General features: G+C 36.8%; 4 protein-coding genes across 5 annotated transcripts in view; 2 read left to right on the top strand and 2 right to left on the bottom strand.

Moving 5' to 3' along the window:
• Positions 1–2,908: 2,908 nt before the first annotated feature.
• On the bottom strand, positions 2,909–27,459 carry fam189a2 (family with sequence similarity 189 member A2). The gene is made up of 11 exons (XM_056237444.1): positions 26,956–27,459; positions 25,529–25,585; positions 22,512–22,622; positions 19,191–19,310; positions 15,038–15,145; positions 14,746–14,879; positions 13,405–13,531; positions 13,083–13,161; positions 7,249–7,401; positions 4,770–5,065; positions 2,909–3,552 (listed from the first exon to the last, which is right to left on the bottom strand). The coding sequence occupies exons 1-11, from the start codon at positions 27,253–27,255 to the stop codon at positions 3,298–3,300; spliced, it is 1,740 nt and encodes a 579-aa protein (XP_056093419.1). The 5' UTR covers positions 27,256–27,459; the 3' UTR covers positions 2,909–3,297.
• A 5,687-nt stretch (positions 27,460–33,146) lies between these two features.
• LOC130072920 (coiled-coil domain-containing protein 158-like) lies at positions 33,147–46,668 on the top strand. Its single transcript, XM_056238247.1, has 14 exons — positions 33,147–33,177; positions 33,666–34,006; positions 34,209–34,377; positions 35,615–35,767; positions 36,740–36,852; positions 41,571–41,729; positions 41,846–41,938; positions 42,050–42,148; positions 42,238–42,371; positions 42,510–42,572; positions 42,788–42,846; positions 42,953–43,099; positions 43,280–43,371; positions 46,529–46,668. Exons 1-13 carry the CDS (start codon positions 33,147–33,149, stop codon positions 43,330–43,332), a joined length of 1,614 nt encoding a protein of 537 aa, XP_056094222.1. The 3' UTR covers positions 43,333–43,371; positions 46,529–46,668.
• On the bottom strand, positions 45,249–48,698 carry zgc:158260 (uncharacterized protein LOC571389 homolog). The gene is made up of 8 exons (XM_056237486.1): positions 48,509–48,698; positions 47,109–47,484; positions 46,461–46,618; positions 46,091–46,268; positions 45,832–46,011; positions 45,658–45,753; positions 45,460–45,537; positions 45,249–45,350 (listed from the first exon to the last, which is right to left on the bottom strand). Exons 1-8 carry the CDS (start codon positions 48,550–48,552, stop codon positions 45,264–45,266), a joined length of 1,197 nt encoding a protein of 398 aa, XP_056093461.1. The 5' UTR covers positions 48,553–48,698; the 3' UTR covers positions 45,249–45,263.
• Positions 48,699–61,231: 12,533 nt separating this feature from the next.
• scarb2a (scavenger receptor class B, member 2a) overlaps positions 61,232–63,506 on the top strand; it is an 11,378-nt gene continuing 9,103 nt past the window's right edge. The window contains exon 1 of one of the 2 annotated variants that reach the window (XM_056237463.1): positions 61,232–61,650. In XM_056237463.1, the coding sequence (XP_056093438.1) occupies positions 61,528–61,650 (123 nt within the window). In that variant the 5' untranslated portion in view covers positions 61,232–61,527. The remainder of the gene's footprint in view (positions 61,651–63,506) is intronic. The other variant, XM_056237455.1, reaches the window with a different exon arrangement.

Genomic DNA, 63,506 nt, shown 5'->3' with positions numbered 1-63,506 from the left:
TTTTACCAGTAAGAGTACTTGCGTGTTGCCTGGAACTCTTTTGAGAACACACTCACACATTTGTATCTTTTACCATCAAATGATTGTTACAGCAATGTATATTATATCACAATCTGATGACATTTCTGCAGTTGAATCTGTATTGATACTAGAAATATTGCGAGGAATCTTATTTCTCTGCGACGACTGTATTTGATGGTATTCTGGCTCTTTCAGATGTTACCAAGCTCCCTGTAATTGTGGCGCTGATAAGAAATTATACTTCTTGTTGCTTAAAATGTGAATTTCACCCCACAATATGACCTCATTAGCACTGTATTATTTTACTAATTGAATCAAAAGTCATTAACACAGAGGAAGGGCCTCATGTTTTATTGTTTTTTTGTGTGTGTGTGTGTGTGTGTGAAGCATGATCTTTTTGTATGCATTGCTATTTATTCTTGTAGTGAGTGTGATGTGTGATTACAAATGACTTCGTCATCATCAAATAAAGCCAGCTAGACACTTTCATATATATATATAATATTATATTTATTTACATAATATATACAGTATATCCAATGAATATATACCATGTGTACAATAATGAAAGTAAACTGCAAAAGTCTTTGACACCAGTGTTCTACTATTTAATATGTTATTTTTAAGGGGCATCATCGCGTCATGATTGAAATCCGCAGGCTGAATAACACTAACTTTTGCCATAATAATGTAATTGGTCTGCTACCACCATAGCATCTTCCCATATTTATTGTATGAGATGTTGTCCAGTTTTACACCGAAATGAAACAGTGACAGTTTAGACGGTTACGTTTTTTGAGCTGTAATATTAACGCATCAACCTAGTGTCCCAGACTTCTGCACTATACAGTATTCTGTGTCCACCTCAGAATAATGTACACGCTTTAATGAGGGATGGATTTAATTATTTAATAATGGAGAAGCAAAACAAGTGGCTTAATGTGTTATTAATGACACCAGGTATGAAATATCAGTGTACATAATATGTAACCCTGGATTTGCAGAGTATTGGACGGATTCCCACCTCAAGACTGTAGAATGCAAGGCCTCAGCAGAGTGTGTGGTTCGTACTGAAGTAGAAAAGAAACTGTGGGTTTGATTAGTATTTATAATGCACTTGCTCTGAATGTAATTACAATTATATGTTTGTCACTGTCTAAAAGTAAAAACACACTTTCTGTAAAGCGATAGCAAAGTTTATTTATTTGCTAGCTTCTCTGTGATTGAACTATTTAGACACATTCCTTTACCATAGCAGGAATGTTTGTAACAGTATTTACACTATTAAACCAACTACTGAGAGTGTATATTACTAGAATGTCTCTTTCGTCTCACACACGGTCAGCATGATTTTCAGTTACTGGTCCTGGTCATCATCCAAAACGGTAGCTGTTGTGTATTTACCCCAAGTGTGCTGTGTAATGTGCTCAAATACACACTACTGTTCAAAAGTTTGGGGTCGGTAAGTTTTTTTCCCTGTTTCCTGTTCTTATGCTCACCAAGGCTGCATTTATTTGATAAAAAAAACACAGTAATACTGTGAAATATTATTACAATTTAACAGAACTGTTTTCTCTTTTAATATATTTGAAAATGTAATTTATTCCTGTGAAGGCAAAGCTGAATTTTCAGCATCGTTACTCCAGTCTTCAGCGTCACAAAATTCGTCAGAAATCATTATAATATGCTGATTTGATGCTCAAGAAACATTTCTTATTATTATCAATGTTGATAACATTTGTGCTGCTTAACATTTTTGTGAAAGTTTTTAGGATTCTTTGATGAATAGTACGTCATTTATTTGAAATATAAAACTTTTATAACATTATACATTTCTTTTCTTTCACTTTTGATCGATTTAATGCATCCTTACTGAGTAAAACTATTAATTTCTTTTCTTTTTTTTATCTGGTAACACTTTATTTTAGTGTCATTGTTACACGTTACATGTAGTTACTGTAGTAATAAATAAATTATGCATAATTACATGCAACTAACCCGAAACCAAACCCTCATCCTAACCTTATAGTCAGTACATGTAGTAAATTATTATTACTCAGTACTTAAATGTATAATTACACTGTAATACTGACACAGCGTAACCAAAAATCTTACTGACCCGAAACTTATAAACGGCAGCGTATAATTAGAGAAGTTTAGGTAACACTTTATTTTAAGGTGACGTAGTTACACGTTACTACATATTCTATAAAAATAACAGTAAATGATGCATAATTACAAGTAACTAACCCTAAACCAAATCCTAACCGTAACTCTATGGGAAGTACATGTAGTTAATTAATACTCAGTACTTATTTGAGCAATGATGTAACTGTCACCTTAAAATAAAGTGTAACTAAAGTTTATTCTACACTCTCGTAATGTCAATTGAATAAAAAACCCAGACAAAAGGCAGATGATTTTAAAACCATGTTTAATTCAGGAGGAATTTGGATAGCATGTTTCACCCATATTCAGATGAGCCTCCTCATTTTCAGTAATAATGCACAATCCATCTCTGAGAACATCTCATTACATTTTAGTTTATGGTCCAATTCTCACTATTAACTATAGTTGCTTATTAGCATGCATGTTACTAGGATATTGGCTGTTTATTGGTACTTATAAAGCACATTTTAAATGCCTTATCCCCTTAATCCTACCCAATACCTAAACTTAACAACTACCTTACTATTAATAAGCAGTAATTAGGAGTTTACTGAGGCAAAAGTCATAGTTAATAGTGAGAACTGAACCCTAAACTAAAGTATGACCGAAATAATAATATTGTTCAGAATGGTCAAATAAAATAAAATAAAAAGTTTCAAATTCATTCTCTCTATCTCACAATATGCTGATTTAATTAGCATTGAGTAATTCTCCACATCACATTAAGCTAAATATAGCCATACTATTTTAATGTTTCTCTTAATATAATGATTATTGTATTTTTCACATAGTCTATTTTTAAATCATTTTTAAATAAGGAACATGGACATTTGGTAAATAAACATTTTTTTTTTTTTCCCCCAGTGTTTTATTATAATCATGTGAAAAAATAAAAACAAGCAACAGCTGGAATTCCAACTAAAATTAAAAATGAATAATATTCAGTATACACACTGACAAACAAAAACAGAAAATGAAGTGAAATCATCTGTACTCTATACAAAGCTTAGCTTCCGTCACGTTGTGGTGTTCACCATACCTTCACCCGACTGGGACAGAGTCTGTTTCCTCGCTTTCCGCGCATATCCAGTCTGTTTGAGACGTCGCTCAGAGGACAGTTTCTCGGAAGACTCCTATAAGGCTGTGTGGGCGTTCCTGTTCCAGGCGGCGGGATCCTGCCCGAGAACTCATCCTGGAATTAGTCCGAGAACGGGTGCCTGTGAGCTGTGCGCAGGTGAAGGAGCTGAGATCGCCACAGCTGCGCAGGTGAAGGACGCCCGGACGTTTGCGCAGCGGCAGCGTGTTGGATGGGAGCTCCGTCTGCGCCGATTGAGCTGGTGCAACCTCTGAAACTGTGATGGCCTGGAAACATTAATGAACATGATCTCTTAGAGGACAGGAAATTATAGGAACAAAAATGGCTGAATGGGATATTCATCTTATAAAACCTACTGTATTATATAAGATATGCTAATTTCAAATGATCAAAACATTGCTAATAAAACATGTTGTACAAAATCTACTTCATGCCTTCTGTCGTCAGATTGATAGTTTGTACTTTTTAGCAAGTAAAAGGCCTTTTAATATAACTGTAAAAACATCCCCCGTCAGATTGTGCCGCTTTGCCGTGAAATCTTTACTGTTTTTTATAAATTAAATGTAAATACTTTTATATTGTTAGCAATATTTCAAGATAAACACTTACTGGACTGAAGCAACTAGATTATCCACACATAATTATTTAGAAAAATCAATGTGAGTATCAAATATGATACATTGAGGAATGTTTATTTGAACATTTCTCAATCGTTGTTGTATGAATTATATGTTTTGCCCCCATAGTTAAAACTAAAGAGCTTAAAACTAAATCAGTTAAATATCATCTTACAAGACATATTATTGGGAGATATAGAGTACAAATTGTATTTATATGCATTATGTAGGTAGTCTGCTAATGCTGTACTGTTATAAAGATCTCATTGATTTACATTATAAGCAATCAGAATTTCATCTTACTTTTTGGCTATAGAAATATCAGCAACTGCACCAAATTGCATATTTTTGCTCAGTTTGGGACTCATAGAGGTGTTTTCCCTTACTCAAGTATGAGCTCCATATTCACCTGTATTATATGAGCCTAATAGCCTGATGTATCAAATATGATACTTTTTTGATTTTGTCTAAAGGTCAAATAAACTGTTCCAACTATTTCATATGTCAGGCTTTACAGGGTTAAAGAGATAGTTCACCCAAAAATGAAAATTCTGTCATCATTTACTCAACATTTTGATGGGCCCCATTGACTTCCATAGTATTTTTTTTCCTACTATGGAAGTCAGTGGGGCTCATCAACTATTTGGTTACCCATATTCTTCAAAACATCTTCTTTTGTGTTCAGCAGAAGAAAGAAACTTATACAGGTTTGGAAAAACTGAGTATGAGTAAAAAGAGTAAATGATGACAATCTATGAAACTATCCCTGTTAAAATGTCACGAGCTGGATCGCCCACTTGAGCACCAAAGCTAAATGTGTCAGAGCACGTGCTCTAAGCAATACTATGCGTTTTTTTGTGTCTTGCCTGGTCGATGAAGCTGGCACAGCGAACGGCCTCCTCCATGTGTTCCTCATCAGAGCGCAGCACGGTTTTGATGCTGTTGACCAGCTCCTGTACCTCAGGGGTCAAGCTGCATGACGACTGCTCCAGAAAACGTGCCACCAGCAGTTTTGTGTCTCTATAGTTCTGGTAGTCCACCATGGAGTTGGGACGAGGCTTCCGTTTGCCACGGCCCCGTCGTAGCGTAACCGTCCCATGCTCCGTTCCTGTCGCTGACGCCAGGCCTAATTCTGTCTGTGTAGCGGCTTCACAACTCATTACTATGAGAGAGAGAGATATACCAATATCACAATGACATATTTACCCCTCCATGTTTTTGACAAATATGTGTACAACTATGTACACTCATTGGAGATAAACTCATTTCACTTTTTTAAAGCACACAATGCTTTCAAGCAGAGCCACACAATTAGAGGGTGGAAATCTAATTGCAATTTTTTACACAAAAATGCTATACTTGTTTGTTGTGCGGCCAACATTTTTTATTTTATATTAATAAGACATATTATATATTAATAATATATTATTATTATTATCATCAATATATTATTATTATTATTATGTATGTTACTATTAGATTCCTATTTACATTCATGTAACTAATTATTTAATATTGTTAAGTATTATTATTCAATAAAAATATTATTTAAGGCACCCCCAGGTGAATAGGGTAAAAAAAATAACTAATAGATACCACCATACTTCACGAGTTGATTGATTACATTAATAATTGCAAAACAAATTGTATTACAAGTTTTCTGAAATGTTATGTTTAAATATGCAAATGAGGCATTACTTATTTAATATGCACTAATTTGCATAAATGTCTATAACAAAAATCTGAACATTGGATGAAGTCAGGTTCAAAATACTTGTTTATTTTTTTATATATATTATTAGAGTCAAAGGTTTTTACAGAGGGGATTTTGGATATCTCTATTTATCACTATTACTGTCAACAGCCAAAAATAAATACATTTTCACAATTTTTTTAGGAATACATTTTTTTTTATAAAATCAGGAAACCTATATATGAACAAACCCCTCTGTAAAAACCTTCAGAATAAAGATAAGAATAAAACTGTAAAGTTTGGTGTATATAAGTGCTACTGAAGTAGAGATTTCAGGCAGTGTAGGAGGAATAAATCATTTTGAGAAAACGGCCTTTAAAGATATATACTGTAATTGAAATTACACACAAATAGATAAAGTGATCTAAAAGATACTGGTAAAAGTGTATTTTTGGACGTTTTCTTTCCACTAGTCTGAAAAAAACACTTTATGAAAAGCCAAAAAGCCCAAAATCTCAAAATTGACAGATGCATGAAAAAAACACACATCGTTAAAATACGAATATTTATCGTAATTTTCGAACATTAAACCATCAAGCTTTTATTTTGCCTGAAAGCGCAGGGAATCCTGAATATTCACATTTAAGCTGAGAATGTGTGTAATTTCAGTAGTAGGACAAAGCATCAAAGTCTCTTCGAGTAATTTTAACTAGCCACAGGCTATTCTGTACTCATAAATTAAAAACTGTTATTTCAAAAACACATTCAAAATCACTGAGGAAGCCCATGGCTCAAACATCATAATTCTCTTATAGCGTTTAGGACAAGAAACTGAACCGCTCTATTTGACCAAGTTAAACAGAAATGTATCCACCTAAGCCAGTTGGTGTTGGTATAACGGCCAAGACCAGTTTCAGTTTTCAGTTGTACAGGACTTGGAAAAGCATAAACACTACATAAACCGTTAATCCTACATCAGATAGACATAAGAGAAGGTTTCACTAGTGTGTGTGAGAGAGATTTCTTGAAGAAAAAACTTGAAGAAATGGAGTCAATTTATGGCCGTGTATTTAATCGCCCTCTGCTCCCCCTCATCAGTAACACTGAGAGTCCTATATTTAAAAAAGGGCTTAAAGTAACCACTGACAGGTATAGTTCCTCTAGATTTACTATCAGACCAGTTCTCTGCTTTGGATACACACACCAAGTAAAAAGAAACCTCCATCTGTAATTGGAGAGAAGCCAGTGTTCATAAACTAATTATAAAGAATTGTGTCAGTGTCTGCTCTTCGACCTTTTATGGAAAAATTATTTTATGTAGATTTAGGCTTAAAACAAGACAACTCTGCTTGTACGCTACAAGAACATATCAGCACCCTGACAAGAACATATCTCCTAAAATAAAGTTTTAATATCTTGTTTTTAATATCTAATTTTGCTTAGGTAAAATATATATTACGTAGTCAACATTTGAAGTGGATCAAAAAAGTTAATCAAAGTTGTCCAAAGACAAGAACGGGTATTGGTTCAAAATTCATGTATAACTTTGATGAAAGGGTTTTGATCCACTTCAAATGTTGACTACTGCATTTATATCAGACTAGACTGTCGCAATTGACCAACCAGACCATTTTGAGGATTCCTTCCCTTACCTTTGGCGGTCAGGTCTAGCAGGACGGGGTCGCTGTTGGACCTGCGGAGGCGAGGTCTGTGGGGTTTTCGGCTGTTGGAGACTGTGCTGTGAGGGTGTGGTGAGGACTGTCTCGGCGGGGTGGGGCTCAATATGGCCGTCTGACAGCTCTGGTCTGAATAAAACATGCAAACAAACTACATAAAGAAACATAATTTGTTCTGAAGTCTTTCTTGTTTTTCTTTATGTTTGTCCTGTGTCAGCAACTGCTTGGTCAAATCCATCAAAAGAGGAATCTGGCCAAAACAAACCTAGTCTATAAAGTCTACCAGAGACCATTTTAAGAGTTGTGCTGTCGAAATCAAGAGATGTAACATCATGTTACTTCATAACAAATAACAATATCTAAAATCTACCAATCTATCTTAATATTTTTTGAAAGAAGTCTCTTATGCTTACCAAGGCTGCATTTATTTGATAAAAAAAAACAGTAAAAAAAAACCCAGTAATATTGTGAAAAAAATATTACAATTAACATTTATTTTTTATTTTTTTAAATGTATTATAAAATGTAATTTATTCCTGTGATGCAAAGCTGAATTTTCAGCAGCCATTACTCCAGTCTTAAGTCGCATGATGAATCAGAATTGATGAATTGAAAGTACAAAAGAACAGCATTTATTTGATATAAAAATCACTTTTGGTCAATTGAATGCATCCTTGCTGAATAAAAAAATATTATTATTTTTTTAATTCCCTTTTAAATCTGGAAATGACAAACATGTGAAGATCATGCAGTTCAGGTTCTGCTGTCATTAAACCAAATTCATCTTCATTTTTCAATTCAATTACGTTTCAAATTGTTATGCTGATAATATAATTGGTGATAAAAAATTCTGTGTGAAATTAGAACATTTTGAAAAGTGGCCCCCATCTGAATAGTAACCTGTGGAGGATCATTAAAAACATGTCGTGCTATCTTTGAATGTGTTGAAGGATACAGACAGCTATAAAAAGAAAAATAGATCCCTCACCGAGGAACACTGGACATACAACTGACGCCACTAAAATACATTTCCTTTAATACACAGATGACATAATTATGGACTGGTACTGTGATACGCTGTGAGCATCTTGATTAAATATAGAGTACCAGAGGCACTGGATTCATAGAAGCGGTATCAATAACACCTTCACGTAGCAGCTCCAGATTTTTAAAAGGGAATTTTCTATTTGTTGATTATAACACCATTACACCTAACTTGCAATGTTTTAAAAGGTGAACTGTCTTTTGTTCTATGTTAAAATGCTTTCACATGCCATGGTTTAATGTTCAGAGACAACTGTGAAGGCCCGTTCACACCATGAACGACAACTATAATTATAACTATAAGATAACTATAACTATATTAGTTCCTCAGTTTTGTTGTCTGTCGCTTTAAATGGTCAGGATGGATTCTAAAAGGCTGTCAATGTTTTTATCATTTATCAGCTGGAAAAAATAATTCTGAAAGTGCTTTCAATTATATTGTTTCTCTGTCCCATTATCGTTATAGTTGTGGTGTGGACTCTGCTATTCTTTTACATTTAGAACGATTTTTAGAACTATATCTTTAACATTATTGTTATAGTCATCGTCCTTGGTGTGGTCCTTAAAGGGATAGTTCACCCAAAAATGAAAATTAGCCCATGATTTACTCACCCTCAAGTCATCCTAGGTGTGTATGAAATTTTTCTTTCAGACGAATACAACCGGAGATATAAATTAAAAAATAAAATGTCCTGGCTCTTCCAGGCTTTATAATGGCAGTGAATGGCTGTTTCTGTTTTGATGCCCATAAAAGTGCATCTATCCATCATAAAAGTGCTCCACACGGCCTTAATAAAGGCCTTCTGAAGTGAAGCGATGCGTTTGTGCAGGGGCGTAGAATTTAGTAGGGACACTAGGGACGTGTCCCTACCAATATCCAGTGACACTGATATATCCCTAGCAATAATTTCGATCAAAACTTAAAATATATTTATATTGATGTCCCCGTCCCCACCAATTTCAAAATCAAACCTACGCCACTGCGTTTGTGTATATATATTATACTGTATATATATATATATATATATATATATATATATACATACACTCACCTAAAGGATTATTAGGAACACCATACTAATACTATGTTTGACCCCCTTTCGCCTTCAGAACTGCCTGAAAGGGTTAGTTCACCCAAAAATGAAAATTCTGTCAGTAATTACTCACCCTCATGTTGTTCCAACCCCGTAAGACCTTCGTTCATCTTCGGAACACGAATTAAGATATTTTTGATGAAATCTGAGAGCTGGATCACTCCTCCATACTAGTCCATAGGCTTCTTCAGGGATTGAACTTGCCGGCCTCGAAAAGTTATTAAAGACATCGTTAAAATAGTCCAAGTGACTACAGTGGCTCAATCTTAAGTTTATCAAGCGACGAGAATACTTTTTGTACGCAAAAAAAAAACAAAAATAACGACTTTATTTCAACTATTAATTTCCTTCTCTGTGGGCCTCGAGTCAGTTCACTAGTGTAATAGCGTAAGCTTCTGTTGTTGTACGTCACATGCATCACGCACATGACCAGCATTGGCCAATAGTGAGCCTACGTGTGACGTAGCTCTACGGAATCACACTACGTTAACTGACTAGAGGCCCAAAGAGAAGGAAATGAATAGTTGAAATAAAGTCGTTATTTTTGTTTGTTTTTGCGCACAAAAAGTATTCTCGTCGCTTGATAAACTTAAGATTGAGCCACTGTAGTCACTTGGACTATTTTAACGATGTCTTTAATAACTTTTCGAGGCCGGCAAGTTCAATCTCTAAAGAAGCCTATGGACTAGTATGGAGGAGTGATCCAGCTCTCAGATTTCATCAAAAATATCTTAATTCGTGTTCCGAAGATGAACGAAGGTCTTACGGGGTTGGAACAACATGAGGGTGAGTAAATACTGACAGAATTTTCATTTTTGGGTGAACTAACCCTTTAATTCTACGTGGCATTGATTCAACAAGGTGCTGAAAGCATTCTTTAGAAATGTTGGCCCATATTGATAGGATAGCATCTTGCAGTTGATGGAGATTTGTGGGATGCACATCCAGGGCACGAAGCTCCCGTTCCACCACATCCCAAAGATGCTCTATTGGGTTGAGATCTGGTGACTGTGGGGCCATTTTAGTACAGTGAACTCATTGTCATGTTCAAGAAACCAATTTGAAATGATTCGAGCTTTGTGACATGGTGCATTATCCTGCTGGAAGTAGCCATCAGAGGATGGGTACATGGTGGCCATAAAGGAATGGACATGGTCAGAAACAATGCTCAGGTAGGCCGTGGCATTTAAACGATGCCCAATTGGCACTAAGGGGCCTAAAGTGTGCCAAGAAAACATCCCCCACACCATTACACCACCACCACCAGCCTGCACAGTGGTAACAAGTAGGGATGCACCGAACTGAAAATTCTTGGCCGAAACTGAAAACCGAAAAAGAGGAAACCAAGGCCGAAAACCGAAAACCGAAACACCGAAAGAAATTATGCCAATTATTAGTACCATTGCATTTATGGCTATGACTGTGTACAAACTTTACTAAAATCAAGGCATTGCAATTGCATAAATTAATATAACATTTTCAAAGAATAAATCAATTACAAATTATGCAAATATTTATTTAGCACATTGCAACAATGCACAGTATAAAATAAAATTCTAACTAAAATGTTTAACTTGACCCCACTCATGTGTACATTAAATAATAATCTACTGGCCTGCAGAAAGGTTTTAAAATTAAATGTTCTTCTCTCATAAAAACAAAGCCGAGCACGAACTTCTCATCACACCAGCACCCAGTTTGCACGTCTAAATTAGTTGCTTACATTTTAAAAAATGAGCATACAATAGCATAAAAAGCCTTTTTTAATGAACAAAGGTCCAGGTTTAATACAAATGTACACGAAACTTAATGAAATATGTTTAGTGAAATTAGAAAATATTTAAGAGAGCGTTAATTTAGTTGTATACATACATGTTCCCATATACATATTTTTTTGTAATGTCACAAGTAGCCTAATAATCTCAGGGTTTACTGGGTTTTACATAATTATTTTTGTATTGGTGGTGGTATACTAAAAAATAAACATTGTCACGTGTTTATCTTTCTTCTCACCGATTCGTGATGGTTAGAGGACAGTTACTTGAGTCGTCTCCTGTCGTTTCAAAGAATAGTGCAACGGCGAGCGCGTCAAGTATAAACGCCTCGACCGTTTGGAGAGGTGCGCGCGCTGTCTGTGGAGACTCGCTCTGCGGAGCCAGGCGAAAGTATAAACAAGGCTTCCGTCTCCTCGCGATATACTGAAATACGTCCACACCGCAGACATGTTGCTTCAGACAAGCACGTGCAGGTCGCGGTTTCTGTTTGCGTCATCACAACATTTCGGCCGTATTGTTTCGGTGATAAAAGTCTTTCGGCCGAAAACCGAAAATGCACTTTTGGGCCATTTTCGGCCGAAAATTTTCGGTGGCCGAATATTCGGTGCATCCCTAGTAACAAGGCATGATGGATCCATGTTCTCATTCTGTTTACGCCAAATTCTGACTCTACCATCTGAATGTCTCAACAGAAATCGAGACTCATCAGACCAGGCAACATTTTTCCAGTCTTCAACTGTCCAATTTTGGTGTGCTCTTGCAAATTGTAGCCTCTTTTTCCTATTTGTATTGGAGATGAGTGGTACCCGGTGGGGTCTTCTGCTGTTGTAGCCCATCCGCCTCAAGGTTGTGCGTGTTGTGGCTTCACAAATGCTTTGCTGCATACCTCGGTTGTAACGAGTGGTTATTTCAGTCAAAGTTGCTCTTCTATCAGCTTGAATCAGTCGGCCCATTCTCCTCTGACCTCTAGCATCAACAAGGCATTTTCGCCCACAGGACTGCCGCATACTGGATGTTTTTCCCTTTTCACACCATTCTTTGTAAACCCTAGAAATGGTTGTGCGTGAAAATCCCAGTAACTGAGCAGATTGTAAAATACTCAGACCGGCCCGTCTGGCACCAACAACCATGCCACGCTCAAATCACCTTTCTTTCCCATTCTGACATTCAGTTTGGAGTTCAGGACATTGTCTTGACCAGGACCACACCCCTAAATGCATTGAAGCAACTGCCATGTGATTGGTTGATTAGATAATTGCATTAATGAGAAATTGAACAGGTGTTCCTAATAATCCTTTAGGTGAGTGTATATATATAGAAAAATATTCATGTTTAAAACTTTATAAAGTAAAATAACTAGCTTCCGGCCAAACGAACAAACGGATTCGACTTTTTGTCTAAGCGCATGTAATGCGACGTACTGCTGATATTTACGCTACGCCATAACGCACTACGTTACTTCCAACGTCACAAGTTGCGCTTTAGGTGTAAGTAGACTACATATGTTCGTTTGGCCGGAAGCTAGAATTTTACTTTGTAACATGTTAAATATGAATATTTTTCTGCATCGCTTCACTTCAGAAGGCCTTTATTAACCCCCCGGAGCCGTATGGAGCACTTTTATGATGGATAGATGCACTTTTATGGACTACAAAACAGAAACAGCCATTCACTCCCACTATAAAGCTGGGAAGAGCCAGGACAGTTTTTAATATAACTCCGTATTGTATTCGTCTGAAAGAAGAATGTCATATGGACCTAGGATGACTTGAGGGTGAGTAAATCATGGGTTAATTTTCATTTTTGGGTGAACTAACCCTTTAAGTCTGTAATGTCAATGTTTATCTATACTGCTCCTCTCAACAAGTCTATATGCAAAAATACAACTAGTTCATACCATCACTGGGCGTCTCCGTCTCTGCACTCTCTGTGAGGACCTCGGTCAGATCGGTCATTTGCACCTCAGTATTCTGGGCCTGATATAAATACAGAAGGTCAGTGAGCGGACAAGGACTGTATTTGATTGAGCTGTTGCCAATGTAAGCCTGCAGGACCAGGACATGGTGCCATGTTTGCTGAAATGAGGTCAGTAAGGTCTACTTCACAGAGTTGAAATGCTATCATGAATAAATGCTGTAAATGCTAACTGCCCTTTGACTTTCATCACAGAGATGATTATGCGATAGCAGATGGCATATGATCACTATATGAATCAGTACCTGAGCTGCTGGCTGCGGTGCAACAGCTTCATAAGGTGGAGGAGGGTCTAGAGGACAGAACACCTCCACTCCTTTAATTCTGGCACCGTATATATGAGGAAGAGGAATCATACCGTCACCAAACATCCTGTCAAAACACACACATTTACACTGTAAACAAGCCATGAGAAAATATAACGACAGTATAATATATAACATTGAAGATATACACCCATTAGTCTTTGATCAGGACATCCAATGAAACAGGAGTATATCATGCTTTCCCACACACAAACTTTAATCCTGTTTTAGGTTGCCAAAATATTTTGGTTGCCTGCCAAACACTGAGCCACCCACTAACAAATCTGATAAATCCTGCTGTATTTTTGGTTAAGAATTCAAGATCAAAGTGCATGTCTGTGCGACTGTGTGTGTGTGTGTGTGACACTAATACTTCAGCAGGATCAAGGAATGCTTGAAAGATTTTATCATACTGTTACTGTATACTGTAAAAAGTGAAATTATGCAGATGTTACCTTAATAGATATTTCACCTGATTAGTTTACATATACAAACATTACCGTTTAAAAGTTTATTAAATGGAATTAATATTCAGCAAGGACACGTTAAATTGATCAAAAGAGACACTAAAAATATTTATAATAATGTTACAAAACTCTATTTGAAATAAATGCTGTTCTTTTGAACATTCTATTCATCAAAGAATCCTGAAAAAGGGCTTTCCACAAAATATTATAAGCAGCACAACTGTTTTCAACATTGATAATAATAAAAATGTTTCTTGAGCATATTAGAATGATTTCTGATGGATCATGTGACACTGAAGACTGGAGTAATGGTGCTGAAAATTCAGCTTTGACCACAGGAATAAATTACTTTTTAAAATGTAATATATTAAAACAAAAAACAGCTATTTGAAATTGTAATAATATTTAAGAAAATTACAGTTTTTACTGTATTTTTGATCAAAATGCAGAACGTAAAAAACTTTATTCAAACATTTTTTGAATAACTAACTTTTGAATAGTAGTGTATTTGTCACCTAAGATTGATTTTTTGAGGATAAGAGACTTCTTTCAAGGACATTATAAATCTTACCAAACTTTTGAACGATAGTGTATGTTGTACATTATTCATATTACTTATGCAAATTATATATTATGTGTTTTATATTTAATTATGATTAATCCAAACGTTTACTTTTTTTTTCTTTTAAAAAAAAAATAAAAGTAGTATAATTCATCAAATAAAAAGTATAGATTAATTTATGTGTCATTAAAAAATAAACCCAACACAGTCAAGTTGATTCAGTAATAATAATTCAATTAAATCATATTTTACCTCCGAGCCAGACGAGGGGTGTAAGAGTAGAAGGTGGAGAAGTATGAAGGAGGAGGTGCAGGGGCTACAAATTCGTCTGGGTCAGGAAGATGAGTCTGCTCATCCACTTCCTCTGGGACAGGCCTGGCCTCTTCCTGCCAAAGACCATCATAATCACATGACCAGGCCTTAGAAATATCTGACACAACATGTCTAAACAGTCTAAATAATCTATGCCAGACACTGACCAAGAATTATATTATATTATAGATTTTTTTCTTCTTCATATTTTCTGTAATATGATTTATCTCACCATGCAGGGCCGTCTGGTTGAGAAGATCTGGAGATATCTGAGCGCAGCAGCAACCAGACACACAGCTGTGGCCAGAGCATTCAGCGCACACAATGCAAAGAGCACTTTCTGGAAGAGAGAAAACTTTATGGTCTGTCATGGCATTCTGCAGTCAAATATTTTCCTAACCTGGCCTAATTATACCAAACTGCATATTTCCCATTTCCCAAATTAATGATTTCCTATATGCCTGTTTGACGTCTCTTATATATTATATCTGTCTTCTATATACACACACCAGACACTTTTTAGGTACACCTGTTCAACTTCTTGTTAACACATATCTAATCAGCAAATCACATGGCAGAAACTCAATGCATTTAGGCATGTAGGCATGGTCAAGACGATCTGCTGAAGTTCAAACTGAGCATCAGAATGGGGAAGAAAGGTAATTTAAGAGACTTTGAACGTGCCATGGTTGTTGGTGCCAGACGGGCTGGTCTGAGTACTTCACAAACTGCTGATCTACTGGGGTTTTCATCTTCTGATGGCTACTTCCAGCAGGATAACACACCATGTCACAAAGCTCAAATCATCTCCACTGGGTTTCTTGAACATGACAATGAGCTCACTATACTGGAACTGACTCCTCAGTCACCAGATCTCAATCCAATAGAGCAACTTTAGGATGTGGTGGAATGGGAGATTCGCATCATGGATGTGCACCCGACAAATCTGCAGCAATGGTGTGAGGCTATCAGGTCAATATGGACCAAAATCTCTGAGGAATGTTTCCAGGACCTTGTTAAATGTATGCCACGCATACATTTAGAATAGAATATTAGAATATTTATTTGTCATTGTAACGAGTACAACAAAATTAAGTACAGTCCTTGTCAGGTACCAACCATCTAAAACAACTAAAATACTGCTACTACATACAAATTAATACTAAAAACACATAGGAGACACACCCAAGCAGACATTCACATTTAAAAAAAATAAATAAATAAATAAATAAATAAATAAATAAAAATTGCACATGACCCTTTTGACACCAATCAGTGGTGGGGACTATCATTTAGCAGCATTATTTAATGCACTTATGGCTGTTGGATAAAAGCTGTTTTGTAGTCTATTTGTTCTTGTTTTCATGGACCTATATCTCCTGCCTGACGGCAGTAGTCTGAACAGTGTATGACCAGGGTGTGATGAGTCCTGTATGATGGTTTTGGCCTTTTTGATGCAGCGAGAGCTGTGAAGTTCTTCCAGAGTGGGGAGGGGGGAACCAGTGATTTTCTGTGCAGGGCTCTAGAGTGCGACCATTTTGGTCGCACATGCGACCAAAATTTGTAAGGGTGCGACAAGAAATTTTCCTAGGTCGCACCAGTGCACCTAACGTTCTCGCATGATCGCATCCGTTGCCTCTCCACAAACGAGTATTTTGTTCTCCTTGCACGCATGGTTGGATCATATCGTGGTCTAAACCAATCAGAGATAGAGATTGGGCGGGTCTTTGCCTCTGATTGGTTGTGGTTCAGATGTTCCTGTAGGACTAAAATGCTCCGTGCTGTGTGATTGAAATAAATTGCGACCTGTCACCTGAGCACCAGAGAATCAGTTACGGCAATCAGCAGCATCAGCTAAATAAACGCAGGAAAACAGACGAAACTTTTAAAAATGTAGGCTACTTGAACTAGGTAAATTTCTCGATTTTAATCGATTCTCGTTGATTTTTACGAAACGTTGGGCTATGCTGTTTTCAGTTGATGAATGAATGGAACATTGTAGCGAGCATCCCATCCAATAAATCGCAATAATCTTTGTGCTTTGTTACTATTGATATGAAACAAAGTCTCAGATTTCAAATTAGGTCCATTTTTTTACGAAATTCAAAAACATAAATATAATAGTGTATTGACGCTGTGGCGTGAGATCGCTCTGGTTCTGCTCAAGAGAAGCATGATTTTCTCTTCCGCCTTAATAATACCAGTTACAGCGCGAAATAAACATGAACGAGCATCTGAAAGTGTGTTAAAAGATAGAGTACAACTTATCGAAATCCGTATCTTTCACATGGAATCGCTCAATCAGTGTTTCAACCGTGGAAAGACGTCAGTAAAACGCTTGTAAACAATGTCATGTAACGTCACATTTACCTCAGAAAAAACATATCCAGTGCCCATAAACTCGTTAGCTAGCTAGAAAAATTAACTCTAGAGGAGCATTGTGCCTAATATATGGACCATATTACATATTCATTATAATTTTTTATGTTTTTCAATATTTACTGCATGTTGTTTGAAAAAAATCTGGCAAGTTTTTATGCAGCCACCATTTAAATGTTTATATTTCATATAACTTTATTATTATTAAAAAAATAATAATAGTGTAATTTAGGTGTTTGTGTACAAATCAGGTAATTTTTACCTTCAATATTATAGTAGGCTAATGAAGCATAGTAGGCTACAACTGACTCCCAGTTTACAGCATTAGTTGAGATTTGTTTTTCTTGAGAAAATTTGCCATGTATTGTACCTGATATCCAAAATAATCAATATTGAATCGAATTGTGAAATTTGTGTCAATACCCTGCCCTAACTTGAACAATGTAAAAACAGCACTTTAATTTTTTTTTAAAGATTTATATTTTTATGTACAGTATAATTGTGCTTCAAAAAAAAAAAAAAAAACTACACCTTATTCTTGTTTAAAAGCATTTACATAATATATATGAATATATGGAGTGTGATAAAAAGGTGACCTTGAAATTGTGGCGTTAAAGGCGACGCGAGACGAGGAAAAATTTGAGTGCACCTAAATTTTGTGCTGGTGCACCTAAATAAAAAAGTTAGGCGCACCAGTGCAACCAAGGCAAAAAGTTAGTCTGGAGCCCTGCTGTGCTGCCTTTATGACACCCTGGCGCTTTTTCCTCTGTGCCACAGTGCAGCATGGAAACCACACACAGAGACAGTATGACAGGATGCTCTCAATTGAGCAGCGATAGAAGGACACCAGTAGTTTTTTGGGGATGTTGTTCCTCCTGAGAACTCTTAGGAAGTAGAGTCTCTGCTGTGCCTTCTTCACTACCTCAGTGGTGTGGACAGTGCAGGTCAGGTCCTCCATGATGTTGACTCCCAGGAAACGTAAGTCAGAGACCCTCTCTACACAGGCTCCGCCTATGAACAGCGGCTGGATAACCGTTTTCTTCCTCCTGAAGTCCACAATGAGCTCCTTGGTCTTTGATGTGTTGAGGAGCAAGTTGTTAACTCTGCACCACCCCACCAATTTCTCCACCTCGTCTCTGTAATTGGACTCATCCCCCCTACCGTGATATCATCAGCAAATTTGACAAAGGTGTTGCTGTGATGAGCTGGGGTGCAGTCATGGGTGTAGAGGGTATAGAGCAGGGGACTCAGCACACAGCCCTGCGGGGAGCCAGTGCTGAGCCTGAGGGCTGTGGATGTATGAGGACCAAGTCTTACCCTCTGAGTGCGATGTGACAGAAAGTCCTTAATCCAGAGGCAGGTGGAGTGTGGTATTCCAATGTTGGACAGTTTGGACACCAGTCTGTGGGGGAGGATGGTGTTAAAAGCAGAGCTGAAGTCTATGAAGAGTAACCGGGCATAGCTCCCCTGCTGCTCCAGATGAGACAGTGCAGCATGGAGGGCTGTAGCCACAGCATCCTCAGTCGATCTGTTCGCCCTGTAAGCAAACTGGTGTGTGTCGAAGGTGGGAGGATAAAATGACATGATGTGACTACGGACCAGTTTCTCAAAGCACTTCATCACCACAGGAGTGAGTGCTACTGGCCGGTAGTCGTTGAGGGTAGTGAAGTTTGTTTTTTTAGGCAGGGGAACAATGATGGAGGACTTCAGGCAGGATGGGACAGTTTGCTAGGATAGTGACTGGTTGAAGATCTTAGTAAAGACCCCCACCAGCTGGTCCGCACAGTCCCTTAGTACGCGTCCGCAGACGCCATCAGGGCCGGCCGCCTTCCGCGGGTTGGCAAGGTGTACCTAATAAAGTGGCTAATCAGTGTATATCTATCTATCTATCTATCTATCTATCTATCTATCTATCTATCTATCTATCTGTCTGTCTGTCTGTCTACCAAGTAGTAGTGTAATAATATTTGAATACTTAAAAATAATTTACAAAGATGAACACACACCTTGAGCAGGATTCTCATTGTGCCACATGCATGACCTGCGTAGATCTTAATCAACTTGTCCTCTTTGCACTGTGCGCTTGGTGTTTCTGCACAACAGTAACAGAGATCGCCCTGCTCACTCTGAAACACAGAAACAAATTTATTATGTTCGTTTCTCATTGATGTCTGATGACATAATATAGTAATACTTAAAGAACTGCTTGGATTCAATGTAGGAGACTTAGGATGAAGTTTCCAGGCACTTGTCTACATTTGACAGTCTTTTGATCTGCATGCGATAACAGCTCAAAGATATGAGCTCACTAATATGGCAGGGACATTTTCATGACAAGTGGAAATGATAAAAGAACAGCCTTCCTATCCTGGATATGACAGCAGCCCCAAACCTAATTCAAATTCAAGGAAAGCTGCTTTGACACTCAATTTCAGGGCTCTCTTTGACTTGGACAAACTTCAGTCCTATACGCATAGTACAGATGACAGATGTATGGTCTGAATCAGGTCTGTACAGATGTGCGGTGTTTGCAATGAGGTTGCCAGGGTGTTCTAGGTGGTTGCTATGTAGTTGTTTACAAATATGTAATTGGTCTAAGTAAAAAAAAAAAGCCTAGCCACAAGTCTCTCTGATATTCTAGTCAGAATACTAATTTTCTGCACAATTTGAGTTATCTTTCATGTCTGTAACACAAATGTTGCAGGCTTAGTACACTAATTCCTCTTTGCTGTAACACTACAACAAATGTTATTTATGAATTTATGTAGTATAGTTTGTGTAGCTCTGTGTTGCCCTAATAAATGTATCTTAAAGACAGGGTAGGTAAGTTTGAGAAACTAGCAGAAAACTGTTGGATTTTGAAAGTATCCAACAGAGATACTCCCACCCCCTCCCTTCTGGGCTCCTTCCAAAGCCACGCCCCCAAAACACATGAACATGTGATGCCGACCGCTCAGCTGGAGGACGCGTTTACCAGCGGCGAGCGGAGAGGAGCGCAGTGCATGGAGTGACATCACCTTTTTTTGCCTTGTTTGCCTGCGCTGACTGTATATGCAGGTACAGGTGGTACTGGGAATTTTGACTGCTCTTTCTCTGCCATAATTGTGAGACTTCCTAGCTTCCGGCCGGTACGTGCCTCTCCTCTTTCGAAATGAGCGAGTCAACCGGGTGCGCGCATGTGGGCAGCTCCTGTAGCAGCAGGGGTGGTAGCCATGGTAGCGAGGGAGAGTGACAGTCGCCCAGCCAATCATTGCATTCGTTCCGAATGGAAAGAGTAGCTGTGTTTATTGCAGCCCTGAGAGGACTACAGACACTCGATTTTTATACTCTGCTTTTCAGAGTACTTACATTTTAGATATGTATTGGTATATAAAGACAGTTTAAACAAATTTGGGAAAAAGTGTTTTAGAAACAAACTGCCTACCCTGCCTTTAAAGGAATAGTTCACTTTGAAATTAATTTTTGATATGTTTTAGCTTACCTCAAGGGCATCCAAGATGTAGGTGTCTTTGTTTCCGCAGTAGTTTCAATTTTGATATTTTTAGGTCAAACCGTTCTTGTCTGTCAGTCATATAATGCAGGTCTATGGTCACCACCTCAAAGAGCATGCACAGAGAAGTCCAAATTAAACATGATTTAATGACTCGTAAATGTAAGTACACATTGATGGCCTAAGACACGAAACGAGCGGTTTGTGTGAGAAACCGAACAGTATTTATATCGTTTTTACCTTCCTTTTTACCTACCTTTCGTGTCTTAGGCCATCAATGTGTACTTACATTTACGAGTCATTAAATCATATTTAATTTGGACTTCTCTGTGCATGCTCTTTGAGGTGGTGACCATAGACCTGCATTATATGACTGACAGACAAGAACGGTTTGACCTAAAAATATCAAAATTGAAACTACTGCGGAAACAAAGACACCTACATCTTGGATGCCCTTAAGGCAGGGTTCCAGACTGCGACCAAATTGGTCGCATATGCGACCATTTTTTGAGAATGTGCGAGATGAAATGTTATGTGGTCGCATTTGTGCGAGTGGACGCTTGAGCAACAGAACGCCGTTGTATCAGCTGCTGCAGTCCGTAACTTATGTTCAGAATGAACGAGTAGGCTACATCATGAATCCATTTTCCAAACCGTGTTTTTGACTTATTCTGAATCACTACGGTACGCCTATAATAAGTGTTTATATTCGGACTATTTTATCCCGGGGTCGTCTCGGCTGCGGAGTAGCCCAGTGCCTGCGTGACTCGCCATAGACATTAACGGAGAGAAGTTCCGTCTACAATGTTCTTCCGCAAGACACGTGCAGTTTATTTATTGACGAACGTAGACGTCACGCGCATTGCACACTGATGGTGAAACGCGCCAATTACGAATTCACGAATTAAGGCATATAAAAATGATAAAAATGGTCTCACGAAACACAGAGCCCCTTCCTCCTACGTCTTTTCAGCGGTTATATTTTCCTCTGTCGAGCGATTACTCTCATGATCGCTCGACAGAGGAAAAGGAAATTATTATAAAATGCAGAAGGTAAGGAGTGTGAGATTTCTGCTTTTTGTTACAACTATAAACTTTGATAACGAAAAATCTGTATCAGTTTATTATAATACTCTAATCTTTTAAAATGTAATGCATAGCCTACATTTGAATGTTTAATGATTTTTAAAAGATAGAAAGATGATAATAGATAGATAGATAGATAGATAGATAGATAGATAGATAGATAGATAGATAGATAGATAGATAGATAGATAGATAGATAGATAGATAGATAGATAGATAGATAGATAGAATATGATTCAAATGTAAATAGATAGATTGTATATAATTCAAATGTAAAATGCTTAAAATTACAGATTAAAATTACTGTCCAAAATCCATGAAAATCCTGAAATTTGGCAATGATAATTAATATATTACAGGTATTTCTGCTGCAACCCAGAAAGCCTTTGCTAGCCTTGGTCCATTAAAACCACTATTCATCAGCATGCATTGATTAATCCCATGGCATGTAGCCAAAAAAAAAAAAAGGTGCGACCAAATCATATGCTGGTGCGACTAACTGAGAAAGTTGGTAGCACCAGTGCAACCAGTGGAAAAGTTAGTCTGGAGCCCTGCCTTAAGGTAAGCTAAAACATATCAAAAATTAATTTCAAAGTGAACTATCCCTTTAAGTGTTACCCCACCTTAATTTGTGATTCTATTTATATTTTGCATCTAGGTTCTTGAATACAATCATCAATACATGAGTCATTTGACATTGTAATGTTATTATCTCAAGCACAGCACATTTCCAAGTGCACAGATTCCTCACCAGCTGGCAGTTAATGGTACTGGAGATCAGCTGAGCCCCCTGACAGCAGAGGATGAACCCAGCCAGGTTTAGCAGGATACAGACCACTGACAGCAATACAAATAGATTTACCTGTGTGGGAGACAGAAAAAGATTAAAACCAATCAGTCATTTTATTTGATAAATCTGGATTTAGCAAATGATACTTGCATTAGCGTTCACAAGTTTGGGGTCAGTGAGATTTTATTTTATGTTTTTGAAAGAAGTCTCATGCTGACCATGGCTGCATTTAATTGATCGAAAAATACAATAAAACAATTTGTGAAATATTATTATAATTTAAAATAACTGTTTACTATTTTAATATATTGTATTTTAAAATATAATTTATTCCTGTGATGGCAAAGATGCTTTTTTCACCATCATTTCTCCAGTCTTTAGTGTCACATGATCCTTCAGAAATCATTCTAATATGCTGATTTGCTGCACCACAAAACATTTTTTATTATATGAATAGAATGTTCAAAAGAACAGCATTTAATGCATCGAAAAAATCTTACAGACCCTAAACTTTTTAACAGTAGTGTGTATGAATGGCAACAGGAAGAAGCTGATGGTCGGCTTGAGACTTAACTGAATGTCTGGAGTGCACAGATCCTCTTTAAAGGTATAGTTCACCCCAAAAAGAAAATTCTGTCAGTAATTACTCACCCTGATGTTGTTCCAACCCCGTAAGACTTTCGTTCATCTTCGGAACACAAATTAAGATATTTTTGATTAAATCTGAGAGCTGGATCACTCCTCCATAGGCTTCTTAAGGGATCGAAACTGGCCGGCCCAAAAAAGTTAAAGACATTGTTAAAATAGTCCAAGTGACTACAGTGGCTCAATCTTAAGTTTATCAAGCGACGAGAATACTTTTTGTGCGCAAAAAACAAACAAAAATAACGACTTTATTCAACTATTAATTTCCTTCTCTGTGGGCCTCGAGATAGTTCGCGTAGTGTAACTGCGCAACGCTTCTGTGTTGTACGTCACACGCATCACACACATGACCAGCATCGGCCAATAGTGAGCCTACGTGTGACGTACAACACAGAAGCGTTGCGCAGTTACACTACGCGATAGGGATGCAACGATACCGCTTTTTCAAAACCGATCCGATCCGATCCCAAAATTCTGAGTATCGGCCGATACCGATACCAATCCGATACCAGTGCAGTTTTTTTTTTAAATCAAGTAGAATTTCTATAACTCTGTGTGTTGAACTGATAATCACTCTTTTGTGTGTTAAACACAATCTACTTAACACAGACAACTTAATTTTAAAGAAAAACAACAAATCCAAAAAATATATTATCATAATCTGTGACAAAAATGCTATAATAAACTAGATTAGTGGATAATTCAGCAGTGCAATTTAGTCTAGAAAAATCATGAGTGCACAATAATTGTATAAAATCTGAACATTTAGTGAAGAAAATTTAGGGGAACAAATAAGAGACAATAAGTGTAACACTAAATCTGGTCAAACATTACACATTGCTCTTTGTATTGTTGTAAAATACATTCATGAAAAACAAGATAACAAAAATCAAAAAGATAAATTATTATATATAGGGCCTAGCCTATGGCTAGGCTACTATAAAATTGAGACATGTTTTAAATGTATAGCACAGCTGTTTAATGAGGCAGCAACATATGATAGATAGGACAGAACAAGAAAGGCTATTAATAATCTTTCATTGCGCAAAAGTAGTATTATATGATTATGAAAGGATCCAATACAGTGCGGCACACAGCGCTTATGCGCATCCCGAGCGCAGAATGATGCGCTTGAAGCAACACGGAGTCACAGCGCGCAGCGCGTCGAATCCGCATTGAACAGTTCAAAGCACAAAGGAAAGACATATCGATGCGTAGTGTATTATACACAGTATCTATGCAATCGTTTATTGAGCCTTTTCTTTTAACAGTTTTAAATTTCAGTTACTGTGCGCGTGAAGAACAATTATAATGCTCTCTGACTCTAGGCTACTCTGTTGCGATCTAACAGACGCCCGGTAGAAAGTAACATGATTTAGTTACAGCAATAAAGTCCAGCAATATAAAGTTGTTTTATGCTAAACCATAGACCTTTATCTACAGATCAAGAATAATAATAGTAACATTGAATCATCTTGATCTTGGAGAGTTTCATCGTGTTGCCTGTCGTAACAGAACGCCATGCGCTGTTAAATGCTGAATGGAGAATGACTGACAGCCGCAGCGGAGGGAAAAAGTTTACGAGGTCTTGAATTTAATGACTTAAATATTAATTTTTATCTCACATTATACTATATAATGGCTTCAGAACACTCATAATATAGTGCACGAAAACTTTATGGTACTTGATAATGTTTTTGTGCCTTTTGTGGGGCTTAACAATAACACAGAATAATACGCACAATATCGGATTTGGATCGGCCTCCTCTGACCGATACCCGATCCGGCAAAAATGGCAGTATCGGAGCCGATACCGATACGGAGTATCGGATCGATGCATCCCTACTACGCGAACTATCTCGAGGCCCACAGAGAAGGAAATTAATAGTTGAATAAAGTCGTTATTTTTGTTTGTTTTTTGCACACAAAAATTATTCTCATCACTTGATAAACTTAAGATTGAGCCACTGTAGTCACTTGGACTATTTTAACGATGTCTTTAACTTTTCTGGGCCGCCAAGTTTCGATCCCTTAGAAGCCTATGGAGGAGTGATCCAGCTCTCAGATTTAATCAAAAATATCTTTATTTGTGTTCCGAAGATGAACGAAAGTCTTACGGGGTTGGAACAGTATTACTGACAGAATTTTCATTTTGGGGTGAACTATCCCTTTAAGGAGTCATTTAAGGGCCTATGTTCAGCTGTTCAGATCAATACAGGATTCATTCTGTGTAGTAAACATCATATAACCACTTTCAAGTTGCTTATTCAAAAGGGAACACAAAAACTGTCGCCTTAAATACCATCAGTCTTAGATTGGCAAAACACACATACCAATAATAGCATTGGCCGTTTCCATGTGGTTAGTCCTATAATCCCAGAGAGGATGACCTGCAGAAAACAAACAGTACTTTCAGTGAACAGGAAAACACTCACAGACAGGTTAACTGATAATGAACCCATTACCACATGCTGTACACTCTCAAAAGGGCCTTCAGCACTTTTAAAACCTGTTTCAATGACTCATCTCACTCAGTGTGGTGTTAGCCGGCAGCCTCACTCAAATACTATTGTCCATACTCGGCTCCCTTGTGTTTCCTCTAACCCTGCCACTTCCTGTCGATTACACTGAATGATGTGGGACTGCCATTTCAGCTGAGCGGTTCCTGTGTTTAGCTCATTTCTTTTCATACATAATCAAAAAGTATGTTGCTCCATTGTTAAGTGTAAAATGTTTTGTCGTCAGGTAACTTATAAAAAATGTATTTAATAATTAATTAATTGATTAATATTAATAAATATATTATTTAATAAGACAATCAACTTGACAGTGATTTCAGCATTGTTATAATATCTTTATTTCCATCGTTGGTAAATTACACAATTATTTCAGATTTTTTTACTTGAGTTTTTAGAGTTACAATTTCTTGATTTTCTTCATCACTAATTAATTTCAAACTCAAATATATAAATAAGCAAACATTAGATCTTGTTATTTAACTGTTGTTTACATGCCAAAATAAGTTTTTTTTTTTAAGTGTGTGGTATGCATAATATGGCAGCATTACTTAAAAACAGTATCTCACTATAGAGTGTTAAGCAGTAAAAGAGATTCACACTCAACCATGACTTCACTGACGAGTTCACTCAGCTCCTGCCAATGACCACAAATGTAAACCATACTTAAATATAGGAAATGATATTGTAAATTGCACTTTTGAGGGACAAACTTGGCACTAGTTTCTAAAGATCTGAAAACTTAAGAAATTACAGTTAAATTATTATTTAATATAAAATATTACAAATTTATTTAACTGAATCAGCCTACATAAGGTTACACCAATAAAAGTATACTGGACAGATCAGGTAGAAATATTTCCTTGAGGCAACAACTGCACATTAGTGGCCAACTCGTTAAGTCTAACTAATAACTCATTTACAACATTAACAGATCGGATCTTTCATCATAGTGAATTATTGGTAAACTACAGTGTCTGATGTGGTCTGGTCATAGCAAATAGGCTGAACTAAAAGTGTAGCACCACGTTTCTGTATCAGACTAACGTTACATTGGAAACACATTAGACCGCAATAAAACTTCCTTATACCTGTTCGTTTGTAATGAATCAATTAAAAGCTGTAGACATCAGTGACATATTATCAGGTAAATATTTTAATATCTGTAGCCTACTGTAGCATGCTTATGTGGTGTAAAATAAAAACATAGCACCTCTGATTATGGCCAGTAATCTAATACTCACAGAAGAGCCGGCCCAAAACGGACAGGAGTTTCTAATAGGGGGCGAGTTGCTAAGGGACAGAGCCCCGAAAGAGAGCGCCACCATGGAGCAGCCGAGAACCAGCTGCAGCAAGCCGAGGGAGAGCAGAGGGCGAGCGGGCAGCAGCGCCGGGATCATCCGCGTCTGCGATCCAGACATACGGGCCGGGAGAGCGGACACACAGCGGCTGCGACTTCTGTAAGAGGCGTTAGCGAACTGATGGGCCAGAGCAGCCCCTGATAAACGACAACAAGATCCAGGCAGAACTACGGGCAGAGACATTGGAGACGCACGAGCAGCCAAACAACAATACACATTAAACCAGCGTAGTGGCGCTCCCTCATTTTACTCTGTATCTCTCAAGGCGACGATTGTTTCTTTAAACTGCCCGTTCCGCGTTACTTCCATGGTCCTGTCGATGTAGCTGAGTATTGGTTTTAAAATAACTAGGCGCTGTGACCTGCTGCTCGGATTTGGTTTCACATTTTTTTTGGGCAGAGCGAGCGGAGAGGCGGGGGAGGGTGCGTGGGAAGAGACGACACACACACAGAGAGAGAGACACACATGTCTGGTTCACTATCTTTGTGGGGACTCTCAATAGACGTAATGGTTTTTATACTGTACAAACTGTATATTCTATCCAATTACACTAAACATACCCATCACAGAAAACTTTCTGCATTTTTACATTTAAAAAAAAAAAAAAAAAACTCCAGTATCATTTATAAACTTGTTTCCTCATGGAGACCTTAATTTAGGTCCCCACAGTGACACGAGTCCCCATGATTCTGTGTGCATTCAGTCCCCACCACCAGGATAGACAAACATGTACACTCACACACACACACACACACACTCACACACTGTTCGGCGAGTGAGAAGAAAGACCATATCAAGAGGGTGAAATTATAATGTCATCTTTTGTGGTGAACATGAAGCATTATATTGTCTGTAATGGGAAACGTACCACATGTAGCCTACTTGCTCTCTATAATTTATTGAGAGTGAAATACATATCTTTATTACGAAATAAACAATTGAACACCAAAACACTGACATATTTTTATTTAAAAAACGACATAATTATCAATGCAAATACAATACATAACCTATAAAACAAACTGGAAAATTAGAAATCTTTGGTTATAGATAACAATTGTGTGAAACACATATTCATGGGAAAATAAAGAAATTACAGAGAAATACAAATAATTTATTTCTATCATTATCCATACACAAGTCAAATCACATTTCTATTGCACATTTAAAATAAACTATTAAAACTAATCCATTTGAGATATTAAAACTTATGTAATATTTGTTAGCCTATATTTTTAACATAGGCCTATACATTATACACATTGCCTTAAATATAATAGGCTATTTTCATCGTAAATTATACCTAAGGAGATTACTTTTTTTATTTAAAATTTACAACATTTGCTTTTTTTTTATGTGATGTTTATTAGGCTATTCTACTACTTTTTATACCGTCCATGGCAAGGCAGCTTAACCAATTAACAGGTTTCTTTCTGACATTTTTACATCGTGTTGATTATTGTGAAATGCATGAAGTTTTCTGATGCACATGGTAAAGGCACACTGAGTATGGCAAGCCGTTTTAACATTTAATCATTTTAACCTACTAGTCTCTATTTTCATGCTACTAGTACTTATTTTTTAGATACTAGTATCTATTTCATTAGTACTAGTACTTATTCATTAGATACTAGTGCTTATTCTTTAGGTACTAGTGCCTATTCTTTAGATATTAGTACTTATTCATTAGATACTAGTCCTTATTCAATATACTAGTACTTATTCATTAGATACTAGTCCTTATTTATTAGATACTAGTACTTATTCATTAGCTACTAGTGCTTATTATTTAGGTACTAGTGCCTATTCTTTAGATACTAGTACTTATTCATTAGATACTAGTCTTTATTTATTAGATACTAGTACTTATTCATTAGATACTAGTCCTTATTTATTAGATAGTACTTATTCATTAGATACTAGTCCTTATTTATTAGATATCAGTGCTTATTTATTAGTTACTAGTACTTATTCATTAGATACTACTTATTCTAGTGTTTATTAAATAGATACTAGTACTTATTCATTAGATACTAGTAATTATTTCAATAGTGACTAGTAACTATTCTTTTGTTACTAGTAACAATTTTTTTTTTTTGCCATTGACTTCTATGGGGATCTGTCATTCAGATATCAACTACTCAGTTCTGACTAGTATGTATTCCAATTGTGACTAGTAAATATATATTAGATACTAGTAGTTATTCATTAGGTACTAGTGCCTATTAAATACTAACTTAATCATTAGATACTAGTACTTATTCATTAGATACTAGTACTTATTCATTAGATACTAGTACTTATTCAATAGATACTAGTACTTATTCAATAGATACTAGTACTTATTCAATATATACTAGTGCTTATTCATTAGATACTAGTACTTATTCAATAGGTACTAGTATCTAATGAATAAGCACTAGTATCTATTGAATAAGTACTAGTATCTAATGAATAAGTACTAGTATCTATTGAATAAGTACTAGTAGCTATTGAATAAGTACTAGTATCTAATGAATAAGTACTAGTATCTAATGATTAAGTACTAGTATCTATTTAATAGGTACTAGTACCTACTGAATAACTACTAGTATCTAATATATATTTACTAGTCACAATTAGAATACATACTGAACTGAATAGTTGATATCTCAATGACAGATCCCCATAGAAGTCAATGGCAAAAAAATAAATTTGTTACTAGTAACAAAAGAATAGTTACTAGTCACTATTGAAATAAGTAATAGTATCTAATGAATAAGTAGTATCTAATGAATAAGTACTAGTATCTAATGAATAAGTACTAGTATCTAATGAATAAGTAGTAATTAGTACTGGTATCTAATAAATAAGGACTAGTATGTAATGAATAAGTACTAGTATCTAATGAATAAGTACTAGTATCTAATAAATAAATACTAGTATCTAAAGAATAGGCACTAGTACCTATAATAAGCACTAGTATCTAATGAATAAGTACTAGTAGGCCTATCTAATGAATAAGTACTAGTAACTAATACATAAGCACTGGTATCTAATGAATAAGTAAAGAATAGGCACTAGTACCTATAATAAGCACTAGTATCTAATGAATAAGTACTAGTACTTAATTAAATAGATCTAAAAAATAAGTACTAGTAGCATGAAAATAGAGACTAGTAGGTTAAAATGATTAAATGTTAAAACGGCTTGCCACACTGGGGTGTTTCTTGTGTTGTGTGATCAGCGACATGTTGCGTGACGTTTTACGAGCTAATTGGTTAACTTGTTACGAGCTCTGTGGTTGCTATGGCGATGATGATGGCTTCATTGCGCCTGTTTGAAAACTAGCTAGCACGTTAGGTAGCTTTCGTTAAATCTCGTTGCACGTGCAAACAAAGTAAGAAGAAAATAAATGTACCTTAAATTTGAATATTTTTTACTCCCAATTTATTTGTAGAGAAAGAGAATATCGCAGGATGTTTTCTAGCCATCAAAAATAAAGCTGATAAACATGACTAAAGCACCTGTCCACCACCGGAAGCGTTTCGTTTCGAAAACTTCTTCCATACTGAGTAAGTTTGCTAGGTTAATATGGTCGTACAACGTTATGTGAGTAGTATGTAACGTTACTGCTTTCTTTTTATGTAACGTTAAATGACTGACTGACTGACGGTCAGCTAAAATAATAGCGCAGAGAATAAACAACGCAACGTTTTTTTTATATATATTTAGCTAACAGGCGTTGATTCTACTTTATAACAAACATGTGGTCAAAAACTTATTATAACATGGTTGTGATAAAACACAACAAAACTATAGAAATTGTTATACAGTACCCTGTTATACTGCAGACTTAGGCGGGATGGACATATTGAAATGCTTAAAAAAAAGTGCTGCAGACAGTGAATGATGATAGTCATTATGTCGATATTACGTTAGATGGATTGCACACTTATGCCGCTTTCACGTGCTATCGGAAATGTCTTACTTCCCAGTTCCCACTTCTGAAGTCCGTGTGATCCATCAGTAGCCTATGTTATTCTGTTACAGACAAGAGCAACGCATTACCAGTCCTGACCAGAGGGTGGCGATATTGACTGAGAAACTTTGGTGCTGACAGAGTGCAGCTTCTGGTGGAGTTATTCAGCAAGTTCTCAATCTCATCATACACGTATCCTTCCAGCTGCTATTCCTTCTGTCAGTTTTTGATTAAAATGGTTTTGTTCTGTGCTAGAAACGTTGGAATAAGCTGCAAGTCAAGCCTGTTTACACCAGATCAAGAAAAGTGAGCTGGAGTCAGAGAAACAACGGATGTATGAAACTAAGGTAATGAGACGGGTGTTCCAAGCCCTTTTTGTGTTTACACCAAAGCTGCAGAACACTGGAATGTGGGATGTTTTCACATTAGCACTGTCTGACTGATGCATCTGGTATGCTTGATAGCCTTCATATGCTGGATTTGGCTGTAGTCTACAATGAGAGAAGGGTTTGTTGGAACGTAATTGAGTTGGCTACTGGTCAGTTCAGTGGAGGAGCAGTTGGCTCAATTCCAGTCCCAGGCCGGGAAGGCCGTGAGAGGAAGAGACCTCTCAGCCCAATTACATACACAACTTGGCCAACTTTTAGTAATAAACAGTAGTGTAGGCAGCTCAAGATGTTTGTTTTTAGTTTGCAGTTTTTTAAAAACAACTGTCAGATACATACTGACCTGAAGTTTGTAAATGCTGTGTATTTGTGGCACTATCAAATCATTGACCTGTTTGTTTGTGCATCCAGACTAGCCCAAATGCCACAGCATTGGTTTAACCAATGGCGTAAGATTTGGGCGGGGCTATCTGTTTTCCTGACCAATAGCAGCTGGGGAGTGTTTAGGAAACTTGTTTGGAAACAGTAGCTGCTTCTGAAATCGCATACTCTCTTAAATAGGTACTTATTTTGAATAAGTAATTACTTCCGACAGCTAAAAATCTATGTTCTATATAGTATGAATGTGTGTAGTATTAATATAATCTGGATGTACTACATTCCCTATGTTGCCCTTATCACGTGACCTACCAGTTGTGTCATGTCACTGCCGTTAACAAATCCTCTCCCGTGGCCTCATGGGATAGTAAAGTGTCCATCGTAAGCACACTTTAGAATCTAGCCAGAAGAAGTAGGTCATCCAAGTACTTTTTGCCTAATCTCTGAGTACTGTGATTTCGGACATGCTACTTTTATCACATACTTTTATCACAAACACAGGCAATGTTTATTTTTGCAACACTATAAGGCCAAAAATGACACACTTTCAGCTTTAAGAAATGTCTCATCAACAGCTAAAGGTGCAATTCAGTGGTCTTGATCAGAGGTATTTAGTCACACCAAAGCAAAAGTTTTCATTGAAAAATGCCTTTGTAGAAATCGCCTGTTGAAAAGTGTACATTACTGTGTAAATATTTGGGGTAAGTAAGGATTTAAAAAAAAAAAAATAATAATTAAACTATCAGCAAGTATGCATTTAATTGATCAAAAGTGACAGTAAAGACCATTATAATATTACAAAAGGTTTCAATTTCAAATAAATTCTGTTCTTTGAACTTTCTATTCATGAAAAAAAAATCCTGAAAAAAAGTACCATGCGGTTTCCACAAAATTTTTTACTGTTTACAACATTGGTAATAATAAGAAATGTTCTTGAGCAGCAAATCAGCATATTAGAACGATTTCTGAAGGATCATGTGACACTGAAGACTGGAGTAATGATGCTGAAAATTCAGCTTTGCCATCACAGGAATGAATGACAATTTTAAATATTAAAATAAAGATCCAAATCAGTTGTTATAAATTTCTGAATATTACTGTAGTTATGATAAAATAAATGCAGCCTTAGGGAGCATGAGACCTCTTTCAAAAACATTCAAAAAATCATATTTTAGAATACAATAGCATTTCTCTCTCTCTCTCTCTCTCTCTCTCTCTCTCTCTCTCTCTCTCTTTCAACAGAAAAGTACCTGCTGGACATTTAAGATCATTTTAACTAACTCATTTTTAAAAATTGCATTTTCAAACTGTTTATGACACTTCTGAGCTGTTGGCAGAGACAGAACAGCATGAGTCTGGTCGAGCTGCCAAGTCTGCACAGTGAGACCGAATTGATTAGAAAGTAGCTCTAGCAAGCCAAGAGAGAGGCAGATCGACTGCAGGTCGGCACAGCCTGTACCAGCCTCAGACTCCAACAGGAATAACTGCAATTGCATCTTATATTACAGGATGTACCACATGCATTGAGTTCAAAATCATGCAAAGAGGACTCACAGTTCCGTTTACTCTACATCTTCTTTGTCTATATTTTTAAGCAACAACCTTGACAAAAGACTGCTGACACAAGGCGACATCATCTATACTCATACTGTTTACAGCACTGTGCCAACCAAACACAGTACCAAAGTTGACAAAAAGCTCCTTAAAATAAAACAAATTTGTTAATTATACCGCGAAATTAACATAAACATGAATTTGCACAGAAATACCATAGAGTCTGATAGGACACACAGCCTTTGACAAAAGATGTGGGAAGTGTTTCTCCTCCCTTTTAAAACTTAAATAGTCTTTTTCCTGATGTCTGAAAGCCTTTCAAAACAGGCCTGCTGCGACCCACCGGTTGAGAACCATATGTTCTTCAGAGAATGCAGGCAGTTTTGAGGCTTATGTGTTGTTATATGTGATTCAGTTGGAGAGAAGGCATCTGCCCGTGTTGTTGAAGCAGTGGTATCCGCAGCAGGTCCATGTCCCGCTGGAAGAGGTTCAGGGTCTGCTGAAGGTCATGAGGACAGAGGCAGATGACCGGATGATGAGTGCAGAACTGGACAATGCCATGCAGTTTATCTCAGAGCACAGCTGCACTGTGGACATGCAACAATATTTAACTAACCAGATCGAGCAGCTCAGAGGAGAGAACCAACAACTGAAGGTGGGGAAATTTGGAGAATCTTTTTAGTAGTTGAATTCAACTAATACACAATTTAGGATGCCTTCGCTATTAGGTTTTTTTTGTTCAGAGAATAAACCGGTTATAGATTAAATTACCCCATTCATGGGCATTATTGATCATGAATGGCTAGAACAGGAAGATATGTTTGACAAATTATTTAATTAGCCCTTGGTTTTAACAGGCCGCATTGAGACAGGCAGAGCTCAGACTCAGCACAATGGCCGGAGAGAAGGCCTGTCAGCAGGCTGCGCTCTCAGAAAAGACCTGCAGTGTTGATCAGCTTACTTTCGAGAAACAGCAGATGACCGCTGAGCTGGAAGTGCGGCGTATGCAGCTTACCCAGCTGAAAGGTACAGACACGGATTCATCTGAATGCTATCACAAACTGCAGACTGATGATAAACACTGTTCAACGTACATTGTCCCTTGCTTTTATTGTATTGTATTTTTTATTGCATGTTTTGGCAGAAGCAAAAATTCAAACCAAGTGACATCTGGGTCAATGACATATAGTAGGATTCATATTATTCACGAAAAAGAAAAGTCTAAATTTAATAACTCTATAATTGTCATGTGTAACAATCAAATCTAAATTATGAACATAATTACACCTTGAATACATGAGTGTACATGCATCTCAATTATTATTTCCAAGTTTTTAAATATATTTTCAGAGGTAAAGCATTTTGTTTACAAGTAGCATAAAATATTTTTAAATATTCATAAATGTTTTTGGGAAGTACATTTTAAAACCTGAACATTGCCTTATTAAAAAAGCTCAAATTATCTGGTATTTTAAGAGATATTGACCTCTGTATGATGTAATTTCTTGGTTTATGTTTCTGTCTGTTTGGAATACATAATTTGCCAGTCAACAGGTTTTCAGATATTATTGTTCAGTAAAACAGTTTTTTTTTTTATATACTACTGTTTAAAAGTTTGGGTAGGTATGATTTAAAAATAATAATGATAATACTTTTATTCAGCAAGGATAATGCTGTTCTTTGGAACTTTCTTTTCATCAAAAAAAAAATATAACTCTTTTTCCACAAAATATTAGGCAACAGAACTGTTTTCAACATTTATAATAACAATAAGAAATCTTTCTTAAGCATCAAATCAGCATATTATAATGATTTCTGTAGCACTGAAGACTGGAGTAAAGATGCTGAAAATTCAGCTTTGGCATCAAAGGGATAAATTATATTTAAAAAAAATATTAAATTAGAAAATATTCATTTAAAATTGTAATAATATTTCACAGAATTACTGTTTTATTGTATTTAATAGTGAAATAAATGTAGCCAGGTGATCTTAAGAAACTTTTCAAAACATTAAGGATGTTCTCTGTTGATGGATAATCTTTTAAATTTGTTTTTTTACAGACCGACAGATTAGTCTAAGAAAAAAGAAAGAAACTTATGAATGATAGTGAATATTTTCTTAGAAATATGAATAAAAGATTATGGCCATGTCCTTTAACATTTCATTTGAAGCATTTCTTTCTTTTAATGAGATTTTTGTCTTCATTCTGATATCACAGTTGTATCACCTTGACATTTTTGACTTTTATTCCCTATTAATCAGAGGGGCAGGAAGCTTTTAAAGAGCTATTTAGCAATAAGACCTGTGAGCTGGAACAACAGAGCCTTAACCTCAGGACTCAGCTGAAGACCGTGCGGGCAGAACTGACTCAGGCAAACAGTTGGTTGAGAACCCTGGAGGGAGTTGATGGTCATGGTACATACACACACAAAAATTTTTTTTTTTTTTTTTTTTTTATAAATAATTTGTACAGCTACAGGTAGGAAGGCATTTAAAAAGAACAATGATCCACAATTCGCCCTCAGTAACCTCACAGGACTGGCCCCTGAGTTATTCAGAGATCAAAGCTTTGAGAAAAAAATCCTAATACACTCAAATACAAATATAAGCATCCGTACCAATTCATAGCACTGCTGATATTTAAAGTGAGGATGTTTTCACAGTGTTACCTCAGGAAAAACCAGACCAAGGTCAAGTGTATATAAAATAAAAGGCGGAAGACCACACCCTGCATTACTGGATTCATTTACATTCTTTACAGAGAGCCAGTGTGTGGCCATGGTTTTGTTGTTTTGCATTTTGGATAATGGCAGGAAGACGGCATACTGAGATTATAGATCTGCTCCATGCACTCCTGCTGTTATTCCACTATGTACTTTTCCATCACTTAATCCGCACAAAGTATGCATTTTAACATTTATACAATGTTTTCAGCTGTTTGACGTCCGTGTATTGAGACATTGTTAAAGAACATTTTTGTTCTCGCTGTGTGCAGTGGTTGTGGGGGCTGTTACATAATGTAGCTATGATTTCTTAGGTCTGACCTCTGTAACCCTCCATTGTTTCATTTTGTCCCATTCAATTGTGAGAGAGACAGAATGGTAAAATGGTCTCATATGACGTAAGTTTCTGTTCATTGGTTCACTGGACAAAGCGTCTTTTGAAATGCAGACAATACATTAACAATATAGTCCAAGTTATTCTCTTGTGAACGTGATGCAGCTGACATAACAACCTGAGAAACAATCCACAAATAGGGCGATACCTCAATAATGCATTGTACATAATATTCCTCTTTCAGACAGGACAGTGAATTATTTTTCAGAGTTGTATTCTTGGTATTTACTGTGGTTGAACTGATTGGAATGTGTTTTATATGTATTTCAGGTCTCAGGGTTGCTCTTGGGATGCAGAAACAGATCACTACTAAAAGAGAGCAGATTGATTTTCTGCAAAGCCGAATTCAGCTGCTGGAAGAGACCATTGAGAAGCTCAAGATGGTGAAATGCATCACTAACGAGAACTTTCGGTTTCTCACAGCAACTACCTGTTACTAATTAGTGTGTATATGTAAAAATAGAAGGTGTCCAGGCCCAAACTGTTGGTAACTAAGTACAGTGCTGTGAGAAATTGTTTGCCCCCTTCCTGATTTTTTCTCTCTTTTTTGCATATTATTCACACTTAAATAATTCAGATCATCAAACATATTTTAATATTACACAAAGATAACCCAAGTAAATATAAAATGGAGTTTTGAAATGATGATTTCATTTATTAAGGGAAAAAAGCTGTCCAAACCTGCCTGGCCCTATGTGAAAAAGTAATTATTCTTACACTAATATTCTGTGGACTGATGAGACAAAAGTTGAACTTTTTGGAAGGTGTGTGTCCCGTTACATCTGGCATAAAACTAACACAGCATTTCATAAAAAGAACATCATACCAACAGTCAAACATGGTGGTGGTAGTGTGATGGTATGGGGCTGCTTTGCTGCTTCAGGACCTGGGCGACTTGCCATTATTGATGGAACCATGAATTTTTCACTGTACCAGAAAATCCTGAAGGAGAATGTCTGGCCATCAGTTCGTGACCTCAAGCGCACTTGGGTTATGCAGCAGGACAATGATCCGAAACACACAAGCAAAGTCCACCTCTGAATGGCTACAAAATTAAGGTTTTGGGTGGCCTAGTCAAAGTCCGGACTTAATTCCAATTGAGATGCTGTGGCATGACCTTAAACAGGCCGTTCATACTCGAAAACCCTCCAATGTGGCTGAATTAAAACAATTTTGCAAAGAATAGTGGGCCAAAATTCCTCCACAGCGATGTGAAAGACTCATTGCCAGTTATCGCAAACGCTTGATTGCAGTTGTTGCCGCCGCCAAGGGTGGCACAACCAGTTGTTAGGTTTAGGGGGGAATTACTTTTTCACATAGGGCCAGGCAGGTTTGGCAAGCTTTTTTCCTTTAATAAATGAAATCATCACTTAGAAACTGCATTTTGTATTCACTTGGGTTATCTTTGTGTAATATTAAAATTTATTTGATGATCTGAATCATTTAAGTGTGATTAAATATGCAAAAAAAAAATAATCCGGAAGGGGGCAAAACATTTTTCACAGCACTGTATATCTAAGTGAGAGGTTTTCAGCCCTGCTCCTGAAGTCCCACTTCCCTGCAAAGTTTATAACCAACCTGCTTCAGCTTGTGATTTTCAAGCGATCCTGAAGAGCTTTATCTGATTCAGGTGTGTTTTATTAGGGTTGGTGAGAAACGTTGCGGGACAGTGGGCCTCCAGGAGCAGGGTTTAAGACCTATGATCTAAGTAAGTACACTCACCTAAAGGATTATTAGGAATTTATCTAATCAACCAATCACATGGCAGTTGCTTCAATGCATTTAGGGGTGTGGTCCTGGTCAAGACAATCTCCTGAACTCCAAACTGAATGTCAGAATGGGAAAGAAAGGTGATTTAAGCAATTTTGAGCGTGGCATGGTTGTTGGTGCCAGACGGGCCGGTCTGAGTATTTCACAATCTGCTCAGTTACTGGGATTTTCACGCACAACCATTTCTAGGGTTTACAAAGAATGGTGTGAAAAGGGAAAAACATCCAGTATGCGGCAGTCCTGTGGGTGAAAAATGCCTTGTTTATGCTAGAGGTCAGAGGAGAATGGGCCGACTGATTCAAGCTGATAGAAGAGCAACTTTGACTGAAATAACCACTCGTTACAACCGAGGTATGCAGCAAAGCATTTGTGAAGCCACAACACGCACAAGCTTGAGGCGGATGGGCTACAACAGCAGAAGACCCCACCGGGTACCACTCATCTCCAATACAAATAGGAAAAAGAGACTACAATTTGCAAGAGCTCACCAAAATTGGACAGTTGAAGACTGAATGTTGCCTGGTCTGATGAGTCTCGATTTCTGTTGAGACATTCAGATGTTAGAGTCAGAATTTGGCGTAAACAGAATGAGAACATGGATCCATCATGCCTTGTTACCACTGTGCAGGCTGGTGGTGGTGGTGTAATGGTGTGGGGGATGTTTTCTTGGCACACTTTAGGCTCCTTAGTGCCAATTGGGCATCGTTTAAATGCCACGGCCTACCTGAGCATTGTTTCTGACCATGTCCTTCCCTTTATGGCCCCCATGTACCCATCCTCTGATGGCTACTTCCAGCAGGATAATGCACCATGTCACAAAGCTCGAATCATTTCAAATTGGTTTCTTGAACATGACAATAAGTTCACTGTACTAAAATGGCCCCCACAGTCACCAGATCTCAACCCAATAGAGCATCTTTGGGATGTGGTGGAACGGGAGCTTCGTGCCCTGGATGTGCATCCCACAAATCTCCATCAACTGCAAGATGCTATCCTATCAATATGGGCCAACATTTCTAAAGAATGCTTTCAGCACCTTGTTGAATCAATGCCACGTAGAGTTAAGGCAGTTCTGAAAGGGGGTCAAACACAGTATTAGTATGGTGTTCCTAATAATCCTTTAGGTGAGTGTATATAGGTAATACTGTTATCATAATTCTTGATGTGAAATTTTTTTCAGACCAAAAAAAAAAGTGTATATTTATGTATTTTCCAAATAATTAACAACAATTGGAGGGAAGGTATGGCCTCAGATTTGTCGCAAACACAGTAAATTAAGTGGGGCTTTCAACCTCATGGTGTCTGAATTCTAAAAATGGTACTTTATTATTTATCTTGTTTCAAAAGTATCTCCTTTAGTTTGAGACCAGGGGAAATCATTTTTATTGACTGTTGAGCACTTTTCTGTTTTCACAAAGCACTGTCAGGGATACCCCTTTCCCACCACTAAAATGCATGAAATATTTATAGGAGAGGATTATCAGAAAGACAGTGTGAAACATGGCCTGAATGTAGGTCTAACTTACTCTGCTTGATTGAAATGAAATGGAATTTTGTATTTTTTGTATTTGTTCTACAGGTGTAGTCATAAGCTTACATACACTTTGCAGAATCAGCACAAATGTTAATAATTTGTAAAAAATAATAATAAGAGGGATTATACAATTTATTTTAATTTTTGTATGTAGTGCTGCTGACCTAAGCTGTATCACATAACAGATGTTTACAAATAGTCCCTAAGACACTGAATTGACACAAATAAACCAGTTCATAAGTTTAATTCTTAATACCTGGATGATTCAAGACTGTTTTTATGTCTTGTGATAGTTGTTCATGAGTTCCTTAATTATCCTGAGTTTAACTGTAAACTGTTTTTAAACAAAACAAATCCTCAAGGTCTTGCACATTCTTTGGTTTTCCAACATCTTCTGCATCTTTGAACCATTTTTCAGCTGTGACTATGATTTTGAAATCCATCTTTTCACACTGAGGATAACTGAGGAACTCGTACACAAATATTGCAAAAGCTGCAAACATTCAATGGTGTTCAAGAAGGAAACATGATACATTAAGAGCTGGGGATATAAGCTTTTTGAATGGGATGTAACTTGTTTTTATTCCCTCTTTTTTACTATTAACTCTTGCAGATTCTCCAAGGTGTTTGTAAAACTTCAATTTGTTGAATTGCATGATTATATGGCTGAAACTAAGTTGGAAATATTAGAATGTTCTTTGTTGCATTTAGGAAATTGTTTCACTCCTCATTGGGAGTTAGCTACTACTAGTTACGCTACTTAGAATCGCAGATTGCACAGTATTGTGAAATAAGTTAAAATTGTGTAACTACAGTGTAAGACTGATGTTTTCCAGCCATAAACCTTGCAAAAAACCTGTTATAGATTTTTTCCTCAAACCTAACTATTTTAGATTTGTTTCCCTAAAACTAACTATACTAGTATAACGTATACGTTAGCGCGTGTCTCCAGACGATAATTCTAACTTACTTGTTTTCTTGCTGTGCAGCTTAAATGACAGACAGACTTGAGTAATTGTCCTTTAAATGCTCTTTATTACGGCCAGGAGTTCTCGAGCAGTTCTCAGAGAATCTCAACCAAAAGAGGAATACAACAAGCTTTATAGGAGAAAGCCAGACACATCAAAATAGAATCATCATGACTAACATGTCACGCTATATCAATATGATTGGTTACATTTTTTAAAGCAAGCCACCCCCAACCCCCTTTCATTACCCTTTATTAGTGACATCAGCAAAAATATCATGTGACATCAGCAAAAATATCATGTGACATCAGCAAAAATATCATGTATCATCAAAAAAACATTGTAAGGGGTTAATATTTCAATCAATCATTTCACAATACAGTTAAAGAACAGAACGTTTAGTCCATTTTCAAAGTTCCACTGACCAAGGTTACATTGAGTCAAAAGTTTGTTTAGAAAGTCAGATCATATTGAAAGTTTGTCTGATGGCTACATCCTAAATAAAAGGAAGTAAGATTAATTTGGGTTTATTGTTAGATCTAGAATGGAAAGTTAGTCACCATCAGACATAAAAACGAGAAGTGTGATACATTTTTAATCTAAAATCTTGATTTGTTTATGGTAGTAACATTATTAATCTTATCTATTAAAATCCACCACAAACCCTTATGGGCTTTAGTAGATGACTATTGCAGCACTTTTCTTGAATGCAAGAACAAATATTAAATATTAAAGTATTGTTGCATCGTCCAAAGAGCAACTTTTTTCTGTTTATGTGTGTTTTCCTTTTGTGCACATGTACATATAAATGTGTGTTTGTGTGTCATAGGAGAAGCATCGTCAGGCATTGCTGGTTAAGAGACAGACACAAGAGCTAGTGTCAGAGAGGGAGAGCAGGAGAAGACTGGAGTCAGAAGTGGAGACGCTGTGCTCACAAGAGCGAGAACTCAAAGGCAAAGCAGAGAGACAGGAAGCAGCTTTATTCAAGGTGTCTTGACAGTCTTCTTGTTAAACAGGCTTATTCCAAATACAACAGTATTCTGTCAGATAATAGAGCAGATGACTGACATTGTAAACAATTGAAACATAATGTATATTCTACAGATGTCTGACAGTTTGGCTGAATGTCAAGACTTTATTCAGAAGCAGGAACAGGAGCTTATGAGGCTGAAACTGCATCATGCTTTAGATTTAAAGGTAAAACATAGACAAATTTACTGTAGTAGTAATTATTTGATTTCATCTTCTGGTCAAACGTTACTATTCTTTTGCTGTTATGCTAATTTCCATGCTTATGTTTTTGGTCAGGAATTGCAAAGCCAGAACTGGCGTAACGTTCCCAGATCTCCAGTCAGCAGTCGTACCCATCTTCCCCTCGCTCAGCAGAACGTTAATGGCCTAATGGAGGTATGAAAAAGCCTTGCTAACTACACACACACTCAAATATCTGAACTGACAGATGTGCTGGAACGGATTTCCATTTGGAATCTTTCCAGGTGAGAGTGTGTGACCCCATTGTGGAGCTGAAGAGAGCTGTAAGAGAGCTGCGTGGCGGGATTGTTGAAGAGCAAGGACCACACACTAGTACGAGCTTCAGGAGGATACCCGAAGAAGACCACACATCTAGACAGTGAGTCTCATTCATAAAAGGCCATTATAGAGGAAAACACCTAAGGGAAGACCACATCATCAGGGAATGGAGGAGTTGAGTAGAGTACAAGTAGAGTTTTGTGAATCACTCAAATCTTATTGATCATTTTCATTGCAGACCAACAGAAACTAAAGATGCTGGATGTACCACAGGGCCATTTGGGAGAATAACGAGTTACAGGTATGAGGAAAGTACACACACATGTTAACTACAAGTAGTTTCATGCCTTCTAACCACACATGCACAGATGCTTGATGCCCAATAAAGTGCTTTTTCCTCAGTTAAGATGTTTCGTAACATTTAAGTGCTTCTCTGCAGTGGTTTATACTTGTTCTCCCCTCTCTCTGAGACACATTTAATGCATGTGCTGCTTGTGTTGCATGTGTGCTTTGCAGTGAGCTCAGAACTGCTAAACCTTATAAGCAGGAGTGCAACAGCCCTTTATCATCTGACAGTGAGTCTTTGTGCCACTACTTTAATCAATGATGGAAAAACTGATTAATGATCTTTGCTAATTTGGAAAAATACATAAATATAATCAAATGTCTCTTGTTTGACAGACAATGCAGTACGCTCTAGAGCGGGCCAGATGTGCTATTCCCGCTCTACTCGTGCGGCAGGATGCAGGTCTCCTGTGCACCTTCTCCTCACTTCTGATCTTCCCGCTGACAGAAACTATTGGCCCCCTTCCAGCGCTAATCAGATATGTAAGCTACACATCAAACACAATTAGAGCCGGTTTATGAAAGTTAAACAGATAAGTGTTACCCGATGCAGGATTTATTTAACAATACCAATGATTTAATTATTTTACTGTATGTTGTAAATCACAGTGAGTGATTATTTGGTTATAAAGCTTAAACCAAAGTTTATTGGTCTTTTATCAGCTGCCAACAATCAAGATGAGCTCAAAGGACAGGGATCGCGGAAAAAGATCTGAACAGACCGTAGACCTTACTGAAGGATCTTCAACTGAAGTGTGATGGTCAGAATGACACTATTTTTGTTTTATAATCTCAAGAGGTGTGCTTGACTTTGACTGTGGCTGGCCTTACTGATCAGTGAGATTTGCTGCTTAAAGTTGGGAGAGAAGTTGAAAACTCAACTAGTCAGATACTTTCAGCTTCCCAAAGTGATGCTTACACTGTGTTTGCTTTATCACAAATAAAGTGGATTAGATGTAATATTTGTCAGATAAACAGATGTTTGACTTTTAAATGTAGCAAACGGAAACACTTTTCATTTGGTAGGTTATGTGCTGCTTAAAGGGATAGTTCTCCCAAAAATGAAAATTCTGTCATTAATTACTCGCCCTAATGTCATTTCATTCATCTTTGGAACACAAATGAAGATATTTTTGATGAAATCTGAGAGCTTTCTGTCCCTCCATTGACAACAACGTAATTGACACTTTGACGCTTCAAAAACTTAATAAAGTGATCGTAAAACTAATCCATATGAATTGAGAGGTTTAGTCCAAGTTTTCTGAAGAGACTCGGTCGCTTTATATGATGAACAGATTGAATTTAGGCTTTTATTCACATATAAACATTGATTAGCGAACATAAACCTGCTTGACCGCGAGTATGAACATGATTGGTTCTTGCAGAAGTTCAAACTTGCTGCGAAACACGAGAATGAACATCATTGGTTCTTGCACGTCAAGCGAACATGCTTTAGCTTCCGTTTACCACATCTGATGTGAGTTGATGAATGTTTATATGTGAATAAAAGCCTAAATTAAATCTGTTCATCATATTAGTCTCTTCAGAAAACTTGGACTAAACCGCTCAATCGATTAGTTTTACGATCACTTTATGAACTTTTTGAAGCGTCAAAGTGTCAGTTGCGCAGCTGTCAATGTAGGGTCAGAAAGCTCTCAGATTTCATCAAAAAGACCTTCATTTGTGTTCGAAGATGAACGAAAGTCTTATCGTTTGGAACGACACGAGGGTGAGTAATTAATGACAGAATTTACATTTTTGGGTGAACTAACCCTTTAATACAGCACCTGTATAAAAAAAAAAAAAAAAAAGTTCAAGATAAGCCTATATTATTAAAATACCAATAAAGTGAGGTCTGTATTATTTAAATCACTTTCATTTTTAATTAACATGACACAAAATAACTTTAAGATTACATTTTTACTGTTATAAAAACAAGATTTGTTAGCATTAGTGGAACTGAAGGTGTCAGAATAAACACGAAGCGCACGTCATTGTTGTTATCAGTGAATCTAGCCTATTGTGAAATAGCTGTGTTGTCATCAGAGCTCATACAGCCACTCTTGAGAAACTAAGCCGACTGAGCCAGATGACTGCTCTCTCGGTCTTAGACGTTTCTAACCGCCATGCACTGCTTTGGTCTGTGCAGCGCCGCATGAGGTCGAACACACCTAATAACAATCGACCCTTTGCTAGACCAGCCTTCAAAATATTACTTACCAATTCTACCTTAGCAACTGTTTAGCATGGCAGAATGCATAAGAGCAGACTTATGGATGTGATGTTTACCCAAAAATTTCTTAGAAAGCCCTTGTTCGTCCCACCGGGAAGCTGAGAACACAGTATTTGTTTTTCAGTGGAAGTTTTATGAATGAATAAAGAAAACTAGAGGAAGAGAGAGCCATGCCAAATACGCCCCAGTTTAATTTGTTTTATCATGAATTTACTGTATACAGAAATCTGGCTTGGGGGTAAAATGTTCCTTTAATCTTAGAAAAAAAATGTAGTTGGGAGAACTGCATTTAGCAGCTGATGCATGAATGTGTGAAGTCATGTTCAATAAAACAACATAAGGGAATATTATTTAAAGATGAATGTGTGAAGTAATGTTCAATAAAACAACATAAGGGAATATTATTTAAAGAGTTTAATGCACAGCTCTCCCTGTAGATGATGATGTGGAGCCTCTGATCCTGTTCTTCTGTTCATCCTCCGAGAATACAGCACTGAGAAACTACACAAGGACATGAATAAAATACTTGATTATTAAATAATTAATTTGTCAAAGTATATGAAATATTATTTGAATTTAAACTCATAAAATATTTATTCAGTTGTATTACCCTTGGCATTCTCACTCCCTTTTTGATAATGAACTCTCTGAATGCCTGAATGCCGTGAATCTGCTTCAACTCCTTATCCTAGATGACAGGAAAATATAAATGGAACTCCAGCAACTAAATAGAGATCAGGCTGGTTTGCCTCATCATCAGCTGTCACATTATTTGCTCTTTATACCTAGTAGATGCTATAAAAGTCACCTGCTCACTCAGCTGTTCCTCAAAGTCCAGACTCCCTGTGATCTCTGCCAGGGCTTGAGGATCATTGGCAGCCTGGGGTCTGTTGGGTTTATAGGCCTGTTGTACAAACATAGAAGAGACTTGTTAATCCAATCACAAAAATGATGTATTAAGAACAAAAACAATGTCTCCAACCTGAGTCAACTCCTTAACACGCTGGCCTTTATGATGTTCCTCTACAGAGCTCTGGAGTTTTGCTATAGTTTGATTAGGATCGGTCTTGTTAATAGGTGAGGTCATGGAGGGTTTCTTCTCATAGTCACTCTTAAACAGGTCCAAGATGGTTGACTCTGTCAGATCACTGGTCTCTCCACCCTGAGAAAACATTGAAAGAAAAAAGCCATTTAGGCTTAATATCTATTGCGTAATGTGTAGATGATGAAATATTACTTACCAGTGAAGTAATCCATTCACAGAAGAGCTTGGTAATCATCTGCTTGTCATCTTGTGATACGGAGTGCAAGTGTTTAACACTCGCCATCTGATCGTCTCTAACACCCAGAGTTCCTTTGAGTCTCTGCCATTTATAGGGATTTCTTGGTCTGGCGTCTTTACATTTTTCCTTTTGAGGCCTTGGGAAATTTAAGAAGGGTATGGTATTATGATATGTGTAACATACTTCTATAATGTCTCCCACCGGGAAAGAAATTTGACATTAAAATAGGAATACTGTTTTTAACCTAACATTGTGACCGGTTCCATTCTAATGGAATGGGATCAGAACCAAAACCAGAAACATGCACAAAAGAGGAAATTAAAATCACTTGATGTTGATGGATGGTTTTATTGTCTCCGGAGTTGAGAATTCACATTGTGCTCTGTTTTCTTCTAGACGTTCCGTTTTCTTTGTTGGAGATGTTATGGACAATTCCTCCGTCACGCACATATCGGGATCCAGGACTGACAACACCTGATCAAATAACTGTTGAAAAAGTTGGAGGCATTGTATATTATACATTGCAATTAAGATTCCTCAATATATTATTTTTTGCTTCATCATCTTTCATATTTAAAGCTGCTGTTAGATATTTCAGCGCCACAAGCAGCACCAAATGGAATCACAAAACTGTTTTCAAACAGGTTTCCCAAACACTCCCACAGCTTCCAGTGGACCCTTTTCGCATTTCCATGATTCTCTAAATTGTAAGTCGTTATCATCGTTGGGTAATTATCTATCCTGGTGAATGGGAGACTATAACAAATGTAATTTTTTGTGTTCCCATTTGCTAACAAAACAGAAGAAGCTTATTAGAAACCCCATTGATACGGTGTTAACTCTTTTTTGTGGTTTAAAATGAGGGTAAATGTTCGTTGCATTAAAAAATAGCTAACAGCAACTTTAACATGAATTGAAGTGTAGCCCATTTACATGTTGTCCAGTCATGTCGACAACATTTTAAAAGTGGTATTACCTCTGGTGTCAGACCGCTCTCCAGATGTGGATACAGGGCCAGTGGGTGTTGTTTGAGTTTGTGCTCGACAGCATCAATGAACTCCTGCTGAGCTTGACTCTGGGGATTCTGCTTTGAGTAACACGCTTGAGTTTTACTCAGTCTCTTCTGCGGGAACTTCGTTGAACAAGCGTGGTGGTTCGGCATCCCAAAGACCGCAGGGGTGGGTCCACTCTTACACTGGGTAAAGAGCTCTTTATTGACTGTCGGGTAACCATCTCTAAAATCATCCAGGCCCGGGGACAAAAAACGCCATTTGCGACTATCTAATGCCCCAGATAACTGTTGCTTTTGCCGAAGATCCCTGAGATATTTAGTCTTTAGCCGTTCCTTAAACCTGAAGACAAAGACAAGAGTAAGTGGTCATTCCTGTTCTGTTATGCAGTACCAGATGAGCTCTGTAAAAAAATCTTAAATTGAAATTTGAGGATGTATTTATAAAAGGATACAGAATACTTTCTCATCAAGCTTAGGTACTAATTGCAACTTGATGGAAAAATGGCAAGAAAGGACTGAACCTAGTAGGTTGGAAATAAAGAGCTGTTCCTCAATGAGCTTACATAGAGCTTTACTTTAAGTTATAAAGTGAATATTCTAGGGGTGTAACGATACCCTCATGTCACGATTCGATACTTAACTCAAGATACGATATAATTGTAATACTCCATATAGTAAAAGGTTGACAAAAAATGTACACTTTTGATTTAAATGCTCAATTTTGTGTTATATTAAGGTGGAAATGAATAGGCTTGGACTTCGACCAATGCACAGGACAATGGTGACACCAGAATAAAAAATATTCATGATTCTGAAGCTGAAAATATAATTATTTTAGACAAATATGCTTGCACTCTGTCACTGACTAGTACATATATTTCAAATAATGTAGGCCGCTTTTTACTGGTAACATAAAACATTTGGCATTATAATAATAACAATAAACACTTCATTATTATACATTATATTCAACATTATAAATAGTAGTTTAATGTAGTACTGACACTCACTCTGACACTTTTTTCTCACAGTAATTTTCATTTTGGGTGAGCTATACACAATACAGATTGTCTGTCACTATCCACGATATTGTTAAAAATTGTTTTACGATATACTGTGACACCCCTAGAATATTCAGAAGAAAAGTTTTAAATAGTCTAAAAAGGGGAAAAAGAAGAACACCTGCTGGAACATGTCTTAATACATTGCCAGTTTTTCATGTTATAAGTTAGTATTTCATTTAAAAAGTTAATTTTTAGTATTTTTATTTATTTATTTTATTCACAGTAGTAATAACTAATTTTGCAATTAAATAAAAAAATATAGGCTAATGATTGCATGCTGTCGCAAAGTGTGCAACTTACCAGGGAAACTTAATGTTTTCCACTTGTCCAGTTTTGAAAGACATTTCACTCGTCTCGGTGCTTCTATGTTATATTTAAAAGGATTCGTTTCCTACCGAATGTGTCTTATAGTTTACAAACACAACGTTATTAAATTATCACCATGTAAAATTTGGACACTCGAGTGAGGTGCGTTGGTTTGGTTGCTATGGCAGCACAGCAGACTGGCGCTCTGGTATTTGTAGTTCTTCTCTACTTATGATGAGGGGCGTGTTTAAACCACAAGAGGGAGCTTTGTGATAATATTGCAGATGCAATATTTATAGCTGATAGGAGCTCTATTTGACCAAACGCTTATTAATAGAATAAACATTTTAATTGCTGAGTCTGTGCCTACAAAACACCCCCGTCCGTCGCTTTATTTCAATCTATTAATTTCTCACTGAATTTCTTGTTTTTACTGTGTTTTTTTTATGTACTTTTGAATGCTCATCCTATATGGGAGCATTGGGGAGTTTATAGCCTATAGATGTACTGATTTATTCGTTATCATTAATATTATCAGTCTTTCATAACATATCCCTAAAAACAAAGCCCCGTGCAAAGAACAGGAAGAGAAGTATAAGTGGAAATTGTTTTGCCTTTGAGATTTGCTTGACTTACATCCTGCATGAATGATTTACTCTCACAGGATGTGGAACAGAACTTTCTGTTTTGTTGTTCCAACCTCCCAGATATCATTAAACCAATGATCCATCAGTTCAGTCGAGCCGGACAAAAAGTTAATAATAATTCACAGTAACTGTTCAAACTGGCCACATGACAGTGGTCTGAGTTCAAATTAATCCGATGAGACGGTTAATGACTGTGAAGATAATGCACAGAAGATGTCCTGTTCTTCAGGAGGTTCAATGTTGTTTATGGAACAGTTAACTCTTAAAGGGGGAAAAAATACGTTTGGGCTATTCCAAACAATACAATAATGTCCTCTGATTAGGTGATTTTAACCTTCCTGAGAACGCCCTTTTGGAGTAGCCAATTCAAACGGTCTCATCTAATCAGCTTTGGGAGGTTTTGTTTTTTGTTGATTTTTAAAAAAAAAATTTACATTGGATCCAAGAGAAACGTACAGTACTACACTGCTGTTAGAAATCCTCATTAAATTCTGGCAGTGGGACAGCTGATACTTTGAAATATGGGAATGAGTTAGTGATCAGGGAGTGGAGAATAATTTCTACGAATGAATAACCGGATTCAAAGCTGGTTCAAACCCAGAGCCCTTAAGCAGAATTTTCATTTGTCTTTATTTCTACTGTGTTCTTTGTGCATCACAGGATCTTCTCACGTGTGAAACTTCACCTACACTCCTTCTTTATTCCCATCTAGTTTAATGAAGAACATCCATGAAACCTTTCCATTGCATAAAAGGTTCCTATAGTGGAAAAGGGTTCTTTAGATTATTAAAATGTTCTCCACACTAAAAAAAAAAAAAATAGTTCTTGTAAGAACTGTTCATGCAGAGAGGTTTCTTTGAGAGGAACCCAAACATGTAAATTCTAAATGTAAAAATATTTCACAAATTATACGTTGACTTTCGTGGAATACAAAAGAAGATATTTTGTGTCGTTTTGATTTTGTTGTTTTGGATCTTCTCTTGTATTCACCAGAACAAAGTAAGTCAGGTTTGGAACGTCAGTGAGTAAATAATGACAGAATTTTCATTTTTGGCTGAAATTTCCTTTAACCTTATGAGCAATATGAAAAACAAGCTTCCAGGAACTGATAAGGATGTAATAGGTTCATTAAAACTCCCTTTCTCTTCCCGACCAAAATGAATGAGAAAGACCAACTATTTCCATGCATGTAAGCTCGTCTTGCTACCTGCAGAGAGCTCTTTCAAACATTTGTAAGAGTAAACAAAGTGAATTTAAACGCAGCGTATTTGTTTTGCACACATTTACAGTAGAACAAACTTCACAGACTGTTCAGAATTAACGTGGTGGCGTGACTGCTTCAGGAATCCGTGTGTTTTGAGGGTGTAGCCCGGTGACTCCTCCTATACAGCCAGCAAGGAGTTGAACAAGATCCCTTTGACTTCGTGGTTTATTCATCTGTTTTATCATGCACACCTTCAACTGTTAACTAATTCCTTAAATTATCTCATGTGGAATAAACAGCGAAATAATTATGTACACCACAATCCATGAAGAATCCTTTCCATTGCACAAACGTTTCTTTATAGTGGGAAAAGGTATAAATATTATTTGCCAAAACAAATCAAATCATCATATTGGAATGATTTCTGAAGGATCATGTGACACTGAAGACTGGAGTAATGATGCTGAAAATTCAACTTTGCCGTCACAGGAATAAATTATGCCTATATTAAAATAGGAAACAGATATTTTAAATTGCAGTAATATTTCCAAAATATTACTGTTTTTTTGCTGAACAAATAAATACAGCCTTGACCCCAAAGTTTCTCGTTGCGAAGTCAAATGAGTAAAATTGTGTAAAATGCCTTTAAAAAAAGAGATGCTGGAGCAGCAAGAGCAGGAATTTGACTGTATGTGAGAATTTTCTCCTGAGTGGGAAGTTTCCTTCATTAGCACAGACTCAGGAGAAATGATCCAAACAGAAATCACAGAAGAAAGCTGGTAATTGTTTACAGAGAAGAGTGTTTTCCCCATGGGTTCAGTGCTGCTGCTGAGACAGGTGGAAGTGGGCCGCCCAACAGGGGCAATGGAATGTCCTCAGAGCCAAACCCTGCGAGAAGTATTTATCAGAGCATGTGATGTGCCAGAATCTGGGGAGGTCCAGTTTCCCACAAAGGACAAATGCCTTATGTAAGTTTTGAGACAAAGTAGGAATGCTCCCTTTGATGGTCTGTCTGTGAAATGGACAGCAAATATAGAATAAATGCCAAACGGCAATAGAATATGTAGAGAATTTCAGTCGATTTTCACTTACAAAAAGCCTTATGCTCGCCGAGGTGGCATTTATTTGACCAAAAATACAGTAAAAACGGTAATATTATTCCAATTTAAAATAACAGTTTTTATATTTTAATATATGATTTATTCCTGTGAGGGTTAAGCTATTTTCAGCATCAATACTCTTCTTCAGTGTCACATGATCCTTCAGAAATCATTCTAATATGCTGATTTGGTGCTTTAATAAACATTTATTATTATTATCTTTAGATTTGACCACACTTTGGCTGAAATTAAAAACACTCAATCTAATAAACAGCCTTGAAGGACAGAGTAACAGGATAACACAAATCATCAGTGGAGCTTTGGGCTGACATCACAATGACAAAGAAAGGAAACATTAAAGTTTGGAACACACAAATCCCTTTTTTGTTTATAGTAAAACAACAAAAGGTCCTCCCAGAAATGTACTTGTACATTTTCCAGACATTCAAGGTAGCGGAATTACTGTAATGACATTCAGCTTCCCAAAACATGCACCTCTCCTCTTGGGAGGATTCAAAAACTTTCTTCATAAAATCAGCACACTGTTAAAAAAAAAAAAAAAAAAAAAATCTGCCTTAAATTTTTATGTAAAATCAACTTGTCTGTGTAAGTCATTTCAAATTAAATTACATTACACTGACTTAAAAAAAATGAGTTGAATCTCATATAACTCGTATAAAGTTTAAAATGGCTTAACTTATTTTGATGAGTTGAAGTAATGTAAAAACATATAATGACTTATTGATCATGTCATTTTTTACAGTGGCATTCTTTTCTTTTTTTCTTTTTCAAAATTAGCAATGTAAAAACACTCAATGCAAAAAAAAGTTGTAAAGAAAACAATTATTGGATTGCATTTTAAAGAAAATGCTATTTGTTCAATAGTTGTTTGTGCAATTAATTTACTAGCAATTTACTTTGTTTAATTTATTTCTACGCCACTTTTTTCTACTTGCACTTTTTTCAGTGCTGATCTTTGGAAAGTACATATTCACTCCCTCTTCCAAATCCTGTCACTCCTTATATTTAAACAATAGTTCGTAGTTGTGTAACTTCTCTCTCAGCCATGAGAGATTGACTAATACAACAATATATAGGGGAGAAAAAAAACATCTAATAGGCCTATATTTTAAAGCCCATTTTATTGATACATTATGCATGGAATAATCACAACACTTAGTGAAATTGTTTCTCTCTGAAATTTATTATATTTTCTGTTTTTAGCCATCTCTTTCCCTTATATTTAAGCTTAAATGAGCCGCAATTAAACAGTGTTCTTAAAAGGGGCATTTGTGTCCTCTGTGAGCTGTAGAATCTCACAAATATAAATTCACCATTCTTTTCTTCCCATTGCACTTAATGGCCTGAGGCAACATCAATCACATCTCCTGAAAAGGTCTGGCTCTTCTCACTATACTCCCACAGTCATTCCTTAACCGTGATCTGCTACTGCCCATCCTGGACGGTGCCAAGAGGCTTTTGGGAGTTGAAACAAACACATACCAACCTGAGCTGCATTTCCACACTGACTCCCAATGCAAACTCTGCTAAGTGATTGATGAGACTTCAAATAGTGTTGTATGTGGTGTATTTGTTTGTAGTAAAACAATTGAACTGAACTGAACACAGTGAGAAAGATCAAATATGAACGACACAGGATAATAGTGTTTTTATGGTAGATTGAATTACACATTTGCATGATAGGTTTCCTTATTATTTACAAACCAAATTATTTGAATTAAGGAACTGGTTGAAGTGAACCACAGCTTTTATATTAGTTTTCCCTACACATATGCTCTGTCCAGCTGTCAGATGCCCACTTTCTCATTTACATGCAATGCAAATGCAACATGCATTTTTCCACCCCAACAAGCCAGACTGTAAGATAAATCAGTCACATTACGCAGGGTTTACGGTGCAGGATTGTCATGAATTATGTGGCTGTTGTTCCTTTTTTGGCCATGTGAGGTCCTCAGTGTTTTTCTTTTGTTGTTTTATGCCTGCCACATGTTCTCATTATTGATTTATTAGTTTCACCTGAACCTTGTTAACCCTCTGGGCTTCCTCATTTTATGCCCTGTCCACACGGACACGAGTATTTTTATAACCGTGACTTTTTTTACGCGGTTCGGCCGTTCGTCCACACGAAAACCCACTGAAACCGAACATTTTTGAAAACCCCTGCCAGGGTGAGGATTTTCAGAAACGCCGGTTACAGTGTTGTCGTGTAGACAGTGAAACCGGGGTTTTTGCCTTGCGACGTCAGAGTGTGCGCCGTTATCAGCTGTGTTTGACATCAGATTTGCGCTTCTGATTGGCCAACGTGGCTTTAGGGTTAAGGTTTATATCGCCGCCTGCTGGCGTGGCATGCTCTTGACCGCGCTTGATTGCGTGTTTTTACGTTTTCATGTAGACGGAGACCGAGCATGTGTGGACGGGATTTTTTTTTAAAACGCTGGAGGAAAAACTCCGGTTATAAAAATACCCGTGTCCGTGTGGACATGGCCTTAGACTCACACTCAGGACCTTCGGGTCAAAAATGACCCGGAGGGCGGCATTAAGATACATTTTATTTGAGTAAAATCAATGAAATATATTTTTGTTCAATAATATTTTTTCTTTTCTTTTTTGGTGTTTTGAGATAATTTTATAATTTATAATTTATATTTATGCAATAATTAAGACCCAATTTTTCCCATTGAATATAATAGAAAATTTATATATATATATAATTAAAAAACACATTTTATTAAAGCTGTATTTCATTTTAGAGTCAAGTCTACCTCATGAAAGCAATTTTTGAAATGAGATCGGAGCCATCTGGTGGACACACTGAGCATTTTTATCACGCAATAGCACATTTTTACCACTAGTGGATTTACAGCTCTCTGTAGAAACCTATGGTAGAAACACTCTAGTGATTTTTTCACATATTGTTTAATTTTTTCAGGTTTTTGATTTGAATATATAATAACAGATTCTCAAAGACTATATTTGTCTTTTTTTTTTTTTTTTTTTTTTGGTTGGTTTAAATGGTAATTTTAAGTGGCAGTTTTACTTTATAATACAGTCAAACCTGAACATTGCATTATAAAGAGAACAAATGGAAAAAAAATTGTCACCCATTGTTTTAAGAGATTCACCCCTTCACTGTTGTGTGCTTTTTTTCTGCATCCTGGCTGTTTTGTAGATTGTATGCACAAAAAAACTCTATTTTTTTTACGACCACTTAGACTTTTAAAATCCTTTCCACAATTTTTTGGGTGTTCATATACCAAGTACCAAAAAAGTCACCAAGTTTTGGACCATTCCGATGAAGCTACGATTTTTAACATTTTTTTATTTAAACGCTTCGGGTCATTTTTGACCCGAAGAACCCCAGAGGCTGCCTATTTAAAACCCTGTTGTCTTGAGTTCTTTGCTCAGTCTTGAGTTGACACCGTGCAGTCTTTTTTAGACTAAAACTGTCCGTGAGTTATTATTCAGATTATTTTTCCCCTGTGATTGCTGTTTGTTACCGACCTGTACATGCCTTTTTGGATTACAAGTTTGCCTCCTGCTTCTGGATTATTCACTGATTCTGACTGAGATAGTGGACTTTGACCTTTGCCTGGATTGTACTTTTTGTTTTTGCCTGTTCCTTGTTGGATACTTTTGCCCTGGTTTTCAAGTAAAGCCCTTGAACTGAGTTACTGTCTCTGCCTCTGCAGTCTGAGTCGAATACACCACATTTTGACACCGAGGTAGTGCTTCTCCCTGCTACACAGGAGACCCGGGTTGGATTCCCAGTCGAACATAACAAGGATAAAGGGATAGTTAAAAAAAAAAAAAACTAAATTCTGTCATTTAGAGAAATAAAAATAAGCATGAAGGTCCTCCCCTAACTCTACCCCTAAACTTTTGACCTCACTGGGGAGTAAGAAGATCATACAAATACATTTCAACTAGCCACCAATTTGTCAAAGAAATGTAAAGTAATTAAGAAATGCCATGAGATTGTGTTGTCTGTTTTTGTTCATGTGTATGTTTAGGATTAGCATTTTGCAGATGAACATTGTTTTGGGTGTGCTTTGTTTCTGCGTGATTGAATATGACCCTTCAAAATAGATAATGCTTTAATGAACTCTGTTAGAGATCTACACATTGCAATTTATCTGTTCAATAGAATACCTTACTAATCTGTTGAGTAATAAAAACGGCATCTCATTATTGCTTTTAGATTTCAAATCCCTCAGTTCTCGCTCTGAAAAAGCCCATGTTGATTCTTGTTTTATTACGAGCTCTGTCATGTTCTCTTTTTTGCCAGCAGACTCTCCTCTGTTTTGCATTTTTTTTTAAACACAAAAGACGGGCGATTCCCTGGAGGTTCAAGATTTAGCTAGTGATGGGCGATTTCGAAACACTGCTTCGTGAAGCTTCGAAACCTTTAATAATAATAATAATTCGTTACATTTAGATAGCGCTTTTCTGGGTACTCAAAGCGCTTTACAAATCTTTTGTTTCAAATCAGTAGTTCGGAGATGGAGCGTGTATCAAACTGCCAAAGTCATGGGATTTCAGTAATCGAAGCTTCGCTACGTCATAACTGTTTCGAAACGTTTCGACATTTCAATGGTTTACTGGTGGGCGATGATCTCCATGAATCATGCGGATTCACTGAGGTCGCCCCCCGGCGGCGAACCATTGAACAAGTGTCTATGGGTTTTACCTGATATCTGATCAGTTTTATAAGTATGTACATGTTTTAATTGGATATTAGTATAATTATTAGGAATAATAGTAGTTAACAGTCTCTTATTGGCCTGTTTAGCAATCCATGGAACAAACAAAGCAACCCCTGAAAATTGATAAAAGAACATTACGTACTTGATATTTAATCTTAATAGATGATTAGTTAATTGCATTTGATAGATTTTACTTTCAATAAAACATTGTGCAATGGGTAAAAGGTGTTTATATTTATGTTAGGCTTGAGTTTTTGTTGCATTTCCACTGTTCTGACCAGCAGTGTGGCGTTTTAAAAAGCTTCGAAACAGTGAATCGTTTTGCAAAGCAATTGGTTCAATTGTTTCGAAGCTTTGAAAACCTTTGTTTCTCCCATCACTAGATGTAGCTGCTCATGTCAACCTTTCTCGCTATCGAACCTATATGCCTCTCTCATACACGCGTCAAAGTTGGAGCAACTTTTTCTCTACTTTTGGATATGACGAGACACGCACGGCCGAGTGACGAATTTTGCAATTCCACCCACTAGGTCTAAAATATGAACACGTGACGCAGGGCTGCCAACTCTCACGCCACATGTCCATATTTTCACTCAGTGAAAAATATTAATTAGATTAGTTTACTTTTGATATGAAACAAAGTCTCAGATTTAAATTTGTGTACGTTTTATAACGAAATTCAAACAATAAATGCTTAGGGGCTCTTATGGCGGGAGGGATCGCACGTGAACCGATCATCTCTTCCTCTTTACTTACAGTAGCCTACAAAATAAACATAAATGGACATCAGATGGTATGTTGAAAGAACCGCGGATAAAACAGCTTGTAGAAAAAATTATTCTAGATAAGAGTATTTTGAAGAAAAAAAAGCACTATACATAGGCCTATTCATTACTCTAATACCAAAGTTATTATAATGTTATTACTATTATAAAAATGGCCTTATTTGCAATTGCGTACAAATCAGTTATTAATAACACTGTTAATTAATAAAATGACAAGATCAATAAGTCATGACAACATATGTTTTTACATTATTATAACTCATCAAAATAGGTTAAGCAATTTTAAGTTGAAATGACTTGCAAGGCCAAGTTGATTGTAGGCTATAGGCCTACTTAAAAATGTAAGGCAGCAAGCTTTTTTTATTACATTGAACCTTTAATAATCGTACCAGCTGCAGGGTTCCCATATAGTTTATAACACTAGTTCAGAAAGATTCCAATCATGAGATTTGTGTGATATAAGACACACTCTCTCTCTCACACACACACACACACACACACACACACACACACACACACACACACACAAAACATACACACAATTCTCGAAGCTGAACTCAAAAGTTGCCAGCCCAGTAATACGTCTATAGTGAATCAGGGTAAGACAAAAAAATAATAATATTTTTTTTGAAGAAGGGTTGATGATGTATTGTTACATAGTGTACCATTAAAGTGTAGCAATAGCTTTTCAAAAAACTAAGGATGACTACACGCATCCTGTTTTAAAATCCGGTTTATGAATAATTAAATATTTAACTGCTGTTTTCTCAGCTGTTGTTCAAACTTGTCCTGCCTTTCTCTATAAGCAGAATTGCAGCACTAATATACTGAATAAATGCATCTTTGCGAAGGGAGGGGCAGCCAGAGAATGTGACAGTCTGAAACGCTGCTTCACTGTTGTGCCAGAGGTCATATCAACAGACCAACAACAATCACAAGTTCTGTATCGTCGTCAAAGGGGATATACGGAAAATGATGTTTTGCCATAATCCATAACATATTCAAACCTTCACATAAAAGACCTTTGTATTTTCTGAATAGTTGTATTATTCACATATTTGCTCATTTCAGGTCGGTGGGGAAAACGCTTTCAGCTTCTCCCGCAAAAGAGCAGTTTTAAAATTATGTGTAGTTACTACATTGCAACAAATATCAAAGATATAGTATATAGATATATATGTGGAAAAAGTGGCAAGCTGGACAGATATATAATTCACTATCCTCTCTTCAAATCAGATTTATGAAGTAAAGAAATGTGGTTGCACTGTGTCACTGTTCAGTTTTTACAACATCATAATTGCAAATTTGCACATAGTGACTTATCCATTCCAGTTAAACAGTTAAGATATGAAAAGGCTTTGCTTGCTACTGCTCAGCAGGATATCTTTTATAAAAGAGGTTTTAGATAAAGGTTTTGTCTAGTCAACATGCAAGGAATACTGACTAACAAAAGACTTTTCATTCTTTCGAATGAAAAAGGAAACTTCCATTCAACTTATGAGGCATGTTGTGCTTTTGTGATGTATTTGTTATTCTTTCTTTTCAAACTTTTATGTGCGATCATTTTTGAACATGTAGCGCGAAACAACACTAAGTAAATAAATAAGACGTGTTTAAGATGGTTAATTAGGAAATGTTTGCATAACCTTCTCAAACCCTTCCTTTCCCTGAACTCAACAGGATGCAAATGAATGCAGTTTGCGTCATCATTGAAACACAACATGCACATGAGTATTCCGACAGATGCGAAAATTCTAGAAAACAAAAACATAATCTTTTTTGGTCAAAAATAACCTTAGAGCAGGAAAGGGTTAAACTATTGTTTCTTTAGTTTAGTTTAAAATAGTTCATTCTTGTGACCAAGTCTGGCTATATATTTCCACACTATTACATGATCAATAAGTTAGACAACATATGTTTTTACATTGCTTTAACTCGGGAAAATAAGTTAAGAAATGTTCAACTTTTTAAGTTAGATTCAACTAATTTTTTTAAGTCAGTTTAATGTGATTTAAGTTAAAAACTGACTTAAATATCCAAGTTGATTGTACTTAAAAATTTAAGGCAGCGACTTTTTCACAGTGAAAAGTCAACTATTTTTTTTAAGTCAGTTTAATGTGATTTAAGTTAAAAACTGACTTAAATATCCAAGTTGATTGTACTTAAAAATTTAAGGCAGCAACTTTTTCACAGTGTATGATCCCCCCCCCCTCCCCTAGGAAATAGTAGTCAAATAAATACATTTTACGAATTTGAATTGTCATTATGGATATTAAGAAACTGAATGAATGTACATTGATTACAGTTGTTTTGACATGGTCCATTCATAAAAGATTGCTGAAAAACTATGCTTTTGATAAAGCTTAGTCAAGTAGAGCACTGTTTCTCCTTTACCTCCTGGTGCTTAATGGTTTGTTTTCACTTCTCTTATTTGCACAGATGCTTTTAGGCCTGAGTAACCCCCCGAGAGCTTTGATAAAAGTCACAGTAACCCGCTTAAAGTAGCCTACATTCAAGTAGGCAAATCAGGTTTTGCATAACTGTCATTTCATTCAATTTAACTGCAATTAACTTTGTCCTTTATCAGCAAGTTCACAACAGTTCAAGAGTAGGCACAATTAAGGTGAAGTCATAAAGCTTTATGATTTTACTATCACAGTCCCTGAGTGTGATGTGGCTTTATCTGTCACTAGGCCCTACAATAAATTCTTCTTTCTGAGAAGTGCACTTATTGACCGGTTAACTACAGAAGAACAGAAGAAAACTGAAAAGTTTTGTTAACATATTAAGCACTCAAAAGCTTAAATGTGCCCTATATGCAGGGGCATTTAGTCACATTTGTAAAATAAAGCTTTGTTTAAAAGCTTTCCCTGTGGGGGATGCAGGCATTTGAGGCTATAGGGGAAGGACAGTAAGGGAGTGGGCCTGATTTCTGAGAAAAATATTGAAAAGGGGTCTATAAAAATGTGTCACGTAACAATAACAACTCTGACATAAACTGACCATCTTTATCAGCAGCATGGCAATTTGGCGTGAGAAGGCCAATGACCTCGAGTTGTATACATGTTATAATAAAGAACAGTAATAAAGTAACTCTCTGGTATGTTCCTGCACTTTTATGGGTTAAAATAGGTACGAATTTCAGTTTCCCGGGTTACAACATTGTTTTCTCCTAGTCTACTCCAATGCTGCATGTAGCCTATTAAATTAGCACATTTGGAAGCTGCACATACTTCATGCTTACTCAAAGTGCCAGTAAGCCTTATCTATCCAAATAGTTATATTTTACTTTTAAACAATAACATAAAAAAATGATAATAATGTAAATGTCAAATCAAGGCCAAACTAGCCTTTGAGGTTGCAGTTAGCATTTAGGGGTAGCCTATGTAAAATATTAACAGATTTGTGTGTAAAAAAAAAAAAAAAAAAGTATAATTAATTATGATAATGCTACACTGCTTCACAATCCCACAGAGTATATTTTCTGTGGTAGTGGAAAAAACCCACTGCCATCTTAATCAAGCCTATATGTTCCGGATGAGAATAACATGAGATTTCCTTTCCACCGCGCTACAGTGCTGAGTTCGCCCTTTAAATAAGCCCCGCCCCGAAATCAGTCGATCAAATTCGGCATCACACTTCTTAGCCGTCGACCAATCACGTTCGTCCGGGGGTGGTCTTAAGACGGTGGTCCGGGAAGACGTCATCCAATAGAATCGCGAGCTCCTCGGACAAAAGGGATGCGACAATCATCGCTTACCTTGTGAGCCGCCCATTATTCGTGTTCATTCACCAGTTATTTAAGGAGACACGACAGTAGATAGCGGAACACAAATTAAGACCTAACGGTCTCACGGCTCAAGTCTTTTAAAAACACAAAAACGCCCCGCTGAGCTGTAACTTCTGTTCCAGTGGGTTCGTAAGCGCTATTGTATTGTTTTTAGACAAAACTGTATAGTTTAACGGCACATATATCCAAACGTGAAACTTCATGTAATATATGAATACATTAAATGTGTAGCCAGAGTTGTTCGGATCAGGCTAGAAATGATTATAACTCAAAGTTGGGCTTTCATGACACTTATTTATCTGTTTCTTAACCTATAAATTGCGTCGGGGCAGTAAAAGTAGGCTGTATATTTATTTTGATGTTCTGACATTTACACACATATATCTGCCTTGAAAACCCCTTTAAATCGTGACCTCAGCTCTGAGGGAGGATTAACACGCCCCTCTCTCCAAAAAGTGTGTTTCTCATGCATGACTGGCTCATTTGAATCTGGTGAGGGAGGTGGAGAAGACCTCTGGCTGCTTTAGAGCCAGAGCTGATATTATATCTCAGCATCCGAGAAACACATCCGCTAATCGCACTTCACTGGGATCGTGTTTGCTGAATATCCCAATGATAAAAGAAGGGAAACGATTCTGGCTTTGAGAAGGACGGAGACATACCGGGAGGTTCTCGAGTGGAAGTTCGGAACAAGAGAAAAGGAGAAAGAAAGAATAGTGTTATTTTCCTCCCATACAGATCAGCCCATTTAAAACCATCAATAATGACTAGAAGATCGTGTGCCATTTACGCCACCGGGATCGTGTGCGCTCATTTGCTCATTTTGGGGATCGCCCTTCTGGTGGCTCAAGTCTTCCAAACAATGATTCAGGAGCGGTTAAAAAAGGTTAGTCTTTTATGGAGAAAAGTGTTTAATTAAACTTGTTTAATTTTTACAAAAAGCTCTTGTTGTGTTATGAAACCGGCTTTTAAAGTGATTCAGTGCTGCTGTTGTCCTACACGAGGCTTCTTCTGTGATGAGCATCACACGGATGTAACGAACATTGCGAAATCATACAACAGGCAAGCCTAAATATTGTCACGTCAACCTATTCAATCATATGATGGTCCTTGGAATTGCTATACCAAAGTTCCCATTCTTACTCGCGGTGAGACCCAGACTACACAATCTCATGTTATGTACACCAAAACCTGTATTTCAGCCGTATAATGCCTCCTCTTTTACGTGTTAGGTGATCAAAACACATGGTATTAAATTACCGTGATGTAAATGTGGGTTTGGTAGTAACCCTGATTAAAGTGGGCTGGTCTGTGACCACGAAGCCTATATCATATTGCGGAAAATACTTCTTTCCACCCCGTCTCTCTCTAATCTACCTCAGCGGTTCTGTCTGTCTCTCTGTTTGTTAAATGCTTTTCATTGCAACACCACCGGGAATGAATCACTCTTATTTTAATGTTACGGGAAAGGTTGTTCATTCACATAGCATATATAAATACATGACAGGGGGAGGTGTGTGCTATATGTGTGGCTGTGGGGGAGGGTCTCAGCATGTCCTCCTTGGAAAAATACTTGGAACTGTGGCCTCTACCCTCAGTATTTTTAACCAAGTGTAGTATTCACTGTTCAATGTGATTCCCTTGACCTGGAATTCAAGGGTGGGTGTTTGTGGTGGTCTGTGAGTGAAGCTAACTTTGCTGGAGATGTTATGCAGTGGTTGGTCATTTTAACGGTCTAACACTTTGAAGAAAAACTGCCTCAGAGCTACATACCTGCGTCACTTATACAAACTCCACTTCACACCCTATACTCAACAAAAACACACATCACCTAAGGGCTTGAAAAAGTTGCATTGTCTAGAGAACTTAAGCCTACCGGCTCAATATCACATGTTTCAGTGACAGAGAAGACATACCGAATATGAAAAGAAACAGTATATCATGAAGGTCAATTATAAGGTTTTAAATCAACTGTCAATAACTTAACTTCATTTTTAGCTGAAGTTGAGATTCCTTTGATGTAAGCTTGTGAATGTATTCATTCCTTGCTGGGAATTAATGTCTACATTTAAAACTGCACCTCCTAGCAGTGTAAGGACTTTGGTAAAACATGGGTTGTCATCTATGAAAATATCCATTTCCAGTTGCTGGTACCATCATACGCTCTTATCTGCTTCACTGGCCTTTTGTAATGTTAACCACTTGCGCAAAAAATGACCTTCCTATCAAAATGCAAACATTTATTGTTTTTCTTACCTTGGCTGTATTTGCTCGAGCAAGGCTTCGAAAATGTTCGTCTGACATGGTTTAATGTCCACTGGGACCTTCAAAAACTTCTCTTCTCAAGGTTGATGAGCACAGATGAACACAAAATCAAATTCCTGAGGTTTATCTGTATTATTTATTTTTAAAATAATTAGTATTTATATCATATCCCATTGAACAGTAGTAAGCAGGCTAATGAGTTATACAGGATGTAACCATGCACACGAATATCATTTAAAACTCAGTCGGATTTTGTTTTGTTGAAATAAATGAATGTTTTGTCCAGCAAGGATACATTAAATTGAGACAGTAAAGACATTTGTAATTAAATGCTTTTTTTTATTTTATTACTTTATCAGAGAATCTTGGAAAAGTATCTCTTTCCACAAAAATATGTAGCTGCGTCAAATCGGCATATCAGAACGATTCCTGAAGCATCATGTGACACTGAAGACTGGAGTAATGATGCTGAAAATT

The sequence above is a fragment of the Rhinichthys klamathensis genome, unplaced genomic scaffold, assembly GCF_029890125.1.
Source record: "Rhinichthys klamathensis goyatoka isolate OS25496 unplaced genomic scaffold, OSU_Roscu_1.1 h1tg000019l_1, whole genome shotgun sequence".
Lineage (NCBI taxonomy): Eukaryota > Metazoa > Chordata > Actinopteri > Cypriniformes > Leuciscidae > Rhinichthys > Rhinichthys klamathensis.
Note: the sequence above shows the minus strand (reverse complement) of the source record. Positions and strands in the feature narration are given on the sequence as shown.

Excerpts from the sequence above, each read along its gene's own strand:
- fam189a2 (XM_056237444.1), bottom strand. The coding sequence starts at position 27,255 with ATGTCTCTGCCCGTAGTTCTGCCTGGATCTTGTTGTCGTTTATCAGGG. Across the intron at positions 15,146-19,190 it reads CAATGAGAATCCTGCTCAAG|AAAGTGCTCTTTGCATTGTG; the intron begins GTGTGTGTTCAT and ends TCTCTCTTCCAG. Across the intron at positions 7,402-13,082 it reads GACGGAGACGCCCAGTGATG|ACCAGAGCTGTCAGACGGCC; the intron begins GTATGAACTAGT and ends TGTTTTATTCAG.
- zgc:158260 (XM_056237486.1), bottom strand. The coding sequence starts at position 48,552 with ATGTCTTTCAAAACTGGACAAGTGGAAAACATTAAGTTTCCCTG. Across the intron at positions 46,619-47,108 it reads AGAGCGGTCTGACACCAGAG|TTATTTGATCAGGTGTTGTC; the intron begins GTAATACCACTT and ends CTTTTTCAACAG. Across the intron at positions 46,269-46,460 it reads AAACCATCCATCAACATCAA|GCCTCAAAAGGAAAAATGTA; the intron begins GTGATTTTAATT and ends AAATTTCCCAAG.
- LOC130072920 (XM_056238247.1), top strand. The coding sequence starts at position 33,147 with ATGAGTCTGGTCGAGCTGCCAAGTCTGCACA. Across the intron at positions 33,178-33,665 it reads CGAGCTGCCAAGTCTGCACA|CCTTTCAAAACAGGCCTGCT; the intron begins GTGAGACCGAAT and ends GATGTCTGAAAG. Across the intron at positions 41,730-41,845 it reads AGGAAGCAGCTTTATTCAAG|ATGTCTGACAGTTTGGCTGA; the intron begins GTGTCTTGACAG and ends TATATTCTACAG.